Here is a 72089-nt window from a genome sequence, read left to right on the forward strand (position 1 = left end):
ATAATACAGAAAGAAATAGGGCACAAAAGCTTGTGGGTGTGGTTGTAGGGTTGCATAAGGTTATAAAAGCAAATTACGGGCAGCACGGAGGCGCAGAGGGTTAGCCCTGCTGCCTCATGGCGCCGAGGTCCCAGGTTCGATTCTGGGTCACTGTCTGTGTGGAGTCTGCACATTCTCCCCGTGTTTGCGTGGGTTTCACCCCCACAACCCAAAAGATGTGCAGGCTAGGTGGATTGGCCACACTAAATTGTCCTCTAATTTGAAAAAAAATGAATTGGGTACTCTAAATTTATTTTAAAAATAAAAGCAAATTACTGCGGAGGCTGGAATCTGAAACAAAAGAGAAAATGCTGGAAAATCTCAGGAGGTCTGGCAGAATCTGTAGGGTTCATTGGACTCGAAACGGTAGCTCTTTTCTCTGCACAAGGTTATAGATAGGGAGCGAAGAGGCAATGGAGAAAATTAGACAGTGGGATGAGAATTTTAAATTTGAGGCTTTTGGTAGCCAATGTAGGCCAACAACACTGGAATGATGGAGTGAGCAAGAGTTGATGTAAAAAGCAGGACTTCGGAAGGGTTGAGATTTATAGAGAGTGAAGATGAGAGTCTGCCTCAAATACACTGGTATAGTAATGTCTGGGGACAACTAGAGTCAAGGGTGGCACGTGGCACAATAGTTAGCATTGCTGCCTCACAGCACTAGGGTCCCAGGTTCAATTCCAACCTTTGGTGACTGTCTGTGTGGAGTTTGCACATTCTCCCCATGTCTTTGTAGGTTTCCTCTGGGTGCTCCAGTTTCCTCCCACAGTCCAAAGATGTCCAGGTTAGGTAGGTGGATTAGCCATTCTAAATTATCCCTTAGTGTCCACAGGTTTGGTGGGATGATGGGATTACGGGGATAGGACAGGTGAATGGGCCAAGATAGGGTACTCTTTCAGTGGGTCGGTGTAAACTCGATGGGCTGAATGACATCCTTCTGCACTGTCGGGATTCTATAATTCTATAAGGGTTTCACTAGCATATGGGCAATGTTACAGAGACAACTTTGCCTGGGTTTACTTTCTACTTTCTGTTTTACACATCAATCCCTCAAACTCTCTTTATCCATAATTGATGTATTTTTCTCCTTCCTCTTCATATTTATTTTAAATTAAACTGATATGATTCCCTCTAAGTTCATATCTAGGGTTATTTGCCTTTTGTTGGTTCGATGCATCTCAACCTGATTTATGCCACAAAGCTCTCCCATTTTAATGAAACATGGGGTTTTCTATTACTTTCAGCACTTGAACATATAAACATTGTGGAAAAAGACATGTTCAGTTAAATAATAATAAGAAGGGTAAAGCACTTCAATCATGGACAAAGAGAGTTTGAGGGATTGGTCGAAAGGATAAAAAAATTGCCATAAAGCAAAAAGTAAATCCAGGCAAGATCATTCTCTGTAACATTGCCCATATACTATTGAAAACTTTGTGGGGGGCATTTTCCACTCCTGTTTTCGGGGGGCGGGAACAGCATATGGGTATGGAGAATGACGCGGAAGTCCTAAAATTGGTTTTAAAACCAACGGGAGTTCCCGCTAAGGATTTAACAGGAATCCTGACCTTATAAGTCAGGATTTGCATTTGCATGCATTTTAATATAATTGTCAGGCCCTTCTGCTTGATAGTCTCGTCACGTTAAATTGTCCAGTCACCTCAGCATGAGGGCACAATGACTTGAATCACGACAAGTTCTCCATGGCGTGCATCTGGTGAGTAGAATCCTCTAGAGGCACACATGTGAGTATGGCTCCCAACAGGGAGAGGGTCATGCCTGGGCAGCACTGTGACACTGCCCATTGACACTATCCAGATGTCGGGACAGTTCCAGAGGGTCATGCCCAGGCAGTGCTGGGGGAAGTGACGGGGGATATTCCATTGGCGAGGTGTAGTATTGGGAAGGGGTGGTATTCTGTTTCCATGGGGGAGGGTTCCGTGGCGATAATGATGGGGGGAAACAGTGTTCTGTGGGGCAAGTACCAGGGAGGGGGATGTTCTGTGGTTGTGAGGGGTTCCGTGGTGATCGTGGTAGTGGGGGAGTTCTGTCATTATAAGGAGCGTTCTCTGGTGGATTTGGAGGTGGGAGACGGGGGCAGTTCCAAGGTGAGGGAGGGGGGTGCATTGGGAGGGTGGGGGGCGGGGGGGGCGTCTTTCAATTTATATTCTTTTTTTAATTCATTCATGGGGTGTGGGCATCTCAGGCTGGGCCAACATTTATTGCCCATCACTAATTGTCCGTGAGGAGGCAGTTCAGAGTCAACCACGTTGCTGTGGATCTGGAGTCACTTGTGGGCCAGACCAGGTAAGGATGGCAGATTTCCTTCCTAAATGCTCAGAAGGTATTAGAATACTAATTAATACTAGTGAACCAAATGGGTTTTTACAACAATTGACAATGGTTTCATGGTCATCATTAGACTTTTAATTCCAGATTTTTTTTGATACAAATGTCTGCAGTGGTGGGATTTGAACCTTGGTCCCCAGAGCATTACTCTGGATCTCTGGTTTACAATTCCAGTGACAATACCACTACGCCACCACCTCCCTCGGGGTGCCATTAAATTGCCGGTGGGACAGGCTCAATCAGTGTCCGCTACACCAATGTGATGTTGTGGGACCCACCCCTTACATTTATTTATCATGATGTGGAGATGCCGGCGTTGGACTGGGGTGAGCACAGTAAGAAGTCTTACAACACCAGGTTAAAGTCCAACAGGTTTGTTTCGAATCACTAGCTTTCGGAGCACTGCTCCTTCCTCAGGTGAATGAAGAGGTAGGTTCCAGAAACATATATATAGACAAAGTCAAAGATGCAGGACGATACTTTGAATACGAGCCTAGTGATTCGAAACAAACCTGTTGGACTTTAACCTGGTGTTGTCAGACTTCATACTGATTTATTTATCAATTTAAAAATACGGCGGGAAAACTGGCCAATGCCGCCGGCAGGTTACCTTCTATTTTTCCCGCCCGAGATGACACTTTGCCAACAAGTGGCAAAATTCCATCCTGCGTCTACTCTTGCCACTTCCAGGCATTAGTATTCTAATACCCTCTGTGTCAATCTCCATCCTCCACCCTCCATAAACACCTTCCCAAACACTGCTTCTTAAATCCTCATCAAAACCAAGTGAAATCAATGGGGAATGGAGATCGGATGGGATCTAAAACACATGGGTGCTCTGTTCTCTGGCTTTAAAGCACAAGAAGTAAATGTGAAAATGCTACTGTGAGCTTAGGAATATGCAATAAGTTTTGTAAAAAATGAATTATAGATCTTTTTAATGAAGATGAGTTTTTCTATAAAATGAAGCTGGAAGCGGCATTATGTGAATGCATTTATCTCCTAGAAATATGGCAGTTAATATTACTCGCTGAGTTCAAAATGCCTGTAACAGTATACAACAGTACTCCTGATATTTGAAGGTCACATATTTACTGATATGGTCAAGGAAACATATGTCATTAAGTACTGGGTCATAATCGTAAAATGTTTGTTTAATTTTTTTCTCACTTTTAGGGTGATTCATTCGATACTAAATTGTGCCAGCCAGGTCAGCATTCTTGCTTTTTTCCAAGAATAACTAAAGCTTTCAAATCAGTTTTTTGGACTGAATTGACATTAAACATATTTTTGCATAATGTATATTTTGGCCAACTAGTTTCAATTTTGCTTTCTCTTCCCATATCCATTCAGTTAATGCTACCACATTCTGGATCAGAACCGACAAAAAACAAGCTGTAAAAATTCAATTTACTCCATTTTTGTGTTGAAAACATCACATTGTAGGAATAGTGTATGTTGCGAATTTACATTCAAATGTAAGCACTGATATTTACAGCCTATAATAAGCATTTGACAGTCATTACATGACAACATTGAGACAGCACACTTCAAGTCTTGATCTGTTTCTAACACAAAACTAATTATATTAATTAAACAGCAGTCGCTCAAAGCAGGTAGTTTTATTGTCATTGTTCTGGGTTTTACTGGCAGAAACCCAGACCGTGCACAAGTCTCAAAAAAAAAATGGATGTATTGGCAGCTGGTGTTAATACGTGAATTATTTACTCAAAAAGGCCGACAACTAAAGTTGAAATAATTTTTCGGAATAATCAATTCTTTCTGTTCTTTCTATCAATGCCAAAATAGTCATGGGGGGAGAATCCACCCCCCCCCCCCCCGCCCCCCCCCCCCCCCCCCCTCCATGTGGCATGTTTCCCAGAGGCGGACGTGGCTTGCCATTGGCTGCCAGTGGGATATTCCAGTCCTCCCGATGCCTCCAACATTTTGTGTGGCTCACCGGGGGTGGGAGTGTGGGGGCCTTCAGCGGGACCGAAAGATTCTGTTAACGTGCAGGGCCGAGAAATCTTGCCCACGATTTTATTGAATCGTGGAGGAGGTTTGAGGTGCCGAATAGCCTACCACTGCTCCTATTTCTTATGTTCTTAGCCAGTTATAATCCCCATATGTTTCGAACATGGATGCTATTTTATTGTGATGGGAATCAAAGGTCTGCTAATTCCATGTGAACATTCAACAAGCAACAAAGATTTGCGTGTGGCAAAAGCAGCTTGCCTTCGGGGATTCAGGTGTTCTAATCATGAGCTACATTTCAAAAACAGAATCCAAAAACCAGCCTTATAAACAGATATAATGTTAAAAAACAAATGATTTCAAGATTAGAGTCATTACACAGAAAAAGTACAGAACTTTAATGAGGCCGCAATTGCAGTGCTTGTGGCTTTTGGGTATTTTGTAATGGAAAAGGTGCAAATTCACTGGGATAATACCTGGCATCAAAGGTTTAATTGTGCTTAGGGCTTTCGAATGAAAGCCTGTGGTCACCAGGAAAAAGAAAATTAAAAAAGAGCCCATGGTATTATTTTAAAAGTATGAAAAGTCTTGGGAGAGTAGGTCAGGAAAGGGTATATTGTCTTTGGCTAGTGAGTTGATTGCAGGGAAGTATAAACTGAGGAGTCCACAATAGGTTATTCAGATGAGGAATACATGATCACAAGTGACCATTGATGCTGTTTCAGTCACAGCATTTAACACTGATTTATGTAAACACTTGAAAAATATGAAATTGTGGGAGGAAGGGGTAGAGAAATGGGTTAAGGGCAGGGACCTTGATGGTGGAGCTCGTATAAATAGGTATACCAAATTGTTCATGTTTTTGTGATTATTTAATTTAAAGATGACAGGCGGGATTCTCCATCGGCAGGATCCTCCGCTTTGCTGCCAGGGCACTCACGCCCACGATTTCCACAAGGCGTGGGGTGGCCGCAATGGGAAACCCTATTGGCTGGCTGCCGGGTCAGAGGATCCCGCTGCCGGTGGGGGTGCGCCAAGCCAGAAAGTGGGTCTGGCGGGATGAAGAATCCCGCTCGATGTACCTTTTAAGTTAGAAATAAATTAAATGTACTAATGCTGAAATGTACAGATGTAATCACTGGTATTTCTTGACCGGAAAATATACTGAAGATACTAATTGAGGTTTAATGGGTGTGTTGACTGTAAGAACACATACATATTTAGTATAGTTAAAATATTAAAGGATTATTTGAATAAAATAAAGGTTACAGCAAGAAGCAAACAGAATGTTGGCACTGACATTTTCTTGCCTTTAATAAAAATCGCTCTGTTATCATTACTTTGCATTAAATTGTAAGTTCGCTTTTGCCCTTCTATCTCAGTGCAGTAAGAATACTTTAAACATGTGCAAGGCACTGACTTCAGGCAATGTTATCTCTCATATACATGTCTGTGTGTTTTGGGACATACAAAACTTTATAAAGTGCAAGAAAAATACTGCTTTTACACACAAGGTAATTTTATCAATTATACTCCTGGTGGAATTGTTGTCCTTTACAGCTATGTCACAGGAATTAGGTTGATGTAAAGTAATGTTTCATTATTCCTCTGACAAAGTCTGGGAAACAACATGTAAAGAAGCAACCCATGAGAACATTCTTAACTCTGGTTTCCTTGTGGAAACAAAATAAATGACGTGGGTGTGTGAAGTACAATATTTATGTTTGAGATATCGCATTCGGATGATGGAAATATTTAAATCAATTCATTCAATCTGCAATTGTCTCGTACAAGTTCTCACTGACTTTAAATATCTGTTGTTGTCTCTGTTTCTTTTCCTTTCTTTCTCATTTTCCCTTTCTGTAGCATTCACTGATCTCTCTCAGTAACTCTTGTCTCCCACTCTTCACTCTTTGTGTAACTGTGTCCTCACCCTTGACTTCTTGATCTTCCCTATTTTTTTTATCAGTATCTCTGTGTCACTCTGTCACATTTACCTTGATCGATGTACTAAATTGCAAACATTTCACTTTTTTAAGATCCAGAGTAGGTTGAAAAATGGTAACCAGCATGTACTGGGTAAGAAGGAAGGGGCGAACTGGCAACTCCTGGAACCTGCATGGGTTAAAGATAAAGAGGGTGACAGGGGATTCTGGGAAGTGAGAGTGGGTCATGTAGGAAACGGGATCTGCTGGGTCTTGGAAAGTGCTGATGTCAGGGGATTGGGGACATCTGAATTGTGGCGCGGAACAATATCAGCCTGTGAGCACTCAGGGGGTGCTTTGTGACCCCTGGAGAACGTACTGAAGCTTCAGCGGTTCTGGGTCTGAGTCTGACATCTCTCAAGTAGAGAGGTGGAAATCCTTTAAGGATCTTGCGATCTGGTGATATTTAGGGAGGATGTTCCAGTATCTAGTTGAGTCCCAAGGGAGCACATAGGGAGGTCACAACTTGAGGACTTGGGAAGGAAAACATAATTCCTGAGAGTAGAGTGGAAAGCCATGACTTTCAAGGGCAGATCACCAGCCTTTGGGAAGAGACTGTGAATGTTGGTTAAGTTATGAAGGTAAGTGTGTGGAGGGGTGGGAGCGGAATGAGGTGGGGGGTATTGTATCCACTGCATTTGCGAATGAGAAAAATGACACTGAGGCTGACAAGTTATACTAAAGGCTATTGACTTTGCACATGTATCTACCACAAAATATTACCCTAGAAGTCTCAGGTTTTAAAATGAAAACTTATCTGTCTTCACAGAGCAGTAAGACTATGATCATAATTGATTAAATGTAATTTTTATGTTGCAGCTTGTCTCAGGGTGCATCTGCACTGTGCAAGGTCCAACTTTTCCCCAGTTCTACTGCAGCCGAAATTGTGATTTAAAAACAAAAAGTTTTATTTACATTGATGGAGAGCCAGGAGAAGCAGGAATGATTTTCCCTGCTCGACAGAAAAGATTGTATTGGTGTAAGTCCACAATTACCTCTCACTGTTTGCCTCTGCCAATGCACCACAACCCCCACCCCCCACCCCCCCCCCCCCCCAATCTCCTGGATGTACCTGGAGATTGCTTAGCATTCAAACAGACCATATTTGGGAAGGCCTTGCTCAGCAAAATGCAGGAGTGAGCCTGGCTGGTGTCCTCCCAGTTCACTGCTATTATTACAATGAAGCCCAAGATCAAATTTCTTGTGATCCTTGGATGATCGCCTTCAAGTGCAGAGATCGTTGCATGTATTTGGTGCCCAAAAATTGGGCTACACCAATTTCATATCCCAGTACACTTCTGTTTTAGACAGAGAACTCATGTAAACGTTATTCAGTAATGGGGAATCTTGCTTTTTGCATTCATAACAGCCACTTGAACCTAATCTGTTTATTTTCCCCTTAGACATTACAAGCAGAACCTTTATAGATGAATACACTCCTGTAGAAGGACTTGAATGAATAAAGCCGTTCAATTCAAGGACTTCAAGCAAGGAAAATCTATCTATGTATTGACAAAGTGGCAGGTTTGGGTGTCAAACGTTTCGAGCCTGCAGCTTTTGATTTCTCAGAAGCCATATCAAAAATTTAGCTTTTGTTTAAAAACTAATACTTCCGTATATCTTCTTCACGAATGCACTTTTCTCCATCATGTATGGTTGGACATAAAGCTTCAGACAGAAGGAAGCGGTGATCAGGTTTCAAGATGTGATATCGTTGCTCCACAGAAATAGCAAGTTTCATTCTGCTTGATGGTGCATCATTTTCTCTGCAACACAATAACATTGGTACAATAAATATAAAAATGAACAAACTCCACTTTCTCTGCATATGTGCTCTAGTTCTACTTCTTGATTATGTCTGTGATTAGTTGTCCCCTCTATCTGTGTAATTTCTACTGAAGTTACCATCTGTTGTCTTATTGGCTTGAATTAACAGGCACAATTTAACTAATGAGAACAGAGTCCCATCGCAGGTTAGATAGGGAGGCTCAGCGGGGAACACGTGGCTGAGGCCACTTATAGCCCCATTTTTGGCACTGAGGAGCTCCGCTCGCCGAAAATCCTCAGTGTAACGAGATATTTTACATGGCGTCCCGATCTCTGGAGCCCCCGACGTGACCCTCAACCCACCCCAAGCCCCAACTCACTATGAATGCTCCCCGTGCTCCCCTGCACCCCCCAACACCCGCGCAGGGCATCCCGGCCCAATCGCCACCACGTGAAAAATGCCAGCATTGCAGTGCTAACCTGGTACCATGGTAGTACCATTGCCAGCTGTCAGTGCCACCTGGGCACCTTGACAGTGACAGTCTGGCACCCAGGTGACACTGCCAGGATTCCAAGCTGGAATTGCCAGGGTGCCAGGGTGACACCAGCAGTGCCAGTATACCACCTTGCCCAAAGAGCATGCACCTGGAGGCCACCGATCACCTGATAGACCCCCATGAGTGCTGTTCTGTCTGGTCCCCATTTGTGGAGACCAGTACTGAACAGCGCTCGCTCGAGGTCTCTGTGGTGAATGGGATAAATCCCAATAACTCTGGTGCCTTGGGGAAACTGCATATTAGAGTGAGACTCGTTTGATCTTGTGAGGCATTGCGAGCTAGGTACATTCCGGGAGCGGGATCTCACGGCTTCTACCCGCCATGTTGTGCTGCGACGTGCTGCTTTTCAGATGCTGCATGGCCGCTCGATCACACCCAACATCTTTCCACGGCGAATGGTTAGAATGTACAAACTGTTACCACAGGCAAATAGTACAGGCCCATTCAAGTGGAATCTATAAAAGCACATGAACTAGAATGGAAGAGATGGATGTGCTGATGGAGTTAGATAAAGTGCGTGGAAGGTGGCTTCTGTGGAGTACAAAGACTGGCCAGGATCTGTAGGGCTGAATGGTTTGTTGTTGTGTTAGAAGTATTTAGTAATATCTACACTCGTTGAATGTTTCTAACTGCTCACGCACAAAGGATAGCTGCATATCAGGTGGAAAATTCTCCAGAGTAACTGTTAGGAAGAAGTTGAAGATCTCCGTTCCATGCAACTAATCATTTTGAATGTTTTGCTTCATGCACTTGTGTTCTTGGTCTGATGAAAGCACTCTAAACTGTCACTATCCAATAGGAACATTCGAATACAATACCAAATGTTTTACTTCATGCATGTTAGGAAACTAAAAGTAGTTTTCAGGGATTTATATTTATATTAGAAATAAGGTATAGTTTGAAATGGGTTGAATTTAATGTTTCTGTGCCTGGAAAGGTAAAACCTATAGATAGATTCATGCTGGACAAAGGTGCTTGTATGTGTGGGGGTTGGTTTCAGTTCCAATGGTGATTCTATTATGCTTAGAGAGGGCTACAGCATGAATGATAAATACACCAATAATGGTAGCTTAGCAATTGGGCCTTGTAAGGTAGAGGAGCTTTTAAGTTTTATTTTAGCTAATTTGATTGCAATTGCAGTTGGTAGTGAGGTGAAACAGCTCTCTCAGTTCTGCGAGGAGCAGTTGGAAGGCTCAAGGGGGAACATCTCTATTAGCCTTGCTAGAAAAAGCCATATTATGGAGTATTGGTTAAGAAAACATATGCCAGAAACCAAAAGTTCAGCTAGTTAAGAAAACTAGAGAAATGAAGAGAAGTTTCCAATAAGTCTGGAGTTAAGGGAATAGAACAAACTGGAAACCATAACACATTACTGTTCAGTAGAATTAGAGAGAGTTAAAAAGGCATTGGACCATGAGAGGCCGGAAATGTATCTGCAGTAGTGCTAGCATTTGTGAGAAATTACACAGTTTGGGAGACATTGTTTGAAGTAATTGTTAAAATAGGTGGCTGGACCTAGGAGTTTGTGTAAAAGCCTTTAAGCCAAGGGAGAAGTGTGAAACCTGAAAGGGAAAACATGATGGAAGCGGCAGAAGGAAAGCACAATTCAAAAATAGAAATGAAAGTGTGACTTTTGAAAGCAAAATTTGAAATCACTTGTGTGGAAGCCACAGTTCAGCGAGACAAGGTGGCTCACGGTATAAGAATCATCTGAGGAGGTTTCAAGGAGAAATCCACTGACATTCACTTGGGTTCAGAGATGAGTGTGTCTTACCACAGTCATCCTATGTGCTTAAAAGGGACTTTGTGTTTGAATGTAGCTTCATCGAATCCTACAGTGCAGAAGGAGGCCATTTGGCTCATCAAGTCTGCACCGACCCTTTGAAAGAACACTTCACCCAAGCCCACTCCCAATAACTCCCCAACCTAACCTACACATCTTTGGACAGTAAGGGGCAATTTATCATGGTCAATCAACCTGACCTGCACATCTTTGGACTGTGGGAGGAAACCAAAGCAACCAGAGGAAACCCACGCAGGCACAGGGATGTACTTTGTAATCTGTGTTAATCTTAAAATCTGTGTGTAATTCTTAGCTAAGGGGAAGTAAACGAAAATTGCATCACAGTCCAATTTTTTCATGTTTAATAAATGGGGCGGGATCCTCCATTCCACCCATTTACTGGTGCGGCGTGCCCCTGCTGCCAGTGGGATTCTCCGTCCTGGCAGCCGGCCACTGGGGTTTCCCATTGTGGGCACCGCTACGCTACTGGGAAATCCGCGGACGTGAGTGCGCTGCCGGTAAAACGGAGGATCCCGCCGACGGAAAATCTAGGCCATTTTTTTTTCTTGTTGTTAAAACTAATTAGCAAGTCCGTGACTCTGTTCCTCCACGTTTAAAAATAAAGTTAAAGTTACGGCCTTTTGAGCCTGGGTTCCATTCTGGGATCTTCTCGTGCAGTTACACTATCCACTGGGATCGTAACAATAGCATACTCTGCCTGCTATGGAATTTCTGAAAGATTGTCACACAATTCATTGGAACACAATCATGCAGAGAATTGCTTTATTGATTTAAAGGATGTATTTGCGGCAAGCATCATTCACCTCTGTGTTCACTGGCCTATATTACCTACCGGGAGTGCACGTATGAGATGTAATACGGTAAGCCTCCTGTACTACAGGTACAGGGGTAGATCCCTGCCTGCTGGCTCCGCCCAGGAGGCGGAGTATAAATGTGTGTGCTCACCGAGCCGCTGCCATTTCGGCAGCAGCTGTAGGAGGCCACACATCTCTGCTTAATAAAGCCTTGATTACTCTCTACTCTCGTCTCGTTGTAATTGATAGTGCATCAATATATTACGCAGCGATTTTACAGCGATGGATCTTCGCACAAGCCAGATCGCCTGCAGCTGCACCCTCAAGCAGCCAACTCCACATCGGCCTTCGACCACTGGCTAGTCTGCTTTGAAGCCTACATCGGATCAGCCACAGAACCACCCTCAGAGGCACAGAAACTACAGACCCTGTTCACACGGTTGTACCTTACTGTCTGCGGCCTCACGACCCTTACGGTCGACCCACCTTCCCTGTTGTGAACCTCACCCCGAATTGCAAACCTGTCGCCACCAGGAGCAGACGGTACAGTGCCCAGGACAGGACCTTCATCAGGTCGGAGGTCCACCGGCTACTGCGAGAAGGCATCATCGAGGCCAGCAACAGCCCCTGGAGAACCCAAGTGGTAGTTGTAAAGACTGGGGAGAAACACAGGATGGTCATTGACTACAGTCAGACCATCAATCGGTACATGCACCTCGACGCGTACCCCCTCCCACGCATATCTGATATGGTCAATCAGATTGCACAGTACCGGGTCTTCTCTACAGTGGACCTAAAATATGCCTACCACCAGCTCCCCATCCGCAAGGCGGACCGCCAATATACGGCGTGCGGAGCTGACTGCCGCCTTTACCACTTCCTTAGGGTTCCCTTCGGCGTCACTAATGGGGTCTCGGTCTTCCAACGGGAGATGGACCGAATGGTTGACCGGTATGGACTGCGGGCCACTTTCCCGTACCTGGATAACATCACCATCTGCGGCCACGACCCGCAGGACCACGACGCTCACCTTTTCAAATTTCTCCACACCACCAAACTCCTGAACGTAATGTATAATAAGGAGAAGTGCGTGTTCAGCACCAACCGCTTAGCCATCCTGGGCTATGTGGTGCAAAATGGAGTCCTAGGGCCCGACCCCGATCGCATGCGCCCCCCCATGGAACTCCCCCTCCCCCACGGCCCCAAGGCCCTCAAACGATGCCTGGGATTCTTCTCATACTATGCCCAGTGGGACCCTAGCTATACGGACAAGGCCTGCCCACTCATTCACTCCACAGTTTTCCCCCTGACGGCCGAGGCTCACCAGGCCTTCAACCGCATCAAGGCGGGCATCGCCAAGGCCAAGGCACCTTTCAAGTTGCGAGCGATGCATCAAACGTCGCTCTAGCTGCCACTCTCAACCAGGCAGGCAGATCAGTGGCATTCTTTTGCCGCACCCTCCATGCCTCCGAAATTCGGCACTCCTCCGTCGAAGAGGAGGCCCAAGCCATTGTTGAAGCTATGCGGCATTGGAGGCATTACCTGGCTGGCAGGAGATTCACTCTCCTCACTGACCAACGGTCGGTTGCCTTCATGTTCAATAACACACAGCGGGGCAAGATCAAAAATGATAAAATCTTGAGGTGGAGGATCGAGCTCTCCACCTACAATTACAAGATTTTGTATCGCCCCGGTAAGCTCAACGAGCCCCCCGGTGCCCTATCCCGAGGTCATGTGCCAGCGCACAAGTGGACCGACTCCGGGCTCTACACGATGGTCTCTGTCACCTCGGGGTCATCCGGTTCTATCACTTCATAAAGGCCCGCAACCTACCCTACTCCATTGTGGACGTCAGGGCGGTCGGACCAAAGACTGCCAGGTCTGTGTGGAGTGCAAACCGCACTTCTACCGGCCAGACCGGGCGCACCTGGTGAAGGCCTCCCGCCCCTTTGAACGCCTCAGCATGGACTTCAAAGGGCCCCTCCCCTCGCCCGACCGAAACACGTACTTTCTTAACGTGGTCGACGAATACTCCAGATTCCCCTTCGCCATCCCATGCCCCGATATGACGTCTGCCACAGTCATCAAGGCCCTCAATACCATCTTCACTCTGTTTGGCTTCCCTGCTTACGTCCACAGCGACCGGGGATCCTCCTTTATGAGTGATGAGCTGCGTCAATTCCTGCTCAGCAAGGGCATTGCCTCAAGCAGGACAACCAGCTACAACCCCCGGGGAAACGGGCAGGTGGAGAGGGAGAACGGGACAGTCTGGAAGGCCGTCCTGCTGGCCCTATGGTCTAAAAATCTCCCGGTCTCCCGCTGGCAGGAGGCCCTCCCCAACGCCCTCCACTCCATCCGGTCGCTACTTTGCACTGCGGCTAATGCAACCCCCCCCATGAACGTCTCTTTGCCTTCCCCAGGAAGACCACCTCCGGGGTTTCACTCCCAACATGGCTGGCAGCTCCAGGACCCGTTCTCCTCCGCAGACACGTGCGGCTCCACAAGGCGGACCTGTTGGTCGAGAGGGTACAGCTACTCCATGCAAACCCGCAGTACGCCTATGTGGCGTACCCCGGTGGCCGACAAGACACAGTCTCCCTCAGGGACCTGGCACCAGCTGGGTCCCCACCGCCCCCCTCAACTGCCCCGGCGCCACCCATCCTCCCCCCCAGCGCACCTCACCATAGTCCCCGCTCCAGGACGATCCGTCCTCCCATTCGTTCCACCCGGGGATGAAGATGAGGACTACACGCTCCCTGAGTCACAGGCGACCACGCCGGCGCCTGCATCACCACCGAGAATGCGGTGCTCACAACGGAGGATCAAGGCACCCGACCGGCTGAATTTGTGAACTTTTCCAGAACTGTACACCTAAAAAAAGTGCTCAATTACATGTAAATAGTTTTCCACCACCCCCGCCGGACTCTTTTTTTTTAACAGGAGGTGAATGTGGTAGTCACCACTGTTGTATATAGTGCACGTATGAGATGTAATACGGTAAGGCTCCTGTACTACAGGTACGGGGGTAGATCCCTGCCTGCCTCCCAGGAGGCGGAGTATAAATGTGTGTGCTCACCGAGCTGCAGCCATTTCGGCAGCAGCTGTAGGAGGCCACACATCTCTGCTTAATAAAGCCTCGATTACTCTCTACTCCCGTCTCGTCGAAATTGATAGTGCATCAGTCTGGAAACGCCTTTGATTTAAAATACTCATCCTTCATATCTCTCAATACCTGCGCTACCTCCTTCAGCCCTACAAGTCTCCAAATGTTAGCCCTCCCCTTATTCTAGCCTTTTGCACATCTCCAGTTTATTAGCTTCACCATTAGCTGACAGGCCTTCAGATTCCTCAGCGCTATGATCTGCAAATCCCCCCACCCCCCCCTCTGCTCATCTCTCTTCTTTAAGTCCCTTCTGAAAATTTGGGCTGAAATGTGATCTGGATGAGGGTGTGATTAATTGCCCACAGTTTTGTTTTTGGAGGACCACAGGCCATTTTCCTCTGGCCTTTCTGTACAATATACACCTAGCCCTCATGAGGCCTGGTTACCCATTTTAAATTGAGGACATAAGTCAGATTTTCTTCCGCACCTCAATTTCATTTGATAGTGTGGGGTTTCGGAAACCATTTAAATGTATCCCACATTTGAGAGATTATGAAGAAACTGGGAAGCCTGCTGAGGAGACTGTAACATTCTGAAAGATAAGTGTGAAGTGTTTTCACACCATCATATGTCATTGTAGTGCTGTATTATAATGTAGATGTATTTTGCGCTCTAACGTCCAAACAGGGGCCTCATTTCTGGGGGTGGGGTCAGTGTGGGGATGTGTGGTCTATCGCGTGGGTCCATTTAGGCTGGGGGTCCTCCTATTACAGGGGTCCCTGTGTCGGTTTTCCTATTACAGCGGTGCCTGTGAGGGTCCCGCTCTCATAGGGGTCCCAGTGGGGTATCCCTATTACAGGGGTCCCTCTGGAGATTTCCCTATTACAGGGGTGCCTGTGGTGGTTTTCATATTACAGGGGTGCCTGTGGGGGGTCTTGCTATCACAGGGGTCCCTGTGGGGAGCCCTCCTATTACAGGGGTCCCTGTAAGGGGGTCCCCCTATTACAGGGGTCCCTGGGGGTGTGTCAGGTCATTCCCACACATGGAGTTAGGGGGGCACCCAGGCAATCCCCGGGCGGGAATGCTGTCTTGTGTGAAGGGGGGAGGTGGGTTTGGGGCTGATTTGTGGTGCAGGGAGGGGGGTGGCTATTGGAACTTGCTATCGGGCTGTCCACTCAAGAAGGCGGCCGGATAGTGGAATTCCCTGGGAATCCATCGTAAATTAAATTTACATGGCGTGGGACACTGAATTGCTTACCATTTAGCACTCCCAAGGGGGATCGTAAACCGATTGCAATACAGCTCCGGTGGGAGAACATAGGCTGGATTCTCCGTTCTGGAGACGAAGTCCCCACGCCGACGTGACAATTTCACGCCGATTTCACGGCGGAAAAATCGTCGGGTCCCTGTTCCGGGAGTGGGGGAGGGGGGTTCTAGTAGCCAGGCAGCATAGAGCACCCGGCCCTAGCTGCCGATACGGCATGGAGAATTGTTGGGTCCTGCAGTGGCTGCGCCTTGCTTCATGGTAGATGCTGCTCGCGGAACCGGCCACCAAAATAGTTCCGCCCTTCGACCGGCTCACACTCCCTGGACTGCCTGGAGCACAGTTCCCCAGCCCCGAATATGTCCACCCCTGTCTGTGGATCGGTCCTCCCCCGACTGTGGCGGTGCTGGACTGAGTCCGCAGCCGCCACGATGAGTTCCCGGCGGGTGAGACCACACGTGTCCCACCCCATTGAGAACTCGGTCGGTCGGGGGCGAAGCATCAGGGGCCGGGCCTCAGGCGATGGCCTGAGGCCGTGGATACGTGGCGCGGCGTCATCACAGGGTACGCCGCTTTGGAGGGGGCAGTGCATCGCAGAAGCCTCGCTGCCCCCGATTCTGTCGGGAATTTGGATTCTCCGGTCCGTCACTGTACGCGGTTTCGGCGTCGACGACCGGAGAATCCAGCCCCTTATCTCCCCAACGGAGTATCCATTTTGCACTGCGATTTCACCAGATAAAAACCTGAGCAGAATACCCACCTGCTGTGTCCTTCCATCCTGGCTTTGACATTTGGGGGGTGGGGGGAGGGAAATTAACCACCTGTCACATTACGTTGATCGACAAACATTCTGCTTTTAATTGAAATTAACACCTTCTGCACTTTCCTTCCCAGAGAGTAGCCTATTGTTTGGAAAGCTGTGACTCGTCAAGTGCTGATAGGTTTCAGCACAGTAATCTTTCATCTAAGAACGAATGAGTATTTCAAGAAGTTATAATACCTTGGATGTGTTTACTCAAGCTTACAAATATTACAAGATTTTTCACATGAATGTATTTTTTATCAAGGATACTGAGGCTTTTATCAGAGGATGAGAGATTCTTTTCCCCAAGGAATGTACAATATTTTCCATCGAAATGCATTGAATCTAAGGACTCTACATACTGCATGCTGCGGAGTGGCTACAGAGGGTATATGAGGGGCATAGAGATGGCACCAGGTGGTATGGGTAATCTGAGTGGGTAAGCCCGATACATGGGGGGGGGGGGGGGCATAGTTATGGCACAGGGTGGCTCGGATTATCTGAGGTGGCATGGACTGGCATGGCATGTGAGGGAGGTGAGGAGTGTGATTTAGGGAGCCTTTATAAACATTGTTGTGGGTTGGGATGTTGTGTTGGAGAATGGAGGTAGACTTCCTTATTTGCCTCATCCAAACATGCACCCCTCCCACACTCCAGCATGACTTACAAACTGCACATTTTGCCAGGCCCTGGTGTGAAAAGACGAAAATGGCATGTGACTTCACACACGTGTCACATGTACAGTCTGCAAAAAGTGTGCAAGTTAGGTTTGTCCAAGCCCAGAGGAAGATTCAGCCCCTTTTCTCTTTGATCAAGATTATGATCGCTTATCCTACTATTAGCGTAGGATTTTCTCATCCCCCACCGTGGTGTGTTTTCTCGAGGCTGCTCTCCATTGACAGCCGGCAGGATCTTCCAGTCACACCGATGTCCAAGTCATTCTGTGTGGCTTCCCTGTCCCCCTGTCGGGGGGCTGCCTTTGGGGGGGACCAGAAGATCCTGCCAAAGGGAAGGGCCAGAAAAATCTCTCCCTCTGTCTTTATGTGGCTTGGTGTCAAATTTTGCTTAGTTCTGCTCATGGACTAGCTTGGCAAGTATTGCAATGATAAAGATGCTATATAAACACAAGGGGCTGGTTTCCCCGCTCCCGACGCCGAAATCACATTTTGACTCTGAAATCGGGGTGGCGCCGGTTTTCGGATTCTCCGCCCCCTAAAAAGCGGCGTACTCTAGGAGTACACCGCGCCATGCATCCACAGCCTCAGGCCATTGCCTCAGGCCCGCCTCGCGATGCTCCATCTCCGACTGTCTGAGTTCCCGACGGTGTGGGACACGTGTGGTCTCACCCGTCGTGAACTTAACGCGGAGGCTGCGGACTCAGTCCAGCGGCGCCACAGTTGGGGGATGGTCGGTCCGCGGGCACCTTCATTCAGGGCTGGGGCACTGTGGTCAGGTGGTCTGGGGCACGGGAGCGGCTGAAGTGGGGCGCTATTTTTGCAGTCAGGGTCCGTGGGCTGACTCCGCATGAAGCATGGCGCGGCCGCTGCAGGTCGCCGCCATGCGCATGCGCGGCCACGGACCCGGAAATGCTCAGGGCTGTATTGGCAGTGAGAGCTGGGAGCTCAGTGCTGCCTTCCTGCTCTGCCCCAGCAAAACGGTCAATCAGTGGCCGTTTTGCGCCAGTTTTCCTGGCGTAAAACACCACCATTTTCACGCCGGCGCGGGGACTTAGTCTCCCAAACGGAGAATCCAGCCCAGGTTATTGCAGTTGTTGATGCATACGTTGATATTCCTTCATTCACAATACCACAAATGTATGTATTTCAATTTATAATCATTGAGTTTGACTCACCGTTAGAATGTTTTGAGGTCCGCAAACCTTCACTGTGAGAGTACCCTTATTAACTCTGGCTGAAGCAACCAGCTCCCTCATGCAGTGACTATTGATATACCAGGCACCCCAAAAATCTCTTGATTACATGTGGAAATGATTAAGATGCTTTTGAGTCTCTGTGACAATTAAATCCTCAGTAATAATGCTAACAATATAAGTAATCATTAAATAAGATAGTTCAAATGCGGAAATTATGTTTGAATGCATTAGTTATCTTCGGTATGCAGGAGGATTCTAAAATCTCCAAAGTGATTTTAAAAGATATGAACTATAAATTATGACATTTGAATCAACCTTTGAAGCCTCAATAATCCTTCTAAAAATGGGGGTCACGTCCATGCACCTTTAGACATAGTCACCTCATAAGCACTTTATAAAATGTGTTTGAAATGTGAAGCAAGCCCACTGGTAATTCAAATTAATCTATGTGACCCATCTTATCGAATGAATTGATTGTGCAAGCAAATCTTTAATCATAATCAAATGTTTTAAAAACCAACAATTCAGTGGCCTCGGTATCCATCACAAAGAATTCATCAAAATAATCCTGTGTCTCTTTGGTGGCGATATCATCTTAAGGAGCCCACTCTGGATCATTTTTGGTGTTTTTGCAGAATCACCTTTCCAGAACAAATCGTCTTCCGCTGAATTGGATAATCTGCATTTTGGACAATCTGGTGCATGAATAGCATCCCATGATTTGATGACAAAACCACACAGAATATCAAGTGGGGAGCAGGCCTACATCCACTCCTTGTGAAGGTTTATGTCCATCAACCATCAGTCCATTCCATTTGGCATCAACATCATCCTTGTTGAGGCACACAACCAAAGGTTGAACTTCAAATATCAGATCCCCTGGCAGAATGGCACTTTGAGTGTTATTTATTCATCGGTGCATCTTGACCTCATCGGCTATACGGGATCTGAAAATGTCCCACTAGAATACGCTACATTTTTTACGTAAGTCACAAGGACACTTTTTCCATGCAATATTGATCCACAATTTAATTCCCTTCTCTTCCATCCAACTACTGTCATGGACATATGCAAACCTTCTGCAGGGAACTTGATTTTCAACCTGATTTTACTTTTGAAAAATTACAATCGGATGTAATTTAGTTCTGTCAGACACGCAGGCTAGCATCACAAAGAATCTTGGTTTTTTTTTAATGTCCTGCGGTTTTCGCTTGTACGGTTTTTGAAGCTTTCCACTCCAGTTTGGTTGCTTGGCATGTTGAAATTCACGGGTGTTTCATCCGATGTGACATGATGGGCACTTTTTTGCCACCGCCTTGATGATGAATTGTTGGAAACAGGTAGGTTCAACAGGACATTGAGGTCTTTTGGTTGTCTCTGAGCGATCTTGGTCTCCTGACGCAACACTAGACATTTTTGTTCCAAAAAGCAGCTACACCAACTAACTGTTGCTCCAAAAGCTTTGCTCGACTCAAAAGAGCTTGATTTGGACTTTTGAAGTGCGTAATACGCAATGCATTTCTGATGATGATGTAACTATTCTGATGATTTTCAAGGAACCATTCCGAAGCACACTTCTCAAGATCAGGCCAGTGTTTCTGTTTCCTTGGCGCATTTGGTCTTGGGCTTGTTCTTTGGGATGGATTCCTTCTTCTTCCATTCTCGCACCAGATTTACACTGAACCCATAAAATTCCCTCACCGCAGAACAGTTATTTGAGAGCTACAAATGGGAAGGAGGGGGGGGGGGGGGGGGCTCAACTGAAATGCCGAGTATAAGCCAAAACATAATTTTTGGCACCAAACATAGAATTTCATACAATTTACAGTGCAGAAGGAGGCCATTCAGCCCATCAAGTCTACACTGGCTCCTGGAAAGAGCACCCTACCCAAGCCCAAACCTCCACCCTATCCCCATAACCCAAGAACCCAACCCAACACTAAGGGCAATTTTGGACACTAAGGGCAATTTAGCATAGCCAAGCCACCTAACCTGCACATCTTTGGACTGTGGGAGGAAACCGGAGCACCCGGAGGAAACCCACGCACATACGGGGAGAAATCCGCACAGACAGTGACCCAAGCCAGGAGTCGAACCTGAGACCCTGGAGCTGTGAAGCAATTGTGCTAACCACCATGCTACCGTGCTGCCATGTTGATTTATATACCATAATCTACAGCAAAAGGATTATACTTGACTTTTCTTTCGCTTGTTTGTAGTAAGGTGTTTCTCATGAAGAATGCAGTAACATCTCCAGCTGACCATTCTGAAGACATCCTTTTCAAATGTTGCCTGTTCATAGAGTCTAAGAGTTTTACAGCACAAAAAGAGACCCTTCTATCTTTAAAACTTTATTTGCTGCTGCAAGTTTAAGCTCAAATTTATTCAAACTTTGAGGAGCAGACACTTTTTTTTAGGTAAACTGATTAACTGACCACCACTTGGTATGCAAGTAACATTCTTAATATTCACTATTGCAAATGAATGAGATAATAGAAGAAGGATTATGTAAAAAAATAGAAGTTTTTTCCCCCCTACAAGTGGAGGCACTTGCCTGTGTAATCTTCTTCACTACTCTCTCTGGGACTTTCACCTTGAATGCATTTGAGAGAAGACCTAAAGGACTCCTATCTTACATGAATTGGAATTCTGTTTGGTATAACAGGAGTTCATAAAGGGAACACCTCCAATCTGACTGTCATTTCTCAGCTCTTTATACCAATCATCTATCTACTTTGATCATGGATCAGTTTGAGCATTTAAAAATACGCCTTTAAGATTCGGCCAGGAATTTCTTGGAACTTTTCAGCGTAATTATAGAACAACTGATCTTCTAATTCTACCCTATAAGGATATTTTTGAAATGTCTGTTTGGTATAAAATGCGCAAAGAGAGAAAAAGGTTTTCATAGCTGAGGACGGGAAAGCATTCAGAACCTGGGAAAAATGAATCAGAGTGGATTCAGAATATCTCCTTCTGTTTTCTTTGCATGTTGTATTCACAATGTGAAAATGATCACTGGTACAATGGTTCAATTTGTATCAGAAATCTTTTTTTAAAAAATCAGTTCATCTAAGAAATCTGGCAATGACATTTTCATAAGATTTCCCCAGACAGGCACCAACAGCTAAGATTCTGGTCTCCTCCAGTGTAATACTGCTAAATAAGGACTACTTGAATGCTGGACAATGGAAGCAACTTGCAATAGAGGTAAGTGATCCCACAACTCATGAACAGATCAAAGCTCACAACCCTGCCAGATCCAGTTGTGAAAGGTGGTGGACAGTCAAACAATTAACAAGAGGAGGCGGCTTTACAAATGTCCCTGACCTCAATGTCCAACACATCAGTGCAAAACACAGGATTGAATCCAGCCAAAAGTGCCAGGTTGCTGACTTGGCCTCCTCCTGAGATTCCCAGCATCACAGGTGCCATTCTTTAACCAATTCAATTCACTCCATGTGCTATCAAGAAACAACTGATGGTATTAGATACTGCAAAGGATATGGGCCCTGACAACATCCCAGAAATAGTACTGAAGACTTGTGCTCCAGAATTAGCCACACCCTTAGCCAAGCTGTTTCAATATTTCAGTACAGCATCTATCCGGCAATGTGGAAAATTGCCCAGGTATGCCCTGCCCACACGAACAAGTCGAAGTTGGCAAGTTATTGCCGCATCTGTCTACTCTCAATCATTAGTAAAACGATGGACGGTGTCATTGAATGTGCTTTCAAGGAGTACTTACACAGCAATAACCTGCTTACTGATGCTTAGCTTGGGTTTTTCCTGGATCTCATTATTCTCCAGGTTGGAGTCATACCTAGCACAAAGAAAGATGGTTGTGGTTGCTAGAGACCAATATCTTCAGATCCAAGACATTGCTACAGGCGTACCTCAGATCCAATTGTCCTCCGGTGCTTCACGATGATTTTGCTTCAATCATAAGGTCAGAAGTGGAGATGTTGATTGATGATTGTGCACCATTCACAGCTTCTCAGATACTGAAGCAGTCCTTGTCCAAATGCAGCAAGATCTGGGCAACATTCAGGCTTCGACTGATAAATGGAAAGCAATGTTCACCCCACACAAATGCCAGGTAATGACTATTTACAACCAGGTAGAATCTAACCATCACTCCTTAGCATTCAGTAGCAATATCATTGTTAAAATCCCCCATTATCAACATCCTGGGGATTACCAAAAATTGAACTATATAACTATATAAATCATGTGGCTACAAGAGCAGTTCAGAGATGGGGAATTCTGAGATCAGTAATTCAAACCTGCACCTCCCAAAGGCACAACTCAGGAGTATGATGGAATACTCTCCACTTGGTTGTATGAGTGCGGCTCCAACAACACTCAAGAAGCTTGACACCATCTAGGACAAAACAGCCTGTTCGATCAACTTTGTAATCACCACCTTAAATATTTACTCCTTCCACTACAGACACACAGTGGCAGCAGTGTCTACTGCATACATGATGTGTTGCAACAACTCACCAAGGCTCTTTCTACAGAGCCTTCCAAATCTGCAACCTCTACCACCTAGAAGGAGAAAGGCAGCAGACGCATGGGAAACCCTTCCCCACATTCACACAAACATGTGCAAACCACAGAACATCATGGCTTGGAACTAAACTGCCCCTCCTTCCCTGTCATGAGATCAAAATCTTGGAACTCCCTTCCCAGTAGCACCATGGATGGACTTGTACCAAATGGACTGCAGCAGTTCAAGAAGGTAGCTCACCACCACTCAAGGTCAATTAAGAATGGGCACCAGTTTCTGGACTAGGCAGCGACACCCACATTCCAAGAAAGAATAAAAAGCCGAGTTTAAGCTTAATTTGTACCCTATTGAAGCTGCTAAAAATAGATGGATTCATGCTGGCTCTGCAATAATAGTGTCAGCCTTGGCTCAACACTCCCACCTCTCAAGCTATGCTTTTAGGTTTCACTTTGATGCCTTCAGCACATAATGGCTGATGCTTCAGTCAGCACTGAGAGAATACTGGAGGTGTTGTCTTTCAGCTGGGATACGCAAAGCAAGGCTGTGCCTTCACGCTTAGGTAGATGTAGAAGATTGTGGGACAATATTCAAAGGAGGACACCATGTTTATTTGGTGTCCTTAAGAGCACCTAACCATTAGAAAACAACAGATAATATGACCATTTATCTCATCACTATTTGTGGGACTTCAAAAACTGGCTTCGGTGTTTGTTACATCCTAACGGAACCTACATTCCAAGTATATTTCATTGTCCATGCAGAACATTGGACTGCCATGAGGACATGAAAGATGCTATCAAAAATCTCTCTTTGATTAAAAGAAAATCTGAGGACAAATAAACATTCATTTCATTGTGCCAATATTAATTTCCAGGCATTCCCTTTACTCCGTTTAACTCACTCATGTCAAGGGTACAATCAAGGCAAGTCAACACAATGTATTACTGTCCAGAAAAATCAATTAATTTTATCATACAAAATTCTCAGAGGACTTCAAATAAACAATCAAGAACTTTTATTTTCAAAAATTATAAATTGGAAGCAACTATTCCCGAGATGATCCAAATTGATCTATCTAAATCGTCCTGAAAGTAGAAATTTCATGGAAATTATTATTCTGGTTAGATGCTGTGGAGATGTCAGTATCGCTCAGAATGCTGTGAATGGCACAATGTGATAGTTTGGAATAACATTTTTTAGATAATTGCAATGATTGTATTATTTTTCCTTGATATGTTCAGGCTTGATCTGCATCATAACCTTTCTAATTGGTTATAAATATTAGTCAGGCACGGGGAGAAAGTGCAAACTCCACACAGACAGTCACCCAAGGCTGGAATTGAACTAACGACCCTGGCGCTCTGAGGCAACAGTGCTAACCACTGTGCTACCATGCCGCCCTATGTGTCATCCAGTATCTCTCTAAAATAAAAGCTGGGCAGGGAAGATCATTGTGTTGACAAAATGGCAATTGTTCACATGATAACCTGAAAATTGAATGTTAATTGGTTACTCAGGTATTGTTAAGGAGTGGTAATAAGGAGGGTTCAGGGCAGAGGGTTAGATTTTCAGAGCATATTTACATAATAATTTGCACCCACTCCAACCTATTTCCAGTGTCTATAAGCACAATGCTTTTGTGCACTGAACTAATGAGAGATGAGCGATAGCCAATTGACCTTTCAGTTACTACTGGTTCAGGAAAAAGTTCTGATACTCACACACCATGATCTTCAGCTTTATGGCATTCATCACTGAAGTGATCCCGGTTGTAGTCTGAACATCAAGCTGTTTCAGTACAGCAAAAACGCAGGCATCTGCTTGGCAATATGTAAAATCCCCATGTCCAAAAAGGACAAATCCAACATGACTAATTGCTATGATGCTTGGAGGCGTCAGCAGTGCTTTCAGTGACACCTATTCACTGATAGCCTATACACAAATGCTCAGTTTGGGGTTTACCAGGACCACTCAGCTCCAGACATTACAGATTTTTCTAAAAATTGGTCGATCTGAATTCCATAGGTGAGGTGAGAGTGACTGCCCTTGACATCAAGGAACCATTCGACCAAGGGTAATCATTATCATAGAATTTACAGTGCAGAGGGAGGCCATTCGGCCCATCGAGTCTGCACCGGCTCTTGGAAAGAGCACGCTACCCAAGGTCAACACCTCCACCCTATCCCCATAACCCAGTAACCCCATCCAACACTAAGGGCAATTTTGGACACTAAGGGCAATTTATCATGGCCAATCCACCTAACCTGCACATCTTTGGACTTTGGGAGGAAACCGGAGCACCCGGAGGAAACCCACGCACACACGGGGAGGATGTGCAGACTCCGCACAGACAGTGACCCAAGCCGGAATCGAACCTGGGACCCTGGAACTGTGAAGCAATTGTGATATCCACAATGCTACCGTACTGCCCTTAAGAACAAATTAATCTACACTATATCATTCTACCGTAATCCATGTACCTATCCAATAGCTGCTTGAAGGTCCCTAATGTTTCCGACTCAACTACTTCCACAGGCAGTGCATTCCATGCCCCCACTAACTTACACAGTGTCATGACATGCAAACATGCAGCCAATAAACACATAGAATAGGGTACGACCAATGAGCAATCAGTACACTCAGGGGTGGTATCTCACTATAAAAGGGATGAGGCACTCACACACCCCCCCCCCCCTCTTTCCACAGACCAACATCTACAGAGTGAGACAGGGTGTATCCTCAGCATCACACCCCAGCACGTGGCTTAGAGCAAGACTGGTTCAGTTAGACTGAGTTACTACATTTCGATTAGCAGAAAATCAAATTCATTGAGAACTGTGCTAATAGTTCAATAAAACACACTGAACTCACTTCAAAGTCTGGAGCACCTTTTACTCAAAACTGCATCAAGTGGCAGCTTGTGTTATTCCAAATTACATAACACAACATGATACCAGGAGTCTGTTCAATCTAGTTAGTTCAACTCAGCAAGGTCCGTGACGACCAACGAATGTATACCGACACAATGGAAAAGATTCCGGCTCCACACCAGCTCAGGGCCTCCGGCAATCTCAATACCAACTGGTGGACATTCAAGCAGAAATTTCAGCTTTACGTCGAAGCATCAGACCTCAATGGTGCGTCTGAAGCACGGAAGATAGCTCTTTTCCTCACCACAGCGGGTGATCACGTCTTGGAAATATTCAACTCCATTCACTTCACCGAAGACCAGGACAAGACAAAGTTTCAGACCATCCTGGACAAGTTTGACAGCCACTGTAAGGTGGACACCAATGAAATCTTCGAGCACTACATATTCAAGCAGCGATTGCAAGGTTAAGACGAATCCTTCAACTCATATTTAACTAACCTTAGACTGCTAGCGCAATCCTGCAACTTCGATGATATCACTGACTCCATGATCAGAGACTAAATCGTTTTTGGAGTTCACTCTGATCCTCTGAGAGAGCAGTAACTGAAGATCAAGCACATGACCCTGCCAGTCGCGATTGAAACATGCACAGTGCATGAGCACGCTGAAAATCGCTATTCCCAGTACAAAATGGCAGAAAATGATAAACTAGTTTCCCACGAGGCGGAGAGTGTGCAGGCCATCTCTCGGATGCAGTGCCTCAACATTGACGAAAGCGGCCATTTCGCGCGCTCTTCCTGGGGCTCGACGCATGCTCGATGCGAATGGGATAACGAACCGGCTGAACCCTGCACTGCGCAGGTGCAAATGTCAGAGAACCGCACTGCACATGTACAACGATGCACGGAGCGTCAGGACGCCAACGTCATGACGTGTTCGAACTGTGTCACCGTCCATTTAAAGAAAATCTGCCCTGCAAGAGGCAGACGCTGTTTAAATTGCGGGAAGCCAGGCCACTATGCAGTCCTGTGCAGATCTGCACCACCAGTCAGGAGCCAGTGTTCCCAATTCCGACAACGTCGTATTCGGAGTGTGCAACAACACCGACAGGATTCTGATCCTGGCAGTGCAATGGATCCAGATGATGAATGCCTGGACAACGCCTACCGTGTGGGCATTATTACAACGTGTGAAGATGCCACACCAGTCCCATCGCATGTCCAGTCAATCCTAGCTGTGGATTCCGAGGACGAATGGCGAGCAGTGATGAAGGTCAACCACTGCCCCACCCAGTTCAAGCTGGACACAGGTGCCTCTGCCAACCTCCTCTCACAGGTAGACTTCAGACGCAGTAAGAAGCCCCCCCACAGTCCTTCCAGCTGCCTGCAAGCTCCTGGATTACAACGGGAATGCCATCGCGGCACTGGGATCCTGCCGTCTGCACGTATCCAACCGACACACACAAGCACGGTTAAGCTTTGAAATTGTTAAGCCGGACAGGGCAGCCCTACTAGGTGCGCACGCCTGCAAGCAGCTGAACCTCATTCAAAGGGTTTACACCACAACATCCTCCCATGTGGATCTTCAGGCCGGCATCGACGACATTCTCGCCCAGTATCCACATGTGTTCAACGGGATGGGAACGCTGCTGTATCGATACAAGATTCTGCTATGACCTGATGCAAAGCCAGTGGTCCACGCACCACGACGTGTTCCCTGCTCCACTGAGAGTGCGCCTGAAGGCACAGCTCAAGGATCTTCAGCAAAAAGGCATCATATCCACGGTCACCGAACCGACTGACCGGGTCAGCTCGATGGTGTGCGTAAAGAAGCCTTCGAGGGACCTGCGCATCTGCATTGATCCCAAGGATCTCAATAAAAATATCATGCGGGAACACTACCCCATCCCGAAGCAGGAGGAAGTCACGAGTGAGATGGCACACGCGCGCTTCTTCACCAAATTGGATGCATCACAGTGATTTTGGCAAATCCAGCTGGAAGAGTCCAGCAGAAGGCTCTGCACCTTCAACACGCCTTTTGGCAGATACTGCTACAATCGCATGCAATTTGGCATCATCTCGGCATCGGAGATATTCCATAGCATCATGGAGCAGATGATGGAAGGCATTGAAGGGATTCATGTGTACGTGGACAACATTATCATTTGGTCCACGACCCCTGAAGAACATGTGTCCCGTCTCCAGAAGGCATTCCACCGTGTACATGCCAACGGCCTAAAGTTAAACAGGTCCAAATGTTGTTTTGGCACATCGACGCTCAAGTTCCTAGGCGACCAGATCTCACAGCATGGTGTGTGCCCGGACACAGACAAAATCAAGGCCATCGAGGCGATGAAGGTCCCTGAGGACAAAAAGTCGGTGCTGCGTGTGGTGTTGGGTGTTCTGAGGTACAGATGAACCAACACGGTTGCATTTGGTACAATGCTGTTTTATTCCAACTTGCTATTTACAGATCTGTCTTGATACTCTGCACGTAGTGACTCCCTGAGTGTGTTGTTAATCAGGTCCTGTCCTTGTCCTGGTCTCTAGATGGACTGACCACCAGGTGTCGTGTTTCTTGTCTTATACGGTCTCTGTCCTTGTCTGTGATTGGCTGTCGTGTTATGTGAGCTAATTTGTCTGTTGGTCTGTCTATCATGATGTGTGTGTTTGAATATCATGACACTGCGCTTCTTGGGTATGGTCAATTTTCAGGGCAAGTTCATTCCAAACGTGGCCACATACACCACGGCCCTATGCAATCTGGTGAAAAAGTCAACTGCCTTTGAGTGGAAGGCGGCACACCAGACAGAATGGCTGGAGCTGAAAGCCAAGCTCACCACTGCACCAGTCCTGGCATTCTTCGACCCGGACAGGGAGACAAAGATATCCACAGATGCGAGTCAGGATGGCATCGATGTGGTGTTGCTTCAACGAGATGACACATCATCCTGGGCACCAGTAGCCTACGCATCAAGGGCGATGACGCCCACTGAAACCAGATATGCTAAGATTGAGAAGGAGTGCTTGGGTCTTCTCACCGGCATCCTCAAATTTCATGATCATGTCTACGGCCTGCCAACATTCATTGTCGAGACGGATCATAGGCCTCTGATCCACATTATCCACAAGGACCTGAACGACATGACGCCTCGGTTGCAGAGAATCCTGCTTAAACTTAGGAGGTATGACTTCAACTTGGTGTACGCACATGGCAAGGAGCTCATCATTTCTGATGCATTGTCCCGCTCCGTCACCTCACCCAGTGAGCCGCTGGAGATCATCCAGCACATCAAATCGCAGGTGCAGCTGTGTGCTAGCACTCTCCCAGCGACAGATGAGAAGGTAGTTCTCATCCGTGATAAGACAGCCAAAGACCCCCTCTTGCAGCACGTCATCCACAACCTCACCAATGGCTGGCAGAAAGGGCAGTGCCCACAATCTTACAATGTGAAGGATGACCTGATGGTGATTGATGGTATCCTCCTCAAGCTGAACAGGGTTGTCATTCCGCTCAGTCTCCAGAGCATGGTGCTGCGCCAGATTCATGAGGGACACCTGGCCGTCGAGAAGTGCAGACGCAGAGCCCGGCAACCTGTCTACTGGCCCAGCATCAGCCAGGACATCACGAACATGGTCCTGAACTGTGCCACTTGTCAGCAGTTCCAGCCAGCGCAGGGCAAGGAGATGCTCCAACAGCATGACATAGCGACCTCTCCGTGGTCCAAGGTTGGCATCGACCTCTTTCAAGCGAATGGTGGCGACTACGTATTGATCGTCGACTATTTCTCGAATTACCCTGAGGTGCTGAAGCACCCGGACCTCACCTCTCGGACATCATCAAAGCCTGTAAGCAGATGTTCTCAAGGCATGGCATCCCAATCACCATCATGAGCAACAATGGCCCGTGCTTTACCAGTCGAGAATGGTCCACGTTTGCCAGGTCATACAATTGCCAGCATGTCACCTCCAGTCCGCACTATCCGCAGTCCAATGGGAAAGTCAAGAAAGGGGTGCACATTGTGAAACAGCTTATCTGCAAGGCTCTGCTTCCGACATATACCTTGCACTGCTCGTGTACAAGGCGACTCCATTGTCCACAGGCATGTCACCAGCTCAACTGCTGATGAACAGGGACCTGCGGACGACGCTTCCAGCCAGACATCTGCCCAACCTGGATCACCTCCCGGTGCTGCAGAAGATGCAGCAGCTCAGTGACCGTCAAAAGCAGGGCTATGATGCTCATGCCACCGATCTGGCCGTGCTATCCCCGGCAGACACTGTCAGGATCCAGATACCGGATGGTGGGTGGTCTGCCCCGGCTGTTGTTGTTCAACAGGCCGCGCCCAGCTCTTATGTTGTACGTATGGCTGATAGCTCCATTGTGCGAAGGAATCAACGGGCACTGCGCAAAGTTGCCTGCCCGCAACCACTTTCTCCTCCATTTCCATACGTTGAATTGCTACCTCCTGATACCTCGCACCACGAGGCCACCAGTCAGGCTTCCATCCCGCCGGTCAAGGTGCCGGCGTCCCCTCCCCCACTACTCCGGCGGTCGACCAGGATCAGATGCAAGCCTCAGAGACTGGACTTGTGAACGTTTGTTTTGTTTGCTCTGTTCTGTTGTCCTCCGACAGTCACGTTAGACAGACTCATTCACATGTAAATACATTCACATACGCCAACAAAACATTAAAAAAAGGGGAGATGTCATGATATGCAAACATGCATCTAATGAACACATAGAATAGGATACGACCAATGAGCAGTCAGGACACTCAGGGGTGGTAGCTCACTATAAAAGAGATGAGGCACTCACACCCCGCCTCTTTCCACAGACCAACATCTACAGAATGAGACAGGGTGTATCCTCAGCATCACACCCCAGCACGTGGCTTCGAGCAAGGCTGGTTCAGTTAGACTGAGTTACTACATTTAGCTTAACAGAGAGTCAAACTCATTGAGAACTGTGCTAATAGTTCAATAAAACACATTGAACTCACTTCAAAGTCTGGAGCAGTTTTACTCGAAACTGCATCAAGTGGCAGCTTGTGTTATTCCAAATTACATAACACAACACATAGTTCCAATCCAATTCCTCGGGGAATAATTGTTGTTAAGCTGATGAAATCACGGACAGGATGGCCATTTTAGAATTTGAAAATACGGCTATGTGTTTCCCTTCTATCTTCAGAACATATACCGTTCTGCCATTATCACATTAAAAAATGATCGAAGAAATTTGCATTTATTTTATTGTGTTGCTACCTATCGTGCTGGTTGCAAGAAGTCCTCACCTATGTGGCAGCTTCTCCGATTCTACAAACGGCAAAGACAATAAAATCTGTTGCCTTGCCCTGCTGTACCCAAGAGCTTTCACAAAGACTGTCATCTTTCGAGGCTGCCTCATTCTGTTTCCTGGGACCTAAGATGCTCATTGTGCTTTTAAAAAGTAATTACATCACAACTGACACCACTTCAGGTGCAAGTTACTTTATCCAGAAACACCACATGCTGGTGAACAGTATAATCTCCTGGCACCACATCAAGGAAATTCAGGGACAATTGTCATCTTGAAGTGTGAGCGCTTATCTGAGGTTGATATTGAGCAACTTAGACCATTCCTCATTTAATGTACTATGTTTTTTTTATAGATGAAATAGGTGCCTAACCATTTGAGGGTAAATAAAAGTAGTTAAATTAGAACACACGGATAGTTATCTTAACCGGATGGCTGCATACATACAGGAACTGATTTCGGCAATTCAGCCCTTGAGCCTGTTCACCATTCAATCAGATCATGGCTGACCTGTAGCTTAATTCTAGCTACCCACCTTGGATCAGTAACTATTAATATTCTTGCCTCACTCAACCTATGAATCTCATGTTTTGAAATTTTCAACTGACCTAGCCTCAAAAACATTTTGGGGGGAGACCAGATTTCTACTACCCTTGTGTGAAAAAGTGCTTTCTGACATCACCTGGGTCTAGCTCTAATTTTAAGGATTTATGCCCCATTGCTCTCCGTTAAAGAAGTGGTTTCTGTCTGTGAACCTTTTTGGTCAATTAGATCACCCCTTAATCAAGTACATTCCAAAACGACAAGCTTAGTCCATGCAACTGTTTCCAAAATTTAGTCCTTTTAGCCCCGATGTCATTCTGGTGGAACTACACCCCTCCAAAGCCAACATGTCCTTTGTGAAAGTCAATGCGCAGAATTAAATGCAATAGTCTTGATGGGGTCTAAACAAAGCTTTGTACTGCTGTTACTGAATTTCCACTCTTCTCTGTTGCAAACATTTTAAAATGAAATCCAATATTGGATTCATTTTAAAAGATTTTTTGTACTTACCTACTAGCTTTCTTTACTTGGATACCTAAACTTTTCTATCCATCCAGTAGTTCCCAGTTTCTCACCAATAGGAAATGCTCCGATCTATTGTTTTTAGATCCAAAATGGATAACCTCACATTTTTCCAGACTGAACTCCATCTGTCACAATTTTGGTAATTTACTGAATCTATCAATGTCCCACTACAATGTTCTGCTCCAGCATGCCCGTATTAGCACTGAACATAACATTGTCAGCAAACTTAGATTTTATAGTTATCCATTCGTTCATTCCGGTCATTTATAATAAAATGAAAAGTTGATGCCCTGTACAGATTCCCTGGGGGAGCCCACTTGTCATATCCTGCCAACTTGAGTACATAATGAATAGCCCGGAGCTCTATCCCCTTCTTATAACCAATCCCCTATCCAAATCATTAGGCTGCCCTCAATCTCAAGTGCTTTTCCTTAACAATCTCATATGTGGAAAGGTGCCCAAGGCCCCCTGAAAGTCCACATAAATAACATCCATATACACTCTTTTATCCAACATGTTTATTCCCTCCTCAAATAATCAACTCAGTTCCTTTGATAGGAGTTATCATTTATAAATCTATCATGACACTCTGTGCTAGCTCATATTTGTCCAAATGCTCAATCATTCATGGAAGAAATTTAACATTGAAGTTCATAATCATTTTGCCTGAATAATTTGGGTTGACTCAGCTATTATACCTTATACCATGTATTTGAAAACAGTACTATTTAGTCCCCACCACTAAGGTCTCTCACTTCATGATAATAATAATACTCCACAAAAATAAAGAAGGAACAGTTACCACACATTTTATTCACATTTGCTTCAGTTGCTCAATCAAAGAAATTATTGATGTACAAGTGGTCAGCTGCTTGATCTTTTCCTTATTTACTTTCCAACTTTAGGGCAAAATAAAATCACATTTACAATATAATTAGAAATAAACCAGAGAAGTAACCTTCACAGATACATTTCCAGGATGTTGCGTTGCATCAAATGAATTTTTACATCTTTGGGCATGAATAATTTTGCCTCACTGTAAGCATTCTAAATATTAGTTGGGAATTCCACAGGTCAGCCTGTGGAATTCGCTACCACTGAAAGCAGTTAAAGCCAAAACACTGTATTTTTTCAAGAAGCAGTTAGCTATAGCTAACTGGGGGGTGAAGGGGAATCAAAGGATATGGGGGGGAAGGCAAGGTCAGGCTTTGAGTTGGATGATCAGCCATGATCATAATGAATGGCGGAGCAGGCTCAAAGGGGCCAAATGGCCTCCCCTGCTCCTATTTCCTATGTTTCTATGAATGCAAAAATTGGCTCCAAACTGGTTGAAATATCACTTGATCAACTCTTTACATAAGTACTTCTGTCTTTTAACTATTTAATGACGACATGATAGAATGGACTAAATGGATTTTGATGAGTCATTTTTCAATGAGCTCTATCACAAGTTATCACTTCAAAGATAGTTTTAGAGGCACTGGTTTATGTTAGCTGAGTATTAGAATTCTATTTTTATTCCATAGGATTTCAAAACTTTTACCAGACATCTGCGCTTTCCATGCCCATTCCACGATTCCATTTGTTCTCAATTACAGCCCCAGAGTTATCATGACTAAACAAGTAAAATACCATTTTTTAATTATTTGAGATTTTCAGGTTTCCAGCAGTTTTAGGGATCAGATTCTATGATCTCATCTATTTTTCCATGAAAACCAGAAGCCCGGTTGCTTTGTATTTAGGCTAACGCTTGTTAGTGTTTTATGAATGCATGCGGAGAAAAATAAATTACAGGTTGACTTAAGTATTAACACAACTTTTACAAGCACAGAATGATACAGAAGTCACGGAAGGAATACTGTTATTACAGAATGGCTAGTGTCCTTTTCCTTTTAAATTCAATATCTTATTAATCAGGATGGAGTCACTGATTAAAGCTTAACTTTAAGGAGAAGTTTATAATCTGCAGGGTAGTTGTGTTCAGAGGCTATGATAACTGGATAATCTGAAAGGCTTTTAGTTTTTTGACCTAAATGACAATTCAATGTTGAGTAATGGTTTTTGTTCAGTCAACTGGATATTTTTTTTCCGTTTATAGAAAACAGTCAGATGAGAATATATTTGTACAGTGTTTAATCACTTCTCCAGTATCTTGCTGTTAGTTGTCATTTTTGTTGCTTGATTTTAGTCTACAATTTAGAAAATCTGATTCTCAAAGTGGAAAACCAGACAATGCTCATCTTATTTTTAAATATACTTATTTCAGATTCCCCTGAAGTATTACTTCTTGTAGATGGTTCAAATGTTCAATTTAATGCAAGACGTAATTTTAATCTAAAACACTCTAAAATTCATGATGATTGTGAGTCAGCTTTACTGTACCACAACGGTCCCGAAGTATGCAGCATTCGAACGGAATTTCTCTTGTCTTGAACAATCATCAGAAGATAGAATTGCTCTTTTGTTAAATTTTGTACTGCTGGATAGAATAACGGTTTTGTAGAATATTTGTCATTATGTTGGTTGAGTTACTTAATATCTTTGAAAATTCACACTGTTTAATCCTGTGCGGGTTAATCCTCAGGCATTCTTAGAATTTGCTTCGCCAAGTCTAGGCTAATAAACAATTGTAAAAGCTAGCTGGGAAGTTCTGACTTGTGGATCTGCTATTTGTTTCTTTTTACTGCTCATCGGGTCTAATGGAAACGATAATAAAGTTCAGTACCTTGCTGATCACGAATAAATGAACAACCTGAATGGAATTAAGTTATAAGTGTGAGGATATGTCAAATATAAACCATTTAATATAACCTTTCAGAGGGAAAGCCACAAAGGTTGTTCGAAAATTACAATTTTTAATGTAGATAATTGCAATATTATCAGTGGAGGTTGGATCACTTTTTTGTCAACAAACTGTGAATATAACCATCATTTGGGAGGTATAGTTAATAAAATTATAACTGTCTCTTTGGATAAGCATTACTAAATGTGTAATTGCAGGTGTATTGATTTGTATATCTCATTTTGGTGATTACCGTTCTTTAATGATATGCTAAAGCTACACAAACAAACTACTGACACCAACAGATTTCACGAATCTTTCCTGGAAGCATAGTTATCATCAGTAAACAGCAAGATTGTCACACAGGGAAATAATGGGCAAGTTCATTTAAATCCAATGATATTTGCGTATTTGGGATCTGCTCCTGTTAAAGCACTTTCCTCACCTTTCCATTTTATTTTTCCATATTGTGCCATCTCAGTCCATGGTTTCTGAGAATATCTATGTTGCCCTATAGATTTCCTTTTTCCGAAATTGACTACAATCTTTCATTCCCCTTTATTCCCAGGAGCTGGTAAAACTCAGTTTTGGACAGAGAGCTATCTAGGTGGGATACACTGCCAATTGGTTAGGCTGATGGTTGAGTTTGATCAGTGGATCCTGATGTTTTAATTATTTTATTGTGTATTAATTTTATGAATGTGTGAGTACTGAATGGTTTGTATGGTTAAGCAGAATTAGTTGTTCATGTGATACACATCCTGAATAACTTTCATATTAGCTATTCAAAATATGCTTTCTTTAACAGTTCACAATATCTCACAATGAATTGAACTCAAATAGCTTAAAATATTGACGAGAAGAGGTTGCTTAAGCCAAATGTAAACAAAGTTTTTCTGCGAAACAGAATTTTAGACTAAATTTCAGAAGCAAATGGACATCTACTGATATGTTAATTTAAATCCTGCAATTCTTCCAGTAAAGGTGATTAATCTCAGCAGCTGCCCTAACTACACTAGAAATCGTGGGCAATAATATGGGTTCTTACCCAGCCAGGTTCGTGGCTGCACTCAGAGACTAACTTTAAATGAGCAGGCACCCTGCATTAAAATAACAGAGAGAGGAATTTAACACTAGCACCAGTGGACAGTTAAATAACCCATGGGTAATCGATACTCCTGTGTGTTATAATCATAGAATCATAGATTTTACAGTGCAGAAGGAGGCCATTCGGCCCATCGATTCTGCACCGGATCTTGGCAAGAGCACGCTACTTCAACCCATGCCTCCACCCTATCCCCGTAACCCAGTAACCCCACTTAACCTTTTTTGGACATTAAGGGCAATTTATCATGGCCAAACCACCTAGCCTGCACATCTTTGGACTGTAGGAGGAAACCGGAGCACCCGGAGGAAACCCACACAGAGATGGGGAGAACGTGCAGACTCCACACAGACTGTCACCCAAGCAGGGAATCGAACCGGGGACCCTGGAACGGTGAAGCAACTGTGCTAACCACTGTGCTACCGTGCTGCCCCCCTCCCCCCCCCCCCCAGCCTAATCCTGTAGGACAAAGCGCGACCAGCAGAAGGAATCCCTGTCATGCCCTTACCTAGATGCTGCTGTTGTTTGAGCCGGAGATCTGGCTGAGAGTCATGGACTCGGTGTACTGCTGGCTGCTGGAGGACAGCGAGCGGCGACAGGAGCGCTTGAAGCGGTGATTCCTCCCGTGGAAGGAGCTGCTGTTGCTGAAGCTCCGGTGCTGATTGCCCAGGTACTCCTTGTAGTTCTTGGTGAGCAGGGTGTAGAGGAAGGGGTTGATGCAGCTGTTGCTGTAGGTCAGGCAAGTCATCAGGTAGTTGATGTGACCCCGTGTCTTCTGGGACAGGGGGAGGGGGGGCTGATAGTGCTCGATCATCTGCCAGACCCAGAAGGGCAGGAAGCAAGCCCAGAAGACCAGGACAATGGTGAAGATCATGTAGAGGACCTTCTGGTTGGGCGAGCGCTTGGTTTGCTTATCGCTAAAAGTGGTCACCTGGGACAGCCAGTAGGTCCGGGCTAGCCTAATGTACAAGTAGCCAATGATCATCCCAGGGGCTAAAATACAGGTGGTGAAGAGGACGGTCATGTAAATTCGAAAGATGTGAGTGTCCCAGGTGGGAGCGCAGATGTACTTGCCCCGGATTTGGATTAGCTTGATGATGATGATCATGGGCAAGGCCAGCAGTAAGGAGGTCAACCAGATCACCACGGCGATGGCCTTCCTGTAACTTTTCGACCTCTTGACCGTGTCCAGGGGCTTGACCACGGCCAAGTAGCGCTCGGTGCTCATCACCGTCAGGGTGAAGATGCTGGCGTGCATGGTGAGGAGGTCAACGCTGAAGAGGATCCGGCAGCCGATGTCGCCGAAGTACCAGCCCTTCACGAAGTAGGTGCAGACGATGAAGGGGATGGTGGAGAGGTAGAGCAGGTCCGCCAGCGCTAGGCTGATGATATAGACGTACATGGAGGCGGCAGAGCGCATGGAGTGGCACATCACCATCAGGGTGTACACATTGCCCACCACGCCGATGATGAACATGAGGGACAGGATGGTTCCAATGGAGCAGGTCACCATTAACCCCTCCAACGAACCTCCCGCTGTGGACAGCCGCTCGGTGGCCGTCACGTTGGTGGAGATGGTGCTGAGGTTCCAGTCTGGGAGGTCAGCTTCAGTAGCCATCGCTGTGCGAGGGGTCAGAGGGAGAGAAGAGGCAACCGCAGAAGAACGTTCACCTCTCCAGCCTTTAAACAGGTCTTCAAAAGTGCCTCCTCTAGGTGATCTTGATACAGGAGCACCTGAGTAAACTCAAAGGTAGACAGACCACATCTCCTGCTGGAACTGACAAGCCATGTGATGGATAGACCTGGATAAGTCAGAGTTGAGTGACGGAGTCTTCCTCGGGGTTGGGGGGGGGGGGTTATTTTTCTCTTTTGCTCGACTTTGAAGAGCCGCAGATCAGTGAGTCATCCTGAGTGCTGGCCAAGGTCAGCCAGGGCACACACACAAGTGGAGTGGATCAGCTTCCCCGGGACTGTTGGAGGCAGAGCAGTTGTGGGCGATGAAAGGTTTCTGCTGGAATCCCCCCCCCCCCCCCGCATCCCCCACCCCAGATCTATTTAACCGGCCGATGACGCGGACCCTCGCTCCCCCTGCCTGAAACGCCAGCGCTCCCCAGCCATGGGCGACTTGCAATTGTTGCTGCCCCCGCCTCGCCACTGCTCTCTTCGCAGCCAGCAGCCAGGAAAGATGCTCACTGCTCAGTCCAAGCCGGCAGAGTGCGGTTCACAACGACAGCAGCTGAAGGAAAAGCCCAGAGAAAAGGGAAAGTGTCCACATCACACGCAGGCTGCTGTCAAATAAAAAAAAAACACCCTCTCACTTTCTACATCGCCTTATTTCTTTTCCTAAAAGAAAGGTTTGGCATCCCTTTGGATCGGAATATCATCTTATCACTGGATACCAGAGGCTGCTCAAGTAATCTTAAATAAACTCACTATTTCGCCACTTCTTTATTTAATGCTGTTTAAGTTTGTGCACTGCACTCAGCAAATTGCTCTTCCCCTGTCTCTAACTGACATGACATCGATTTTCTTCGCGCTCGTGTTTTCACCCCGACTGTATATTATTTTTTAAACTGCGATTAGTTAGGGACTGTGCAGAACAGAAGGAGATCGTTCGGCCCATCTGTCCCCGGATGGCTCTTCCAGAGGCACCAATTGGTCCCAATTCCCCTTGACCCTGCAATATTCTGCCTTTTCAATATCACCCCCACTGTATGTAACTGACAAAGGGGATAGTATAAGTCCGGACAGAAAGGTCGTTGATTCGTCCTCACTCCCGTTAATCCGCGCGCCAAAACTAGGAGGTTGAATGGGCTAACCTGAAGAGGGACACTTTCCAGGGGTACCGGGGAAAGCCACCAGGTGAATTGCTCTGGGCCCGCCACTGTCACGACGGACCGAATGGTCTCCTTCAGAGCTCTGATCACTCTGATTCTAATTCCATCTCAAACAGGGAGCTTCACACCAACTTTAAAAGGAGGCTGTCTGCAAGCCTGCATCCAAGGGGAACTTTCTCTGACTCCTAGTCTTTACCATCAACCATGTTTATACCCACTTCATTCTGTTAACATTTTGATCGTTCCCCACAGTTATTGTTGAATTGGGTTGATAATCCACAATATGGTAAACTGTAACATCTCCATCCAAACTCTCCACCTAAAGATACACCTTGCTGAACCTCGGCACCACTAGATCTTCATGCAGAAAAGTGCAACACTTTTGTGGTTATCATCCACGTACTTTTTAAAGGTTGTGAGGTTTCCCGCCTCTATTACCCTCCCAGGCAGTGCATTCCACCCTCTGGGTAAAAACATTTTCCTCAAATCCCCGCTAAATCTCCTGTCCCTCACCTTAAAATTATGTCCCCCCCCCCCCCTCCCCCCCCCTCCTCCGTTATTGACCCTTTAACTAAGGGTCTCCACATCACTTTAACTAAGGGGAACAGCTGCTTTCTCCTATACCCCTCATAATCGTATACACGTCAATATAGTCCCCCCTCAGTCTTCTCTGCTCTAAAGAAAATAACCAAAGCCCCCCCAGCCTCTCTTCATAGCTCAAATGTGCCATCCCAGGCAAAATCCTGGTGAATCTCCTCTGCACCCTCTCTCGTGCAATCACATCCTTCCTATGGTGAGGCAACCAGAATTTTAAACAGTACTCCAGCTGCAGCCTAACCAAAGTTTTGCACAGCTCCAACATAACCTCCCAGCTCTTATAATCTATGTCACAACTGATTAAGGCAAATGTCCCGTATGCTTTCTTAGCTATCCTATTAACCAGTCCTGCCAACTTCAGGGATTTGTGGACAAGCAGCCCCAAAATTGCTCTGTTCCTCTGAGCTTTCCCGTGACCTGCCATCCATTGAATACTCCCTTGTCTTGTTACTCCTTCCAAAGTATATCACCCCGCACTTTTCAGGGTTCCATTCTATCTGCCATTGATCAACCCATCTGACCAACCCATCTATATCTTCCTGCGACCTGAAACCTTCTTCCTCACTATTAACCATCCTCCCAATTTTTGTGCCATCTGCAATCTTATTTATCATCCCCCCGCCCCACATTCATATCTATATCGTTGATATATAGCATGAGCAATAAGGGACCAAGCACTGATCCCTGAAATACACCACTGGACACCAGCTCCAGTCACGCCACCATCTGTCTCCTACAACTCAGACAGTTTTGGACCCAACTTGCTAAGTTACCCTGGGTCCTATGTGCTTTTACTTTCTTTATCAGTCTCCCTGTGGGAACTTGTCAAGGCTTTGCTGGAATCTATATCGATCACATCAATTGCACTAACCTTATATATGCACCCGATCAAGTAACGTACTTTGTAGAATCGAAGAATGGTTACAGTACAGGCCCATCATCTCTGTATTTGGCTTTGCATGCATGCTATGTGAGTTGTGCCTGCACATGAATCAGTTGAGTAACTTCCAGCTACTTTATCTGTAATTGTACATTTTTTTTCTACTGTAGTAAAAAGCCCAGACTGGAAAATGAAACAATATCGGATCTATAAAAGTAAGTGGATATATTATATTACCATCTCAAGTGAGTGGAACAGTAATATATCACAGCACATTCATATTAAGATATTTTCCAGAGTGTGAATGCAAACAGGAGCATGAATATTGTTTACTTGTGACGAGGTAACAATTGCTAATGTGCTGACTGCCAGTGCAGCTTTTTCTTACGGTTTGATCAAATCATTGACCAACATCTGCTTGTAATTGAAGTGTCAGTGGAGGCTTTCTCTCCAATACAACCACATTTTTGATGAGAGAAATATGTATGTAGAAGCCTGCTTTAATTAACTCACCACAATACAATCAGAATTTGTATTAATGCAGCACATTTTTATTACTGAAGATTTTGATTTTACTGCTGGGCAGAGCTTGAAACATTTACATCTGATTCAAAGGACACAAGACAAAATTTGTACGATTAGCGCCTTTTGTTTTCAAATTAGAGGCAGGCTAGGCTAAAATTTAAAAATAACATTTGCAGCATTTGGTGAAATAATTTTGTGTTACAGAAATGCTCTGAGACTTACTACTCCGGATTTTGCAATAGGAATGATGGTGAGGCTTTCAACACTCACCATGATTATGGAGTAAATTGGGGCACCAAATGTTGACATATGCACATTGTTATGGGTCAGGGTTTAGAGAACCCCAAAGTGTATCATGGAGTTCACCTGACCCACAACTTTTAATAGATTGTGGTATGGGGAGCACACGGCCCACTCTACAGGTGTGGTACAGCAAAAATGGAAAAGTATTTTTTAAAGCAAAACAATGTTTATTCTATGAACTCAAGTTAACCTTTCTAAAACAAACAGTGAACGTGTTAGCAACCAGTAAATCAAATACAACCCCCAAAGAATACAACACTAAGTAATCTGTATGCTGTCCTTTTCACCCAGAAGACGTAACAACCTTTAAACAGAAGCACATCAGGGTTTAAATTCAGTGCTGAAAACATTTAAATGTCTGACTTCACCAAATGATCAAGAGATAGTCCTTCATGGCAGAGAGCTCAACAATACAGCTGCTTTGGCTGACTTCAGCTGCAACACACTGAAAAATGAAACCAGAGACACACCCAAGCTTTTCTCAAAGTGAAACTAAAAAGCAGAACCAGAGCACAACTCCACCCACACTCTGACATCTCTGCAGTAACATGAGCAGCCAAACAGTTCTTAAAGCGACATACTCATGACACCTCCCCCCAAGAAAAAAAAATAAACCATCAACTTCAAGATGGTTTCATTTTTCACCTTTTCACCATCCTTTCAGAAATGCACACAGTAAATATACTTTATTGTTTTTAAAAAAACACATGCAAACAGGTATAATAATATAGTCCATTTTTTTTCTGTTCTTCCTCCAACTGAATTCTTTCATGATTGATAGTCTCTTTGAACAAGAAGGTCTCTGCACGATCCGTCCATTGCTCTACGCCTCAGCATTTCTCTTTAAAGTCAGATACTTTAGTTCAATCTGAACACAGAGTCCCTTGCAATTCTCCAACACAGGAGCATTGGTTATCTCAGTTTTCAGGCATTCAAATGCCTGTTGAAAGTCCGCTGTCCACTGAAATTTTTGACATTTCTTCAGCATGTCCATCAGTGGAGCAATCACGCTACAAAACCTTTTCACAAATGTTTGATCAAATCCACTCATGCCAAGAAATCGCATTTTTCCCTTCTTCTCGAGGGTATCGAAAACTCCTCAAGGAAAGTGATTTGGGCTTTTCCAAATTCACTTTTGGCTAGATTTATAACCAAACACGCCTCCTGAAGTTGATCAAATAACTCCATCAGATGTTTTAAATGTTGTGTCCATGGCTGGATGAAAATTACCAGATAGTCGATGTATACCACACAATTGGGTAATCCTGAAACAACTATGTTAATTAACCGTTGAAATGTGGCTGGGGCGTTTTTCATGACAAATGGCATAACTTTGAACTGGTATATCCCATCTGGAGTCACAAAAGCTGAAATTTCCTTCGCCCTTTCGGATAAAGGTACCTGCCAGTAACCTTTAACTAAATCCAATTTGGAAATAAAAGCGGACTGTCCCACTTTCTCAATATAATCCTCCAAACGTGGGAGAGGGTAAGAGTCCGTTCTTGTAACTGCATTAACCTTTCTATAGTCCACACACAACCGTTGGGTACCGCCTGGTTTAGGTACCATCACAATGGGTGAGCTCCATTGGCTGCAACCCACTTCAATTATGCCATTTTAAAGCATACTCTCAATCTCTTTGTTAACCTGTGCCAATTTTAAAGGATTAAGTCTATATGGATGCTGTTTGATTGGAACAGCATTTCCCACATCGACATCATGTATAGCCATTTTAGTACTTCCCAATTTATCTCCACAAACTTGCCCATGTGATATCAATAACTCTTTCAAGTCAGTTTGTTTTTCCTCTGGAAAATAACTCAACAATTTATCCCAAGTTTTAAGAACATCCTCATTTTCCAATTTAATTTGAGGTATGTCAAATTCACAGTCATCTGGATTTGATTCATCACTTTCAGTTAGAATCATTAAAACCTACTTTTTCTCTCCTTCCCTTTCAAAGTACCTTTTAAGCATATTACATGACACACTCGGTGAGTCTTCCTTCTATCTGGTGTTTTTACCACACAATTCACCTCACTTAATTTCCTATCAATCTGATAAGGCCCACAAAACCTAGCTTTTAAAGACTCACCTACCACTGGTAAAAACACTAAAACTTTATCTCCAATGGCAAAATTACGAACTTTGGATTTCTTGTCCACGACCCATGTTTCATCCCATTTTGTGCAACTTTAAAATGTTGTCTTGCCAATCACCTGCTCTATTTAATTGTTCCCTATAATTTGACACGTAATCTAATAATGTAATTTCCGATTTCTCACCCACCAATTTTTTCTTATTCAATTTAAGTGGTCATCTTACCTGATGACCAAAAATTAGTTCAAATGGACTAAATTTGGTTGACTCATTAGATGCATTCCTAATTGCAAACAGTACGAATGGAATTCCTTTATCCCAATCCTCTGGATAATCTTGGCAATAAGCCCTCAACATTGTCTTTATTGTCTGAGGCAACCTTTCTAACGCTCCCTGTGATTCTGGATGGTACTCAGTTGATTTAAATTGTTTTATTCCTAAGCTATCCATAACTTCTTTGAATAACTTTGAGGTAAAATTTGATCCTTGATCCGATTGTATTTCTGTGGGTAGTCCATATCTCGTAAAGAATTTAAGTAGCTCCTCCACAATCCTTTTAGATGTAATATTACCTATTGGAATGGCCTCTGGAAACCTAGTACACACATCCATTATAGTCAAAAGATATTGATTCCCACTTTTTGTTTTAGGAAGCGGTCCTACGCAATCAATTAGGACCCTTGTAAAAGGTTCCTCAAATGCTGGAATGGGTATTAAGGGTGCTGGTTTTATCACTGCTTGAGGTTTCCTTATCACTTGACATGTGTGACAGGATTGACAAAATTTAACTACATCTTTATGTCTTCCAGTCCAATAAAAATGTTTCTTGATTTTAGCTTGAGTTTTCCTTATTCCCAAATGACCTCCCACTGGTACCTCATGTACAACTCGCAACACCTCCTTTCTATACCCTACCGGCAATACTACTTGATGAACTTCTGCCCACTTTTCATCGCCTGCATATGTAAAGGTCTCCATTTTCTCATCAGGACATCACTTTTACGGTAATGACACTCTGGTATACACTCAGTTTCCTCTTCCGTGTATGCTTTCTGATACATCCGTTTTATTTCTCTATCTTTTTGTTGTAACTCCGCCAATTTTCCTGAACTAAAAATATCCGCCTCATCCTCCACCTGTTCTTGTTCTTTTTCAACCATCTGATCAAATATCGTTTCTGATAATTGCACTTCAACTTCATCTTCACTCTTTGATTTCTCCTCTTGTCTTAACCTGTGACTTTGCGACCTTGTTACTATACAATCCGGAAAAATCCTAGGATATCCGTCCTTCAACACTTCAGTTGTCTGATTTTCCACTGGCTTATCAACCACAGTAGGCATCATTCCCACTTGCGATCCAGCTATATAATTCCCCAAGATAAACTGTATTTCTGGACAAGATAGTTTCTCTATTACTCCTACTACCACTTCACCACTCTTCACTGGACTTTCCAACCTTACCTTATATAACTGAACACTATTCCTCTCACCCTAAATTCCACATATTACCACCTTTTCTGGCAACATTCTTCCCAACCTACATAACTCCTCATCTCTTACCATTAAAGATTGACTAGCTCCCATATCTCTTAAAATTGTGACTTCTTTACCTGCTCCTCCTGATACACATGAGTAAACTTTACCCCCACAAGTAAATTCTTTAAAGACACCTGGCACCTTCTTATCAATCACCTCTTGATCAGGCTGTATGATCTTTTGCACCTCCTTCGCTTCACTTGGGTGTTGCTTTGCCACTCTAACAAACCCCACTGTCTTATCCTGTTTTACCACATCAGCCTTCCCAGTGCTTTTCTTCAACCACCAACACTGTGACTTTACATGGCCTAGTTTATTACAGTGAAAACATTTGAAACTTTTCATTTCTTTTCCACCCTCCTGGATTTTAAAAAAAATCTGAGGTACACTTCCTTATTATCTCCCATCAGATCACCTTTACCTTTGCCACTTGAGAATTTCTCATATCCCCAGTTTCTATCCCTCACAGGCTGAAACTGATGTCGGAAAACAAGCTTTGATTTATGAACTAAATCATAATATTCTGCCATTTCTGCTGCTAATCTCACAGTTTTAACCCTCTGCTCTTCCACATGAGTTCTCACTACATCAGGAATTGAATTTTTAAACTCCTCCAAAAGTATAATTTCTCTGAGAGCTTCATATGTTTGGTCTATTTTCAAAGCCCTTATCCACCTATCAAAATTACTCTGTTTGATCCTTTCAAACTCCATGCATGTTTGACCAGATTCTTTCCTTAAATTTCTAAACCTTTGTCTGTAGCCTTCAGACACTAGTTCATATGCACCTAAGATGGATTTTTTTCACCTCCTCATATGTCCCAGATACGTCCTCCGGTAGTGACGCAAACACTTCACTAGCCCTACCTTCCAGCTTTGTTTGAATCAGTAATACCCACGTGTCCTGTGGCCATTTCATTTGTTTAGTTACCTTCTCAAATGAAATGAAAAAGGCTTCTACCTCCTTCTCGTCAAAACATGGCAATGCTTGGACATATTTAAATAGATCCCCGCCACGCCTTCGACTATGACGCTCTTTCTCCCTATCCCCATCACTATCATCCAACTGTACGTTTCCCTTTATGTCTACCAATTTTAACTGACTGTCATGTTTCATGGCCATATTCTGAAGTTCAAACTCTCTCTCTTTATCTTTTTCGCTGATCTGTATCTCCATTTTTTTTTCTGTTCTGCTAGGGGCCGTTCTTTCCTCCTTTCTTTTCTCTCCTTATCTTTGTCCTCTTTTTCACTCTCTCTTTCTTTTTCTTTTTCCTCTTTTTTGTATTCAAGCTGCTTTAATTCTTTCTCATGTTCCATTTGTTTAAGTTGTAACTGAATTTTTGCCGTTTCCAATGAGCCGAACTGTATCTCAGGCAATTTTATATACTTAGCCACTACCATAATTACCTCATCTTTTCGTATTTTGTCAGCTAATGTTAACTGCAATGTTTTTGCCAAATCTATCAGTCTGCTTTTAGTCTCTGTCCATAAGGTACTGTGTGTGGCCGTCTCCACCCCCAAGAACTTCAGAGCCTTTGAAAGAGCCATTGTCCACAACACACTCCCCACTTAAACTAGAATACCACCTGAAAAGCAAGCACAATATGCTCCCCCTCACTGTCTTTAAGTTCACTAAGCCAATCCAATAGATAGACTTTTGTCCCTCTCGAGCCCCCAATTGTTATGGGTCAGGGTTTAGAGAACCCCAAAGTGTATCATGGAGTTCACCTGACCCACAACTTTTAATAGATTGTGGTATGGGGAGCACACGGCCCACTCTAAAGGTGTGGTACAGCAGAAATGGAAAAGTATTTTTTAAAGCAAAACAATGTTTATTCTATGAACTCAAGTTAACCTTTCTAAAACAAACAGTGAACATCTTAGCAACCAGTAAATCAACCCCCCCCCCCACAAAGAATACAACACTAAGTAATCTGCATGCTGTCCCTTTCACCCAGAAGACGTAACACCCTTTAAACAGAAGCACATCAGGGTTTACATTCAATGCTGAAAACATTTAAATTTCTGAATTCACCAAATGATCAAGAGATAGCCCTTCATGGCAGAGAGCTCAACAATACTGCTGCTTTGGCTGACTTCAGCTGCAACACACTGAAAAACGAAAACCATAAAGACAGACACACCCAAGCTTTTCTCAAAGTGAAACTAAAAAGCAGAACCAGAGCTCAGCTCCACCTACACTCTGACATCACTGCAGTAACATGAGCAGCCAAACATTTCTTAAAGCGACATACTCATGACAACATATACAGCTAAATGGGGAAATCCAGAAATGGATTGTGATGAAGAAGAAGGTCGGCAGCATGGGGTTCAATTACTGTAGCAGGTCAGCTTATTCATTAAGGCTCCGCCTTCTCAAACTTGCTCCTCGCCTGAGGTGTGGTGATCCTCAGGTTAAATCACCACCAGTCAGCTCTCCCCTTCAAAGGGGAAAGCAGCTTTTGGTCATCTGGGACTCTGACAACTTCACCACCTTTTACCTTACTTCCTGAACATGTCAGCAGAAGTTCGGACTGATGCATTCAGTTGTAACACAGAGCATAGGAAAATTGGAGTAGGCCATTCAGCCCTTCAAACATATTCCGCCATTCGACATCATCATTGCTGATTCTCCATCTCAACACCATATTCATTGGCACCTTGAGTGTCCAGAAATTTATTTCCTTATATATATATTCAGTGGCTTGCCCTCCACAGCCTTTTGTGGTAGAGAATTCCACAGGTTCACCACCCTCTGAGTGACAACATTATTCCTAATCTCAGTCTGAAATGGCCTACCCCATATCCTGGCTGACCTATATCTCGCCACAGATGCTGCTGAAATTATCCAGCATTTTCTGTTTTTGTTTATGTTCTACCATTCATTTGGGCTCGATGTCATGGGTGTTCAGTTCCTTTAAATGCTGTGTTATTTTCATTTACATTGTTCCATTGCAGTGATCTGTAGAATTTTGACTTATAACATGACACGTAGTTAAGGAATACTGAAAGACTGTCACATGCATAGGCAATGCTACTGCTGATATTAGTCCGGTCTGGATTTCAACACAGTGGGGAGCATTTCCATCATATCAAAAATTCTGGTTTGACCCAGAAATCAAAAAGTTTGCCCCCAAACACAGTACTTCCTATTATTGCGGGGCATGACTAGAGTCGGGCAAGGGTTTTCACATAAGTGGTTATGGAGGTATCTAGCTGTTTCAATCATTAGCTCCCTCCACTAAAGAGTGATTTTGGTGAGCCAGGAGTGTCAAACCTGATGTGTGCAGGTTAGACCAGGTTTAAGAGAAGAACTGAACTTCATGGATTCATTTGGATAGTCAGGGCAGTCCTTTGGAGAGGTGCGATACCCCTTTGGATCTGGTCCCAGGACACCTTTGGGCCAGGTAAGTTGCCCTTTGGGGTAGGTTAGGTGCCTTTGGAATTGTTAAATGCAGGCAAACATTTGTGTAATATGTGCATAAGCTCATTGGACCTTTCGGAATCAATTGGCAAAACTATCAGAAACATTGTCAAAGGGACCTGTCAAAAGGAGCTGTCATGACTGTCAATAGAACCTGCCAGAACTGTCAGTAGGACATGTCAAAAGGATTTGTTAACACTGTCAAGAGGACCTGTCAGAACTTCCAATGGCACCTGTCAAAAGCAACTATCAAGGTTTTAAAAATCCTGCCTTTTAAATCGTCAAAAGAAATGTCGGGAATATTAAAAATAATGTCTTGTTCTGAGCACAGGGGCTTACATTGGCTTGGAGGGATATGAGGGAACATGTAGGTTCCATTCTAGGACTAGCCTCCACTCTATGTTGTGGCAGCTCGCCACTCCTTTTTAGTGTTATAAGCTGGAAGTATTTTTCTAATCCCAGCTTCCTCATTTACATCTCAATTTCTTCTCCTTTTTGCTCTCTCGCCCTTTCTCTTTCTTTTCTCTCATTCTGTCTCCTCATTTTCATTTCCATTTCTTTCTGTTTTTGCTGCATTTCTATTTCTCTCTGGTTTTGCTGCATTTTGAAAAAAATTTGGAGTGCCCAATTCATTTTTTCCAATTAAGGGGCAATTTAGTGTGGCCAATCCACCTAGCTTGCACATTTTTGGGTTGTGGGGGCGAAACCCATGCAAACACAGGGAGAATGTGCAAACTCCACACGGACAGTGACCCAGAGCCGGGATCAAACCTGGGACCTTGGCGCCGTGAGGCCACGGTGCTAACCCACCGCGCCACTGTGCTGCCCTGTTTCTGCTGCATTTCTAACTTTCATTTGTAAATTGATTTTAGCCAATTCTACTCAGTGTTGATCTGACCTAGGCTGCATTGCCCATTTTCCCTTCAATTTAAATGTTGAGCAATCATGTCAATTACCTCCACCTTCTTAGCTCTAGCTGGTATAACCAGTTTTAATTCCCTTGCCAATTCGATGAGCAGGTCTTTGCAAAGCTCCTCCAAATATACCAGAAATACATTTTCCACCTGGAGAAACTACATAGCTGCTTCATCAACCATCCTGCTACATTACTGCAAACCTGGTGTCTCTTTATAATTTACTCTGTACACCAAATTTGCAATATAATGTTTCAAATCCCAGACGAGCCCCCAATTTATGTTATGACACCCTGGGTGAGTGCACGGTCAGTTCCAGCTCCACAGACCATGGAGTCCCAACATAAGTGAAATTAACCAATAATTTGTGTATTTTCCTGAGATCTTTAACCATTGACTGCTCCACTGAGTTAAAGACACCAGATTTATCAGTAAAACATGAGCAAACTATTTATTTGTAACAAGAGGAAAAGATGAACATATAAAGGCAATAATGGAAAAATGGTCTAATTGTCTAAATAGTCCCCAAAATCCTGTCTCACCCTCCACCCAGACACACACAAGAAAGACACACTGTAACAGGGAAAGGAAAGGATGAAACAATAACAGAGCTTAAGAGGTATGGGATGTTTGAGGATCTTCGGTGCTGAGGTTGAGGCCTTGGTAGGCAGTGACCCCTTCAGAATGCGAGGTGCTGAACCATCGGTTGGTTTGGTTCATCAAGCTGGACCACTCAGGCTGGACTCTCAGGCTGTGAGCTTCCCTCTGGGGTCAAAATCTAACTTATGTTGGGCTGAGCCTTACCCATGGAAGATGCACTTCAGGACTGCTCAGTTTCTGATATGTGGTCAGCTTCAGCAGACTCACCAACAACTTGTCTGAGTTAAACAGAATATCAGAGCAGCAGTTTTCGCAAGGCCTTTGAGTTTTCAGGTACCTTTAATGGGAGAGGAATCAGATAAGTCCCCTTTCCCCAGCTCTGTCTTCAGGTTTTGAGTACTCAGTAACTGCTCTGTGTACCTGAAGGGTGTTCCTGTTAAGATTTGAGAGAGAATTCCCCTCTTCTGGGAGAGAGACTCAAAAGGATTCTGCTTAGCTCTGCAAGTCTCAAACAAAACCGAACGCAAAGACACAGAGAGTCCGAAGCAGGACATTCTACAATAATCCGGCCAATCCGCATCAAGAATTTGCCATGACCCGGGAAATAAAGTAGCTGATTGGCTGTCAGCCAAGTCTGTCAAGACGTGTCACTAATGATGTCAGCATATCCTGTTACTGCTTTTATTAAAATTAAAAGTGCAGACCTCAGCAATGCCACGGTGCAGGAATTATAACAGCCAAAAGAACAGGAATTAAAATGGAAACAAGAGTCCGACGAAGATTCACAAGAGGCTTGCTTACAGGAGCATGAGGTGGCATAGGTTGGCATGGGGAGTGTGTGGTAGGATGGAGGGCGTGAGGGCTGACAGATATTTTTTGCTTTGTTGTTTCTTAATCATTCACACAGTGTCGGGGCGCAGAGACAAGACTACCAGCCAGCAGCCTCCACACACCAGGCCCAACGTCTAATCCAACTCACTCTCCCCAAAATTAAAATCCCAATTTCCGGCTCTTTTTTTCCCGGGTCGGGTTTGTGGAGCATGGAAATGTTGCAACGTGTTCGCGAAAAATAAGTTGAAGTTGATTGGCCTCAATGACACATTGAAACATAAACAAATTAACCATGGGGATTGTTCATGTCGATAAGCATGCATATAGCGAGTTAAATGCTGCCAAAGTGTTTGAGGTAAGGCTGCATTAAGTTTATAGTCCAAAACAATACTTCATTTTGCAGTCGTTCAAAATTTTCAAGCTTATTACAGCATGATTTTGAATTACTATAACAACAGTAAATTGTTTTGGATGTTTTTCCCCTTTTTGTCCTTTATTCATTCATGGAATGTGGGCGTCGCTGGCCGGGCCAGCATTTATTTCCCATCCCTGAGGGCATCCACATTGTTTTGGATCTGGAGTCACATGTAGGCCAGACCAGGTAAGGACGACAGATTTCCTTCCCTAAAGGATATTAATGATCCTGATGGGTTTTTCTAACAATAGACAATGGTTTCATGGTCATCATTAGACTTTTTATTCCAGATTTTTGTTGAATTCAAAGTTTACCAGTGTGGTGAATGTATTTCACCTAATGCATGAGCTGTCTGTACTGTCTGTAAAATGATGTGACCCATGACCTGGAAGTGATGATACGGGCTACTTCCAGGTACTGTACTGGAACCCCGGTGGGCTCCGCCTCTGGCTCCGCCCTCACCGGGGCCATATATAGTCCAGCCACCTGTGGGTGGCACTCATTTGTATAGCCGACTCTGGCAGGCGAGTTCATGGATATTAAAGCCTAATATTCACTCGTTCTCATGGTCTCACAGTGAATTGATGGTATAACAATTTAATATCCACAGACAGCATCATGGAAGCCGCTCTAAAGCCAGATAAGCTCGAACTCGACACGCGCGCGTCGGATGCCGAAGAGATCTTCGATCATTGGCTTTGCTGCTTCGAGGCCTTCCTCGACTCCTCCACAACGCCTCCCACTGAAACTATTTATATAACAAACTTGGTATTCAGCACGTGGTGGACTGTGTGAGTGTCTGGCTTTGAGGTCCTTGCCCTGTGCCGTCTCCTGATGGACTGCCCAGGAAGTGTCGTGTTTCTTGTTTTGTACTGTGTATGCTCTTGTCTGTGATTGGCTGTTGTGTTATGTGTGCTAATTGGTCCGTTGCTCTGTCTATCATTATGTATGTGTGTATGTGCTGTGATGTTCACTTGAATATCATGACAAGCAGGACATCATATCCACCCAGGATGCTCAGGGAAATATCACTAACTGACCCTTAGAGGGGGCCGATGTTTGAGATGTCTGTGCTTCACCAAGGTGGTCATCACTAAAATCTGCCAATTGCTGCAACCACAACTCCAACCTGCGTACAGGGCAAGAACCACATTATCAAGAGGCTGTGTAGGTGACCATTGACTATGAACTTTTAGTTATCCGGCTCCTTCATGGTTAACATCAAGATATTGGCAGTTTGCTTTCCGCTGTTGTTTAAGGAAGATCACTTTGGTTCTCTGTTCAAAGACATGTATCTTCATTTCATTATTTCTTGTCAGAGTGAAGCAGATGGAGAAAATTCCAGAATTTGTGAGGTTTTCAGGGTACTCAATGCTGCAGGGTGCAATTGATTACATAATAATAATTATCTTTACTGTCACAAGTAGGCTTACATTAACACTGCAATGAAGTTACTGTGAAAAGCCCCTAGGCACCTGTTCGGTACACAGAAGGAAAATTCAGAATGTCCAATCGGGACATCTTTCGGGACTTCTGGGTGGAAAACGGAGCACTCGGAGGAAACCCACGCAGACACAGGGAGAACGTGCAGACTCCGCACAGACAGTGACCCAAGCCGAGAATCAAACCTGGGACTCTGGCGCTGTGAAGCAACAGTGCTACCCACTGTGCTACCATGCTGCATGTACATTGCTCTGCATTTGCATTACCACAGGTCAATTCTACCATGAACTAGAACTGAAAGGAAAACCAATCCCTTACTGGACAAACTGCTGTACGGAGATAAATAGCACATCTTGTGTGTAAATGCCCAGTATCATGGCAGCAGTCATGGTGTTTTCATTCTGCAGCTGTTGTACTTTATTCACAACAGCAAACCACAGGGTGGCGACTGGGTGACAAGGTCTGTACACTGATGATAGAGCTAATGAACCTCGATTCCAAGCCACGCACATATGCACAGCACGCACACATTAAGAGTCACAGATCAGAAGTAATGTAGCAGAACATAACACTGGCATATTGAAGCAGCGATTTCACTGCCTGGACCATTCTGGAGGAGCCTTGCAATACTCGGCAGAGCAGATTTCAAGAGTCGTGCTAATCGCTGTCTGCCCAACCTTTCCATTATAAGGGCACAACCTTGTCACCAGCGAAGCTGTAAAGCAAAATCATGAAGAGAAACAGGAGGAAGAGGATTACAACCTCTTTCTGCTTAGGTTTCAATTGAAGAACTCATTTGAATGCAACAACAGGAACTGCATCCCCAATTCCCTTCCCTTCTGCTTCTGTCGCTTGTCTTCATGACCTCATTGTAATAATAAAGCCAACACAATATAAACATTCCAAACCAAATTTATAACTGAAATCATGTCATATTGCTTGAAAAAGTGGAACTGATCACCCTTGTGCATTATGTTTGTGCTTGGCTTCCGAGTGCTGTCTGTCATGATATTCAAACACACACATCATGATAGACACACCAACAGACAAATCAGAACACACAACACCACAACCGATGACAGAAAGATATAAAAGCACAGACACGACCCCCGGTGGTCAGTATTAGCTGCAGATCTACTACACGACACACTCAGGGAGACAGCACGTGCAGAGTATCCAGAACGAACTGTATTATAAGAGTTAAAATAAAATAGAGTTGTACCACATACAACTGTGTTGGCTCATCTGTGCACCAGAGCACCCAACACCACACTGTCCAGATAACAGCAAAATGGCTGGCGGAAGGATGATGACTTTCAGTGGAGGAAACTGCAGATGCCTGCAAGCAACTTTGGCTCAACAGGGCCTGGCATGAGGCTGCACTATCTTGGTATGGGTGGCACGCAAGATGCTCAACACAATCCAGGACAAAACAGCCGCCTTGATAGGCAGCCCATCCACCACCTTAAACATTCACTTCCTTCCGTGGCTGCAGTGTGTACCAGCTACAAGTTGTTCTGAGGCAACTCACCAAGGATCCTTCAGCAGCACCTTCCTAACCTCCTCCCCCTCCCCCCCCCCCCCCCCCCAACCTCCATCACCTCAGAAGCCAAGGGTAGCTGAAGCATGGGAAAACCACCATCAGCAAGTTCTACTCCAAGCTACATACTATCCTGACTTGGAACTGTATTACTGGTCACTATCACTAAGTTAACAGCTTGGAACCTCCTTCCTAACAGCACTTTGGTTGTACCTACACTACGTGGTTTGAAGCAGTTCAAGAAGGCAGCTTACTGTAGTGATATGCATCACTGTATATACACAAGGGGTTAATGTAAATACACTACAACTAAGTAACCACTAGAGGGAGCACCAGAGATACGTGGTTTGAAGCAGTTCAAGAAGGCAGCTTACTGTAGTGATATGCATCACTGTATATACACAAGGGGTTAATGTAAATACACTACAACTAAGTAACCACTAGAGGGAGCACCAGAGATGTGTATATATATATATAGACAAACAGGAAGTCAAGGGGCACTCTTCACAGGAACGGCAGCTGGTGAGCAGGACACAGACAGTTAGCTCAGATGTAACATAGTATAAGCGCTGGAGAGAGAACAAACTTACTAAATAAAGCATCTACTTCAACTGTAAGACTACAAGCTTTATTCAGACACAAGGAATAATACACTCACCACCACATTCAATTAGGGATGAGCAACACATGCAAACCTTGCCAGCAATGCTCACACACCATGAAATAATTGAGAAAGCCAGCCTTCTCTGGCTGACTGCCACACAATAGCAGGGGCACCGGTGGTGTGTCATTGATGGGAGAGCAAAAGTTGTCATCCTCCAAGGAGCCACTGCCAGTCACCCAAGTACTGAATCATCAATGTCAATATTGTGATGGAGCGCAGATTGCTCAACTGCTGTGGGGCCCAGCAACACCCAGCAAGTTTCTTTTGAACACTGGTATCCAGAAGCATGATGGCAGCACTCTAAACTCACATGACATCGATATGAACTCCCACTCAGCAATCAGATTTTTGGTGGAAGCTGCAAAGGAAGATGAGACAGCGCCCAAGTAAGGGTCCTTCCTGTTTATTCCTTTATTTCCCCCTTCTTTGATTCTGCTGTTATAATTTTTGATCCCTAGGGTGATTAATGGACATATATCTTTCAGTCAAGCAGCAGAGGGAAGGAGGAACTCAGAAGTTACAGGAGAGTACACTCTGTTAGCCTCTGCTAGTTTGAACAGGAGCTTCAGACCTTCGGCACCAGAGAGAAAGATGGGGGTGGGATTCGATTTGATTGATTGGCTGGTGGCCAATGTATTGGCCAAAAGGCCATACTCTGCCCGGTCGCAGGTGGTGATTGGATCCTATGCCAGTGGGATGGTTCTCAGAGACCTGAGGGAGCAGTTGAGTTCTAGACACAGGAAGACATGGACATGCTTTTCCCTCCTCTCCAGAAAGGCTGTATTCCTGAAGCTGCAAAGAACCTGAATGTGTGAATCTACAGGGAACCCATTACAGCTGCATGCAAAGACCAGGGGCTGAATTCTCCATTGGGGAGTCTAAGGCCCCACGCCAGCATGAAAATGGTGGTGTTTTACGCCAGGAACATTGGCGCAAAACGGTCACCGATTCCCTGCTCGGGGGGGGGGGGGGGGCTCAGCCAGGTAGTGTAGAGCTCCCAGCTCTAGCTGCCAATATGGCCAAGAGCATTGCAGGGTCCGTGGCTACACATGCACACGGTGGCGGCCAGCAGCGTCCACGCCGTGCTTCATGGCGGACGCAGCCCACAGACCCGGACCGCAAAAATAGTCCCCCCCCCCCCTTCAGCCGGCTTGCACACCCTGGACCACCCACCCACAGTTCCCCCAGCCCCGATTAAAGGCACCACCTGCCCGCAGATCAGCCCTCCCCTGACTGTGGCGGTGCTGGACTGAGTCCGCAGCCGCCACGCTGAGTTCCCGACGGGTGAGACCACACATGTCCCATGCCGTCATGAACTCGGCCGTCGGGGACGGAGCATCGCGGGGTCGGCCTCAGACAATGGCCTGAGGCCGTGGATGCGGTGTGCAGCGTACTCCCAGAGTATGCCGCTTTTCAGTGTTATACGTTTTAGTTACCGTTGTATGAAGAGTCAGAAGTCCTGTTCCTTTTCACCAAACACCATTTATTTCACTTCCACAGCCTCTGCACAAAACTCCAACAACACACCACCTGACACAAGGGCCACCTGAAGCCCCTTTACATAATCAGTGTCAATCATTGGATACTTAACATAAATGAGACAACTAATTACAAAGTCTCTTAATGCATTACTTAACTCTTAACCCATTACTTAACAGTCTCCCCTTTCTTGGAGAAAAAAATAATTAGGTGAAAACAAAATTTCCCCCCTTCTTTTTTTTGGGAAGAAAAAAAAAATCACAGAAACAGGCGCCCTTCATTAACAATATCCAAAAGTTACATTTCTGTCAATATCTGAGATATATAAAAGGCCATATCCGCCGCCTCTACAAAGCTTAACGTGTCAGCAGCCAAAGTGCTTTTTACTACTCTCCTTATTTTCTTTGTTTCTCACACAAGCGGGCAACATTTACCATTGTTCCCCAAAAGGAAAATTAAAAAACCTCCTGCGATTGAAACCCCATCACAGAAATTTGCGTAGGACTCATCACTATAAACTATGAGTTTCAAGTGCTTAAGGTCACCTAAAACCGGTAACTTCAAAACACACTCCTGCATTTTTAGTTTGGCCAACGCTTTATTTGCTCTTGTTATGTCTTCCACTTTGGGATCATTCATTTTTGTACTCAACTCTAAGACATCAAAACTCACGTCCGGTCTAGTCTGTCTACCTAACCAGTTCAGTTGCCCAATCAAACTTCGCAGTTGCTCTTTTTCTATCTTTGAAACCATTGCGTCTTTTTGTGAAAACCTGGCCACGACTAATTGCTAGTGGGTTGATGCTTTCCAAATAGGATTGCTGATGTAAAATTGCCAATAACTTAGTCTGTCCGATTTCCAGTCCAATATATTTAAATGCACCGGAAGCCTGACTTCCGACCCTGAATTCTTTCCTCAAACCAGAGATTACAAAAGCTTCAAAATCACTAGTCCCACCCCTCAAAAATTATTGACATGCATCATAAAGATGCCAGAAAGGTTCCCTTTACAGTGCCAGTAATACATTACTGGATCTACTTTCAACTGGTAACAGCCTAACTTTAACAAAACTGACCTTACCGAAAAATACCAGACTCTAGATGCAACATTTAAACCACATACACATTTGTTCACTTCCAGAATACCCCTTTTGTGTTAGCTGCTTCTTTAGGAGGACGGAGAAAAATGTCTCTCTGGAGCTGATGCCCCTGCAAGAAGGCAGCTTTCATATCTATAGATTTGCATTCCCGTGCCTTTGTGGCTAAAAGAAGATCTTTAAAATTAACCTTTCCTGCTGTCGGTGAATCTACCCTTAAATCCTGATCTTCTAAGCTTTCTTCAAATCCCCTTGCCACAAGCCTGGCCTTTGCCTTATAAGTTCCATCCGGAAGAACCTTTTCCGTGCAAATCCATCTGTGAGATAGAGTTCTTTGTCCCCTATCCGGTACTTCCGTGTATACCCCAAATTCACTAGAACTATGCAGTTCTTGCTGATTAGCGTCTTTGCTAACTTTTCATATAATTTATTGGAAGCCACCAAAATCTCACGTGCATGTGGGCTTCTACTCCTATTAGGATTCGTAGTTTTACTCATGTTCCGAGACCTTGTTAAACTACGTCCCCTCTCCCGCCTGGTAACTTGTTCTATACTGCTACTGCTTGATCTTTCCTATCTGCTGTGGGATGTCCTTTCAAAATTCTCGACCTTTTCCTGCGGACCTGTTCACTAACCAATGTACTATCTGAACTGGCACTGCGTTTCTGTGACCTCCATTTTTGAACTTCGTGTTCCTCCCCTGAACTCCCTCCGCTCTGAATGCTGTACATTCAACCAATGTTTATACTTTCCAGTGGCCTTCCCTGCTCTAATAACAGTTGCATCCTTCCAACGACTAGGCCCTTCAGGCAAGTATGTCACCTTTGTACCAACTTTTGGTAGTTGTCCTTTTGGAAAAATGGCCTTATCCCAGATCTTAAAGTCCGTAGCCACAATGTTGTTAAAATCCCTGGCCAAAGGTAGGGTTACTATCGGTCGTGCTGGTGTCCTTCTGTACTTCCTACAAACTTCACAGCAATCACTAACCTGTTCGATCAGTTTAGTATAGTCTTCATCCCTTACCCCTGCATCTTTTAATACATTTTTCAGCCTCCAAGGAGACGGATGTGCAAACTGACTATGCAGTTTTAATACAACAAGCTTTTTATCAGCGAAAGTCCCATTTTCAACTGCCATTAACACATCCTTAACCACTCTACTTGAAATATTATTTGTCAGTAATGGAATACAATAGTGTCCCAACTGTGTAAATTGTAAGTCCATCATCTTTTCAAAAACTGTTGCCTTATCCTGTTCCATATCCAGTTTCATGTGTGCTTTCTTCATCGACGGTCTGCTCAGAAGCAAAGGTATCTCACTTGATACAACATCCGTGCTAATGAAATGATTCACTCCGGCAATATTGCAAGGGATCACCACTCTTTTCAGCGACTTCAGAGTATTATCATCTCCAAACCTGAAACTTGTGGAACTTTCAAATTCCTTAAACTTGTTATGACTTTCAGCATTCAAGGAGTCCAGGTAACATTTTAACCAGTCAATTCCACACACAGTAGATGTGCAGCCACTGTCCAATACAGCACAATTGAAGGATTCTGCAACCAACACCCTCATTACCGGCGTAAAACTGCTTGTTAACAGGACAATGTCTTCTCTCTGAACACTATCTTTTTCCTCTTCTGACTCTTCCATGTCATGTGTCACTTCAAACACTCTATCATAATGTTTTGGACAGTTGAAGACATAATGGTATTGAGAGTCACATCAAAAACATCGATTTATCATGCCCCGTGCATTTCTGGGGTTCATCTTCCTATTGTAAGTTCTAACTGGGTTTCTGTCTTCATAATTTCCTTTTCTCGATCTCCTTCTATAGTCTTGGGCCCAGTTCGTAGCTGTACAATTTTGCCATCCTGTTAGTAGTGGTACCATTGGTACCATAGTAGTGGCACCTCTGCTACCATTGTTAGGGGCTGGTTTAGCACACTGGGCTAAATCGCTGGCTTTTAAAACAGACCAAGGCAGGCCAGCAGCACAGTTCAATTCCTGTGCCAGCCGCGCCGGAATGTGGCGACTAGGGGCTTTTCACAGTAACTTAATTTGAAGCCTACTTGTGACAATAAGCGATTTTCATTTCATTTCATAGTGTATCTTCCATATTCTGCTTTACAGCAGGCTGACCTATTTGAGTCATCAGAGCCATCGGAATCGAATGTTTCCCCAGAAACTTCTTTAAAGCTTTTGTCATCTGATCGAATAAGGTATCCTCATCCGTAAACTGAACTCCTGTCAAAACCAGGAGCCTATCCATGTAGCTCAATCTAGCACAGTCAAGTAATTTAAAGGCCAACACAGACTGCGGAAATTAAAGATTGTGTTTCTGCAGCCTTTTATATAGTCTGCCAAATTCCATTATATAATCTTCCATGGAGAATTCCTCTATTATCCGGAACTTATCAAATTCCGAATATGCTTCATACGCACTTAACAAGTCATCTTTCTTGTAAATCTTATCTATATATTGTAATAGAGTCCCCAGACCTTCTTCTGAGTCTAACTCTTCCAATTCTAGCTCAGAAAGCACTTTGTTTCGGATTTTACTGTCATAAGGTAGAGAAAGAGCCAATGCCATACCTTGTTTTCTCTTTCCCAAGGCAGTTACCTTAGTCCACATAACTACTGCACTTCTCCATTGGTGGTACGATTCCCTTTCAGAAAATAAGGAGGGAAAGTCATATCCAGTCATCTTTATCCTGGGTTCAAGCCATGTATCTTTTTTTTTTCCTTCTCACTCATTCCTTGGTTTTATCAGGAAAAGTTGTGTCTTTCAAACCTTCACATTTGCACAGCAACCATCCTCTGCTACCATTGTTATACATTATAGTTACTGCTGTATGAAGAGTCAGAAGTCCTGTTTCTTTTCACCAAACACCATTTATTTCACTTCCACAGCCTCTGCACAAAACTCCAACAACACACCACCTGACACAATGGCCACCTGAAGCCCCTTTACATATCAGTGTCAATCATTGGATACTTAACATGAATGAGACAACTAATTGCAAAGTCTCTTAATGCATTACTTAACTCTTAACCCATTACTTAACATTCAGGGGGCGGCGGAGCATTGCAAAGGTGGCACCGCCCCCGATTCTATCATCATCAGGGATTCTCCACCCCGTCACCGAATGCGATTTCGGCGTTGGGGATGGGAGAATCCAGCTCTAGAGCTCTCTCTCTCTCTCTCTCTGGAAAGGATTTGAGTTCTGTAGTCCTGAAGATACAGAGGCCTGAATGAATCTACAGCAAAAACCTCAAACTGAAAGCAAAGTCTGAACCAATAAGGTGCTGTAAACACCTATTTGAAACAAAGATTATTTTTTCTTTTACTTCTTTTTTTTAACCCCCTTTCTTCCCTTCTGTGTTTGTCTGTCTTCTGTGTGTGTGGAGATGGTGGGGGGCAAGTTAAAGTGGGGAATTAGATAATAGTTAAATAGTTGTTTTGCTGCATATTCAATTATAGTTCTTGTTATAAGTAGACAGTAATTGCCTTTAAACTTACAAACCTGGGCCGAGATTCTCCGACCCCCGCCGGGTCGGAGAATCGCCGGGGGCTGGCATGAATCCCGCCCCCGCCGGTTGCTGAATTCTCCGGCAACGGATATTCGGCAGGGGCGGGAATCGCGCCGCGCCGGCTGCCGGGCCCCCCCCCCCGCAATTCTCCGGCCCGGATGGGCCGAAGTCCCGCCGCTAAAATGCCTGTCCCGCCGGCGTAGATTAAACCACCTACCTTACCGGCGGGACAAGGCGGCGCGGGTGGGCTCCAGGGTCCTGGGGGGGGGGGGGCGGCGCGGGGCGATCTGGCCCCGGGGGGTGCCTCCACGGTGGTCTGGCCCGCGATCGGGACCCACCGATCCGCGGGTGGGCCTGTGCCGTGGGGGCACTCTTTCCCTTCCGCCTTCGCCACGGTTTCCACCATGGCGGAGGCGGAAAAGACTCCCTCCACTGCGCATGCGCGGGAATGCCGTCAGCGGCCACTAACGCTCCCGCGCATGCGCCATCCGGAGATGTCATTTCCGCGCCAGCTGGCGGGGCACCAAAGGCCTTTTCCGCCAGCTGGCGGGGCGGAAATTCGTCCGGCGCTGGCCTCGCCCCTTAAGGTTGGGGCTCGGCCCCCAAAGGTGCGGAGCATTACGCACCTTTGGGGCGGCACGATGCCCGACTGATTTGCGCCGTTTTGGGCGCCAGTCGGCGGACATCGTGCCGATACTGGAGAATTTCGCCCCTGGTGACTGTAAGTATTGGGCTGCCAAGTGCCAAAGACTTTGTTATTTTTTGATGAATTATTAGTTAATTCATTTGTGTTATTACTCTGGGTCAAATGGGGCAGGAATTGAGCGTGCACTAGCCCAGGGTATCGTAACACTCATCAGACATTGCATCAAGGTTGGTTCTTTCATAGAGCTAGCCATCGTTTCCTTTCTGGAAAGGTTCAGTTCCAAGCTTCTCAAATAGCGTTTTTGCCAAGTTGCTGCTGAAACTCTCCAAACTGCTTGATATTGTCCACAGCCTTTCTTACAGGCTTCCCAATCATTTTGTTGAGTACACCCTTCAGCCTTCTTCTGCAGCCTGGCTCATTAAAGCCCTCATCAAAGGTCTTTGGAGCAGATCTGCATGCAATTCTGCCCTCTGGCAATTTGGTACCTGTACCATTCTTTCCCTCTGTCCTGGCTGCAGTACACAGGAGAGGCAGTGGTGTCGTGGTATTGTCACTGGACTAGCAATCCAGAGACCATGGGTAATTCTCTGGGCCCCGAATCCTACCAGATGGTGAAATTTGAATTCAATACAAATCTGGAATTAGAAGTATAACAATGACCATGAAACCATTGCTGATTGTCGTTAAAAACTCATCTGGTTCATTGATGTCCTACAGGGAAGGATATCTAACGTCCTTACCCGGTCTGGGCCTACATGTGATTCCAGACCCCCACAGCGATGCGGTTGACTCTAACTGCCCCACTCTGAAATGGCCTAGCAAGCCACTTAGTTCAAAGGCAATTAGGGATGGATAATAAATGGTGGTCCAGCAAGCAATGCCCACATCCCAAGAACACATTAAAAAAAACTTGTGCCTGGTGTCTCACCATGTGCAGATCTCACTCCTATGCTATCCTCCATGGTATACAACACAGTGTCAATATCTGAGCTGACATTGTGTGAAATCAAGCGAAAGTAGGTCTTCATTATCACTCTCATGTTAGTCTTCTTCCACTGCCCATCTTGGGAATAAAGACACATTGTGATTTGGAGCAGACTGTCAGCCAGAGGTTCATGCATACAGCACCTACAACTTATAAGTCAGAAGAGATAGTGGGATTAGGTGGCAGTGGATATCAGAAGGAGGATTAGTATGAGGTTACCATCATTTTCAATGGATTCATTCTTGCTGCTGGCCACAGCTTAACAATAACATTTCACCATCTCCTCCATGGAGGGTTAGAGCATGTGAGAGAGTGTGCATCTCCTCCTCTGATTAGTTCCAGCTGGCTTCTGTTGTCCACCATCTTCTCCTGCAAGAGAAAGAGAAGTGCAATCAACGTTACTTGTGAGATAAGTGGAGGAGACGACTTTTGAGGAATGATTTGTGATAGAAATTGTTGATTGGTGAACAATGGGGGTATGGGGATTTGAGCTGTGGCTGACATTACAGATACACCTGATAGAATATGGTATTTGAAGATGCACTCACTGACTTGCACCATTCATTTGAGCTCATGAAACATGCAGCGTAACTGCATCCAGGTCCACTTGGTTGCACTACTGGCATTGTCCTATCCAGCTATTTGCTCGCAATGCCTTTCCACAAGTGTCTGGCGTTTCTCCTGGTCCCCTGTGGATTCAGAGCACATATCCTTCTTTGCACCTCCTCCACCAAAACCTGCAGTGGAGTGTTGGAAAGCCTCAATGTCTGCTCTCTCAAACATTCAGCCTTTCCTCTCACTCTCCCAGGTTGGATTCAGCATACAAAGGACTGCCAGCACCTGCTGTAGCCAGGATTCCCCTCCCCATGAAGAGGTGCAGGTTAGCTTTAAACTATGCAGGCTAGATTTAAGTAGTTGCAGCAAGTTACAATTTTGGGCCCCCTGCCGATGTGTGCAGGCAATCAATGGCATGGTTAGCACTGGTTACAGGCCGGAAACCTGATAATAAGCAGGCAGCACAGAAATTCCATGCCGCCTGCCTCGCAACAAACTGACATAGGGTAATTGCATGTTGTAATCTCAATGACGTTTATGGGGACGACCTAATTTAGCCTGCACAGTCTCGACACAGTTAACGAATCTTGCCTTCTCTTGTTATTGTAATTAATGTCATTTAGTATGACAAATATTTCATTCTCTTGGTAGTTATCTCTGCAATAGATAGCCAACCTTTAAGGCACTTAGCTAAAGAGAATGTCTTTCTGACATAATTAGTATTCAAGAATGTATAAATACATACTCTAATCTTGCATTGATTATTATTTTAGGTTCTGCCAATTAATGTACCTATTTTACTTAAGGAGTTACCTTGGAGACATGGGTTAAAATAATCCACCTATTCTTCTCTGCAACACAGAATGGCCAAATAAATGATTAGAAAGAATGCATCTAATTATGGCTGTTAAAGCATACAGGATTAATTCTAAATTGAAAGGAATATCTCATTCTATTGATATCATTATTTCTCAGGACCTCATTTATTATTTATTTTGCTTTGTTCTATTTCTCCACCACCCACTCATTTCATACTTGTTTTCCTGTTTTTAAAAAATCTATCTTCTGTTCCTCAGGACACTGTCGTGAGATGAGCTCATGACATCTGTGCCATCAATAAGAGTGTCCAAACTGTCCATTACTAGCCCTGTAAAATTGCCTGACTTTGACCCTCCCTTAACTCATCTTCAGCTGAAGCCCTCATTCATACCTTTGTTGCTTCTATTGACAATTTCAGTGCAGTCCAGCAGTCCCGGCCGCTCTCTCAGAGGCAACTCTTTGTGATACCTGCTTTCTACTAATTCTGGCCTCCAGAGCATTCTGATTTAATTTGCTCCACCATGTCTTCAGCTGCCCGGACTCTTAAGATCTGAAATTCCCTCCCTCAACATCTCTGCCTCTCTTCCCCTCTTCCTTTCTTTTGGCACTCCTCAGAGCCAACCACTTAGCCAAAACCTTGGTCGACCAAACCTAATCTCGTCTTCTGTGGCTTTGAGTTCAATTTTGCTTTATAATGCTCCTGTAAAGCCCCTTCGGACATTAGTGACGTTAAAGATGCTGTATTACTATAAGCTGTTATTGTTTACTTGTTTACACAATTCCTGCAATCCTGGAATGTAAATGATTGATTGCTACCGAATTGGAACCATATGGATGAATTTTTTTACGAGGGTTTAATTTGGACAATATTCAGAATGTACAAGAAAAGTTTTAAGTTTGGCAATGTTTTACAGATGGCGAAAAAAATTAGGCAGAACAAGAAGCCATCCTGTTTATTCTTGTTTATCCTGATGAGTGCAGGATGAAAAGCTTTGACATAATCCACAAAATTAAATCTCTTCTCAGTTGAAAATCGGGGGAAATCAGAAATTATGAATTTTCTTTTCCTTGCATAGTTAATTGTTTATAGTCATTAGATTGGATGGAACATGTGCATTGCTCAGAAAATACATTTTGTCGAAGTTTTTCATCATGCTCTCATGAAGTGAATTGCAAGAATACCCTGACATTGGTATTCTTGTTTATCCTGATGAGTGCAGGATGAAAAGCTTTGACATAATTTCTTTTCTCCGCAATACTCAAGTTAATTATTTGTGCGTCAGAGTATACAAAGAACAAATAACAGTACATCAAAGGAACAGGTCCTCCAGCCTTCCAAGCCTGCGCCAATCATTGTTGCCTGTCTAAACTAAAACCTTCTGCACTTCCAGGGTTTGTATCCCTCTATTTCCATCCTATTCGTGTATTCGTCAAGATGCCTCTTAAATGCTGTTATCATATCTGCTTCCATCACCTCACCCAGCATCATTTTCCAGGCACTCACCACCCCCTGTGTGAAAGATTTGCCTTGCACATCTTCTTTAAACTTGCCCTCTCACACCTTAAATCTATATCTCCTAGTAATTGACTTTTCCACCTGGATAAAAAGCTTCTGACTATCCACTCTGTCCATGCCACTGAAAATTTTGCAAACCTCTATTAGGTCACCCCTCAACCTCCGTTGTTCCAGTGAAAACAATCCGTGTTTATCCAACCTTTCCTCAGAGCTAATATCCTGGCAACAAGACCAGGCAACATCCTGGTAAACCTCTTCTGTGCCATCTCCAAAGCATCGAGATCAGTCTGGTTGTGTGGCAACCAGAATTGTATGCAAAAATCCAAATGTGGCATAACTAAGGTTCTGTCCAGCTGCAGGATGACTTGCCAATTTTTATTCTCAATGCCTCGATCTATGAAGGCAAGCATGCCTTATGCCTTCTTGACTACCTTATCCACCTGCGTTGCCATGTTCAATGATCTGTGGACCTGTATGCCCAGTTCTTTCTGCCATAGAGTCATAGATAGAGCCATAGATGTTTACTGCATGGAAACAGGCCTTCGGCTCAGCTTGTCCATGCCGTACAGTTTCTATCACTAAGCTAGTCCCACTTGCCCACATTTGGCCCATATCCCTCGATACCCACCCATGTAATTGTCGAACTGCTTTTTAAAAGATAAAATTGTACCCACCTCTACCACTGCCTCAGGCAGCCTGTTCCAGATGTTCACCACCCTTAATGTGAAGAAATTTCCCCTCTGTAATTTCCCCTATCTCTCCCCTCTCACCTTAAACCTATGCCCTCTAGTTCTAGACTCCTCTACCTTTGGGAAAAGATGTTGACTATCTACCTTATCTATGCTCCTCATTATTTTATAGACCTCAATAAGATCACGCCTAAGCCTGCGACGCTCCAGGGAAAAAAGTCCCAGCCTGTCCAGCCTCTCCTTATAACTCAGACCATCAAGTCCTGGTAGCATCCTCGTAAATCTCTTCTGCACTCTTTCTAGGTTAACAATATCCTTCCTATAATAGAGTGACCAGAACTGGACACAGTATTCCATGTGTGCTCTTACCAATGTCTTGTACAACTTCAATAAGACATCCCAACTCCTATATTCAATATTCTGACCAGTAAAACCTAGCATGCTGCAATGCCTTCTTCACCACCCTGTCCACCTGCGGCTCCACCTTCAAGGAGCTATGAACCTGTACTCCTAGATCTCTTTGTTCTATAACTCTCACCAACTCCCTACCATTAACTGAGTAGGTGCTGCCCTGATTTGATCTACCAAAAGGCATCACCTCATATTTATCCAAATTAAACTCCATCTGCCAGTCATCGGCCCACTGGCCCAATTGGTCAATATCCTGTTGCAATCTTATATAACCTTCTTCACTATCCACTATGCCACCAATCTTGGTGTCATCCGCAAACCTACTAACCATGCCTCCTACATTCTCATCCAAATCATTTATATATATAACAAATAACAGTGGATCCAGCACCGATACCTGAGGCACAACGCTGGTCACAGGCCTCCAGTTTGAAAAACAACCCTCCACAAACACCCTTTGGCTTCGGTTGCCAAGCCAATTTTGTATCCAATTGGCTACCTCACCCTGGAATCCGTGAGATTTAGCCTTTGGCAACAACCTACCATGCGGTACCTTGTGAAAGGCCTTGCTAATGTCCATGTAGGCAACGTCGACTGCATTGCCCTCATCTACCTTCTTGGTTACCCCTTCAAAAAATCAATCAAATTCGTGAGACATGACGTTCCCCTTGCAAAGCCATGATGCTTTCCCTAATTAGCCCTTGCCTGTCTAAATGCCTGTCGATCCTGTCCCTCAGAATACCTTCTAACAACTTATCCACTACAGAAGTAAGGCTCACCAGTCTGTAGTTCCCAGGCTTATCCCTACAGCCCTTCTTAAACAAGGGCACATTTGCTACCCTCCAATCTTCAGGCACCTCTCCTATGGCTGTCGATGATTCAAATATCTCAGCTAGGGGGGCGGCAAGTTCCTCCCTAGCCTCCCACAACATCCTGGGATACATTTCATCAGGTCCCGGGGATTTATCTATCTTGATGAGCTTTAGTACCTCCAGCACCTCCTTTTCTGTAATATGTACACTCCTCAAGCCATCACTTTTTATTTCCCCAATTTCCCTAACATACATGCCTTTCTCAACAGTAAATATTGACGAGTAATATTCATTTAGGACCTTGCCCATCCCTTGTGGATCCGCACATAGATGGCCTTGCTTATATTTAAGAGGCACAACCTCTCCCTAGTCACTCTTTTGCCCTTTATGTATCTGTAAAAGCTCTTTGGATTTTCCTTTGCCTTACCTGCCAAGACAATCTCATGTCCCCTTTGTGCCCTCCTGACTTCTCTCGTAACTCTACTCCAATAAGCCCTATGCTCTTCAAGGGTTCCACTTGATCCCAGCTGCCTATGCATGTCATATGCCTCCTTCTTCCTTTTGACTGTGGCCTAACTATCCCGAGTCATCCAGGGTTCCCTACTTCTACCAGCCTTACCCATCACTCTAAGAGGAATGTGCTCACCTTGAACCCTAGTTAGCACCCTTTTGAAAGACTCCCACTTACCAGCTGTCCCCTTGCCTGCAAACAGGCTCCCCCACTCAACTTTTGGAAGTTCCTGCCTAATACCATCGAAATTAGCCTTGCACCAATTTAGAATTTTAACATTTACATAGAATCATAGAAGATAGGAGCAGGAGGAGGCCTTTTGGCCATTCGAGCCTGCTCTGCCATTTATCACGATCATAGCTGACCATCCAACTCAATAGCCTCATCCTGCTTCCTCCCCATAGCCTTTGATCCCATTCTCCCCAAGTGCTATATCGAGCCACCTCTTGGATATATTCAATGTTTTAGCATCAACTACTTCCTGTGGTAATAAATTCCATTTGCTCACCACTCTTTGGGTGAAGAAATATCTTTTCATCTCTGTCCGAAATGGTTTACCCTGAATCCTCAGACTGTGACCTCTGGTTCTGGACACACCTACCATTGGGAACATCTTCTCTGCATCTACCCTGTCTAGTCCTGTTAGAATTTTATAAGTCTCTATGAGATCCCGCCTCATTCTTCTGAACTCCTGCGAGAACAATCATAACCTAGTCAATCTCTCCTCATATGACAGTCCCGCCATCCCTGGAATCAGTCTGGTGCCAGTTTTGGGCCAGAACTATCATTTTCCATAGCTATCTTAAAACTAATGGAATTATGATCACTAGTCCCAAAGTGATCGCTCACTAACACTTCCGTCACTTGCCCTTCCTTATTCCCCAACAGGGGGTCAGGTTTTGCCCCTCTCTAGTCGGGCCATCCACATATTGAATGAGAAATGCTTCCTGAATACACTCGACAAATTTCTCTCCATCCAAACCCCTTGTGCTCTGGGTATCCCAGTTAATGTTGGGAAAGTTAAAGTCCCCAACTATTACCACCCTATTTTCCCGGCAGCTATCTGTAATCTACTTACATATTTGCTTCTCGATTTCCCGCTGACTATTTGGGGGCCTATAGTACAGTCCTATCAAAATGATCTCACCCTTCTTCTTTTTCAGTTCTACCCATATAGACTCAGTGGGCGAACCCTTAGATATATCCTCTCTCTGTACTGCCGTGATGCTGTCCCTAATTAAAAATGCAACTCCCCATCCTCTCCTATCTCCTAGCCTATCTTTCCTATTGCATCTGTATCCAGGAACATTGAGCTGCCAGTCCTGCCCCTCCTTTAGCCATGTTTCAGTAATAGCTATAGTATCCCAGTCCCATGTACTTATCCATGCCCTGAGTTCATCTGCCTTGCCCATTAAGCCTCTTGCATTGAAATAAATGCAGTTCAATCTGTTTCTCTGCCTTCCATTGCTGGCTTTTTTTTTCCATCCCCTCTTTACTACCTTCTGACTTCCTGCATTGGTTCCTACCCACCTGCCACATTTGTTTGAACCCTCCCCAACAGCGCTGGCAAACAACATTGGTTCCAGTCCTGCCCAGATATAGACCATCCAATTTGTAATGGTCCCACCTCTCCCAGAACCGGTTCCAATGTCCCACAAATCTGAATCCCTCCCTCCTGCACCATCTTTCAAGCTACGCATTCACCCTGTCTATCCTTTTTTAAAATAAATTTAAAGTAGCCAATTATTTTTCTTTTCAAATTAAGGGGCAATTTAGCGTGGCCAATCCACCAATAGTACATCTTTGGGTTGGGGGGGTGAAACGCACGCAGACATGGGGGGAATGTGCAAACTCCACACGGACTGTGACCCAGGGCCGGTATTCGAACCCGGGTCCTCAGCGCCGCAGTCCAGTGCTAACCACTGTGCAACATGCCGCCCCCATCCTGTCTATCCCGTCATTCCTACTCTGACTAGCACGTGGCACCAGTAACAATCCCACAATTACTACCTTTGATGTCCCACTTTTTAGTTTTGCTCCTAACTCCCTAAATTCAGCATGTAGGACCTAATCCAATTTTTTACCTATATCATTGGGTAAAAAAAACAGGATGAAGTCCGACATGCTGAAATTAGGGAGTTAGGAGCTAAACTGAAAAGTAGGACACCAAAGGTAGCAATTATGGAAGTTACACCGATGGCTTTCAATACTCCTAAGTGTTCTGCCATTTACTGTGTAATTCACATGTGTATTAGACCTTCCAAAATGCATTACCTTACATTTGTCCGGATTAAACTCCAGCTGCCATTTCTCCACCCATGTCTTAACTGATCTGTATCATGCTGTATCCTTTGATAATCTTTTTCACAATCTGCAACTCCACGAAACTTTTTAAAAAAAAATTTAGAGTACCCAATTCATTTTTCCCAATTAAGGGGCAATTTAGCGTGGCCAATCCATGTACCCTGCACATCTTTGGGTTGTGGGGGCAAAACCCATGCAAATACGGGGAGAATGTGCAAAATCCACACGGACAGTGACCCAGGACCGGGATCGAACCTGGGACCTCGGCGCCGTGAGGCAGCAGTGCTAACCGGTGTGCCACCATGCTGCCCAACTCCACCAATCGTTGCGCTGTCCGCAACCTTACCAATCACACCAGCTGCATTTTCCCCCCAAATCATTTATATATACTATTAACATCGAAGGTCCCAGCACTGATCTCTGCAAAACACCATTAGTCACAGCCTTCCATTCAGAAACGCACCCTTCCACCACTGTCCTCTGTCTTCTATGACTGAGCCAGTTCTGTATCCATCTTGCCAGCTCACCTCTGATCCCATGTGATTTCACCTTTTGTACCAGTCTGTCATGAGGGACTGTCAAAGGCTTTACTAAAGTCCATGTAGACAACGTCCATTGCCCTTCCTTCATCAATCATCTTCATCACTTCCTCAAACATTTCGATCAGGTTAGTGAGACATGACCATCACAAAACCATGCTGCCTATTGCTAATAAGTCTATTTGTTTCCAAATGTGAGCAAATCCTTTCCCTAAGAATCTGTTCCAATAATTTCCCTACCACTGACGTAAGGCACACCGGCTTGTAATTTCCTGGATTATCCTTACTACTCTTAACAAAGAACAAAGAAATGTACAGCACAGGAACAGGCCCTTCGGCCCTCCAAGCCCGTGCCGACCATGCTGCCCGACTAAACTACAATCTTCTACACTTCCTGGGTCCGTATCCCTCTATTCCCATCCTATTCATGTATTTGTCAAGATGCCCCTTAAATGTCACTATCGCCCCTGCTTCCACCACCTCCTCCGGTAGCGAGTTCCAGGCACCCACTACCCTCTGCTTTAAAAACTTGCCTCGTACATCTACTCTAAACCTTGCCCCTCTCACCTTAAACCTATGCCCCCTAGTAATTGACCCCTCTACCCTGGGGAAAAGCCTCTGACTATCCACTCTGTCTATGCCCCTCATAATTTTGTATACCTCCATCAGGTCTCCCCTCAACCTCCTTCGTTCCAGTGAGAACAAACCGAGTTTATTCAACCGCTCCTCATAGCTAATGCCCTCCATACCAGGCAACATTCTGCTAAATCTCTTCTGCACCCTCTCTAAAGCCTCCACATCCTTCTGGTAGTGTGGCGACCAGAATTGAACACTATACTCCAAGTGTGGCCTAACTAAGGTTCTGTACAGCTGCAACATGACTTGCCAATTCTTATACTCAATGCTCCGGCCAATGAAGGCAAGCATGCCGTATGCCTTCTTGACTACCTTCTCCACCTGTGTTGCCCCTTTCAATGACCTGTGGACCTGTACTCCTAGATCTCTTTGACTTTCAATACAAAATCTTAATCAAAGAAACAACATTCACTATTCTCTCGTCCATTGGGACTTCACCTGTAGCCAATAAGGATACAAAGATTTCTGTCAAGGCCCCAGAAATTTCCTCCCTTGTCTCCCTCCGTACTCTGGGGTAGATCCCATCAGGATTCCACCTTATCCTTTTGTCCCAGAATATCTACACATCCTTCCCTAGAATCATCATCCACCAAGTCCTTCTCTTTGGTGAATACTGATGCATAGTACTCATTTAGTACCTCACTTATTTCCTGTGGTTCCACGCACAGATTCCCTTCTCTGTCCTTGAGTGGGCCACTTTCCCTGGCTACCTTCTTGTTCTTTATATACTCCTGCAGCAGGAGTTCAGGGAGCTAGGCAGGAAGTTAAAAGACAGGACCTTTAGGGTTGTAATCTCGGGATTACTCCCTGTGCCATGTGCCAGTGAGGCGAGAAATAGGAAGATAGAGCAGCTAAACACATGGCTAAACAGCTGGTGTAGGAGGGAGGGTTTCTGTTATCTGGACCACTGGGAGCTCTTCAGGGGCAGATGTGACCTATATAAGAAGGACGGGTTGCATCTAAACTGGAGAGGCATAAATATCCTGGCCGTGAGGTTT

At 44.7% G+C, this 72089-nt stretch overlaps 1 protein-coding gene across 1 annotated transcript; it reads right to left on the bottom strand.

The window, feature by feature from the left end:
- Positions 1 to 4249: 4249 nt before the first annotated feature.
- Positions 4250 to 37935, bottom strand: LOC140395483 (urotensin-2 receptor-like). Its single transcript, XM_072483279.1, has 2 exons — positions 36458 to 37935; positions 4250 to 8113 (listed from the first exon to the last, which is right to left on the bottom strand). The coding sequence occupies exon 1, from the start codon at positions 37565 to 37567 to the stop codon at positions 36458 to 36460; it is 1110 nt and encodes a 369-aa protein (XP_072339380.1). The 5' UTR covers positions 37568 to 37935; the 3' UTR covers positions 4250 to 8113.
- Between the last annotated feature and the right edge of the window lie 34154 nt (positions 37936 to 72089).

Source organism: Scyliorhinus torazame, chromosome 18, assembly GCF_047496885.1.
Source record: "Scyliorhinus torazame isolate Kashiwa2021f chromosome 18, sScyTor2.1, whole genome shotgun sequence".
Taxonomy (NCBI): domain Eukaryota; kingdom Metazoa; phylum Chordata; class Chondrichthyes; order Carcharhiniformes; family Scyliorhinidae; genus Scyliorhinus; species Scyliorhinus torazame.

Excerpts from the sequence above, each read along its gene's own strand:
- LOC140395483 (XM_072483279.1), bottom strand. The coding sequence starts at position 37,567 with ATGGCTACTGAAGCTGACCTCCCAGACTGGAACCTCAGCACCATCTCC.